General features: G+C 31.0%; 9 protein-coding genes across 21 annotated transcripts in view; 5 read left to right on the top strand and 4 right to left on the bottom strand.

Moving 5' to 3' along the window:
- The window catches only part of LOC100787772 (transcription factor TCP2), a 10,267-nt gene extending 571 nt beyond the window's left edge, over positions 1–9,696 (top strand). For 2 of the 7 annotated variants that reach the window (XM_041008295.1, XM_003541620.5), the window contains exons 4-7: positions 202–316; positions 466–591; positions 942–2,964; positions 9,493–9,696. In XM_041008295.1, coding sequence (XP_040864229.1) covers positions 1,331–2,929 — 1,599 coding nt within the window. In that variant the 5' untranslated portion in view covers positions 202–316; positions 466–591; positions 942–1,330 and the 3' untranslated portion in view covers positions 2,930–2,964; positions 9,493–9,696. Of the gene's footprint in view, positions 1–201; positions 592–941; positions 2,965–9,492 lie in introns of all 7 variants that reach the window. The other 5 variants (XM_014765763.3, XM_006594450.4, XM_006594449.4 and 2 more) reach the window with 5 other exon arrangements.
- Positions 9,697–17,954: 8,258 nt separating this feature from the next.
- LOC100794477 (F-box protein At5g46170) lies at positions 17,955–20,783 on the bottom strand. Of its 2 annotated transcripts, none has more exons than XM_006594446.4 (2): positions 19,322–20,783; positions 17,955–19,133 (listed from the first exon to the last, which is right to left on the bottom strand). In XM_006594446.4, the coding sequence occupies exon 1, from the start codon at positions 20,495–20,497 to the stop codon at positions 19,334–19,336; it is 1,164 nt and encodes a 387-aa protein (XP_006594509.1). In that variant the 5' UTR covers positions 20,498–20,783; the 3' UTR covers positions 17,955–19,133; positions 19,322–19,333. The 2 variants fall into 2 exon arrangements, with proteins under 2 accessions (XP_006594509.1, XP_003542943.1); XM_003542895.5 differs by having other exon boundaries at positions 17,955–18,419.
- Positions 20,784–27,142: 6,359 nt separating this feature from the next.
- Positions 27,143–30,943, top strand: LOC100793957 (phosphatidylinositol N-acetylglucosaminyltransferase subunit P). Of its 3 annotated transcripts, none has more exons than XM_003542894.5 (6): positions 27,143–27,479; positions 28,549–28,621; positions 29,331–29,542; positions 29,741–29,813; positions 30,250–30,368; positions 30,652–30,943. In XM_003542894.5, the coding sequence occupies exons 3-6, from the start codon at positions 29,356–29,358 to the stop codon at positions 30,774–30,776; spliced, it is 504 nt and encodes a 167-aa protein (XP_003542942.1). In that variant the 5' UTR covers positions 27,143–27,479; positions 28,549–28,621; positions 29,331–29,355; the 3' UTR covers positions 30,777–30,943. The 3 variants fall into 3 exon arrangements, with proteins under 3 accessions (XP_003542942.1, XP_006594508.1, XP_006594507.1); XM_006594445.4 differs by having other exon boundaries at positions 27,145–27,479; positions 28,881–29,542; XM_006594444.4 differs by having other exon boundaries at positions 27,153–27,479; positions 29,348–29,542.
- A 1,667-nt stretch (positions 30,944–32,610) lies between these two features.
- LOC100793428 (uncharacterized) lies at positions 32,611–36,990 on the top strand. Of its 4 annotated transcripts, none has more exons than XM_003542893.5 (8): positions 32,611–32,821; positions 32,903–32,943; positions 33,007–33,070; positions 33,496–33,684; positions 34,346–34,417; positions 36,247–36,425; positions 36,515–36,633; positions 36,808–36,990. In XM_003542893.5, the coding sequence occupies exons 1-7, from the start codon at positions 32,675–32,677 to the stop codon at positions 36,630–36,632; spliced, it is 810 nt and encodes a 269-aa protein (XP_003542941.1). In that variant the 5' UTR covers positions 32,611–32,674; the 3' UTR covers position 36,633; positions 36,808–36,990. The 4 variants fall into 4 exon arrangements, with proteins under 4 accessions (XP_003542941.1, XP_040864228.1, XP_006594505.1 ...); XM_041008294.1 differs by having other exon boundaries at positions 32,621–32,821; positions 33,007–33,065; positions 33,617–33,684; XM_006594442.3 differs by having other exon boundaries at positions 32,621–32,821; positions 33,007–33,065; positions 33,572–33,684.
- Positions 36,991–37,864: 874 nt separating this feature from the next.
- On the top strand, positions 37,865–38,488 carry LOC100792908 (uncharacterized). The gene has a single exon (XM_003542892.5). The coding sequence runs from the start codon at positions 37,987–37,989 to the stop codon at positions 38,308–38,310; it is 324 nt and encodes a 107-aa protein (XP_003542940.1). The 5' UTR covers positions 37,865–37,986; the 3' UTR covers positions 38,311–38,488.
- A 607-nt stretch (positions 38,489–39,095) lies between these two features.
- On the bottom strand, positions 39,096–43,387 carry LOC100787248 (protease Do-like 5, chloroplastic). Its single transcript, XM_003541619.4, has 8 exons — positions 43,088–43,387; positions 42,799–42,948; positions 42,075–42,137; positions 41,826–41,915; positions 41,136–41,258; positions 40,929–41,016; positions 40,041–40,115; positions 39,096–39,445 (listed from the first exon to the last, which is right to left on the bottom strand). Exons 1-8 carry the CDS (start codon positions 43,304–43,306, stop codon positions 39,339–39,341), a joined length of 915 nt encoding a protein of 304 aa, XP_003541667.1. The 5' UTR covers positions 43,307–43,387; the 3' UTR covers positions 39,096–39,338.
- Positions 43,388–44,564: 1,177 nt separating this feature from the next.
- On the bottom strand, positions 44,565–45,552 carry LOC100792379 (uncharacterized). The gene has a single exon (NM_001253032.3). The coding sequence runs from the start codon at positions 45,463–45,465 to the stop codon at positions 44,692–44,694; it is 774 nt and encodes a 257-aa protein (NP_001239961.1). The 5' UTR covers positions 45,466–45,552; the 3' UTR covers positions 44,565–44,691.
- Positions 45,553–53,002: 7,450 nt separating this feature from the next.
- Positions 53,003–55,428, top strand: LOC100786690 (receptor like protein 29). Its single transcript, XM_006594441.4, has one exon. It carries the CDS (start codon positions 53,717–53,719, stop codon positions 55,136–55,138), a length of 1,422 nt encoding a protein of 473 aa, XP_006594504.1. The 5' UTR covers positions 53,003–53,716; the 3' UTR covers positions 55,139–55,428.
- A 7,186-nt stretch (positions 55,429–62,614) lies between these two features.
- Positions 62,615–65,713, bottom strand: LOC100500349 (uncharacterized). The gene is made up of 3 exons (NM_001249767.2): positions 65,563–65,713; positions 65,288–65,423; positions 62,615–63,048 (listed from the first exon to the last, which is right to left on the bottom strand). Exons 1-3 carry the CDS (start codon positions 65,634–65,636, stop codon positions 62,842–62,844), a joined length of 417 nt encoding a protein of 138 aa, NP_001236696.1. The 5' UTR covers positions 65,637–65,713; the 3' UTR covers positions 62,615–62,841.
- Positions 65,714–70,798: the final 5,085 nt, after the last annotated feature.

Below are 70,798 nucleotides of genomic sequence, written 5' to 3'. Positions count from 1 at the left end.
TCCTTCCTCTTTATTTTGTTTTAATTAATGATTCTGAGTTTCTTTCAAATCCACATAATGGAAGGTTAATTTTTGTTGTTGACAAAATAGTGGAACTCATCTGAAAATGCAATAATGTGTTTTAATGAGTTGATATTTGCAGGTTCCGAATTTCATCTCATTTACCCTTTTTGGTTTTTTGTTCCATTAATGGAACTCCAGGTGCACAGATCTGTGAGGTGTGGGGAGAACAACTAACAACAAGCTTTGTTTCTTTTCCCTTTCTATGCTCCAGACCTTGACACCTTCCGCAAAACCCGATCCAACAATGTTCAAAGTAACCAAGCCTCTCAACCTTCTTTAATTTATGTTGAAGATAATAATAATTGTAATTTTCCAAACTACTACCATGCCTTAATACTGAAGAACCCTTCTTGTGGCGTGTGTGGCTTCTAATGAGATTTGCATATATCTGCTATTTTCAAGGCCAGGAAAAAACTATAAACAAACAAACACAAGCTGAAGCCAAAAGGGGTTTGGCGCAGATCCGCGACCCATTTGCAAAATTTGCTGCTTTAGCTTAAAAACAAAGCGCGAACTCTTGAATCAAAGGTAGGTACATATACACATATATATCCATTTCCGTATCCATATGAGTTTCCAAGCATAATTTGTATTATACCTTCTCCTAAAGTTCATGGTTTTTATTTTTTTTAATAAAAGATTTAGGCTTATATTACTTTTTAAGATGTTGTGTTAAGTAACATGGTCAGACTCAGATCCTATCTGCTGTGTAATAAGTGAACCTGAGAATGTTCTGATAGCTTTATTTTTTTTATATAAAAAGTACAAAAATAAATAAATTTCTCTTGTTTTTGGGATGGTGATAATAGTAATTTTTATTTTAATTAATTAATTTATTTTTGGTTGTTGAGGGTGTGGTGTTTGCTTTTGGTTTGCAGGAGGGGGTGAGGCTGAGGCTCTGAGACCTACTCAGTCTTTTGCTTTTGAAAGGGCTTTTCTTTTCTTTCTTTCTGCGATTGAGAAAAAAAGCTATAACATGGGGGGCTTCTGACTCGGACCGCGATTTATCGGTGCGTAAATAAAAGGCCTTTTTATCACTACACGGCCAAAGTACTCTCTCTGATTCTGAATCATAGTCATCAATGCAAACCACATAGCAACAACAACAACAACCCCACCTTCTTCTGTGTGCACTACTCTCTCTTCCTTTGACTCTATTTTTCTTCTCTCTCTCTCTCTCTCTCTCTCTAGTACTTCCCCTGAAGATAAGAGAAGAAGAAGACGACCAAGTGGGGCGTGTAGCTTGGAAAAGAGTCGTGTCTGTGATATGGAGGAGGATGAGATTCAAGCATGTAAGTTCCCAAGAGTTGGAAATGGTAGGAGTAGTGACCAATACCAAGAGGAGGAAGAAGAGGGTGGTGACCTAAGACTTAGAAAAGGTGTTGGTGTTGGTGGTGGTGGTGGAGGTGGAGGAAGTGATGCTAGCACAAACCACTTCCACCAAAGTAGTTGGCACCATTCTTCTAGAATCATAAGGGTGTCTCGAGCATCTGGTGGCAAAGACAGGCACAGCAAAGTGATGACCTCAAAAGGGTTAAGAGACAGAAGGGTTAGGCTCTCTGTGACCACAGCTATTCAGTTCTATGACCTTCAAGATCGCTTGGGTTACGACCAACCTAGCAAAGCTGTTGAGTGGTTAATCAAAGCTGCTTCAGAAGCTATCTCTGAGCTTCCTTCTCTCAACAACCCTTTCCCTGATACCCCTAAGCAACTAAGTGATAAGAAAAGGCCTACTAGTGGTGGTGGTCAACAACAACAACAAATACAACAAGGCCACTTTGATGATGCTGATGGAGACACAAGTTACCCCCAAAACCAAAGCCAGAACCTTTCTCTCTCCAAGTCTGCTTGCAGCAGCACTTCCGAGACAAGCAAGGGCTCAGGCTTGTCCCTCTCAAGGTCTGAGATTCGTGTGAACCGTGTTAAGGCAAGGGAGAGGGCTAGGGAGAGAGCTGCTAAAGAAAAAGAGAAGGAGAAGGAGAAGGAGAAGGAGAAGGAGAAAGAGAGTGAATCTAGCATTGCACATCACCACCATCATCACCATGTGAACAACAACAACCACATGTCTCACACAGCTTCCTTCACTGAGCTTCTCACTGGTGGGATTGGGAGCACTGTAACAGTTAACCCCAACACCACCACCACCACCACCACAACAACAACAAGTCCTAATGGGTCATCAGTTCATCAGATCCATGATGGTCATGATCATGAGACTAATCTATTCAACAAGGGAAGGCAACAACAACAACAGCATCATTGGTCTCAAACAGTGACACCTATGGACTACTTCAGCACAGGCCTCTTGGTAGGACCTTCTTCATCATCTGCAAGAACTCAACAACACCAACACCAATCTTCTTCAGCACATTTCCAACTGGGACATGCACATGCCCTTCCAATCTCTCCATTCAGTGGAGAAAACCACTCAGAGCAGCTGCAGCATTTTTCCTTCATGCCAGACCACCTCAACAACATACCAGCTCATCATGTGGTTACATCTTCTTCTGCTTCTCATCAACCCAACGGGGGTGACAACAACTACAACCTCAACTTCAGTATCTCTACATCGACGGGCCTTGCTGGTTACAACAATAGGGGGACCCTTCAGTCCAATTCTCCGTCTTCCTCGTTTTTGCCTCATCACCTCCAGAGGTTTCAACCTTTAGACGGATCGTCCAACCTACCTTTCTTTATAGGAGCTGCTGCTCCTTCTTCTGCTCCTCCAACCATGGACAACAACAACAATAATAACAGCAACAACCATCACCACCTTCAGTTCTCACCTGTCTTTGATGGCCGCTTGCAACTCTGCTATGGCGATGGAACAAGGCATTCTGACCACAAGGGGAAGGGAAAGAACTAATTAAGTTCCCCCGAGGAACACCACTTTTCTTCCTGGTAAGACAAAAATAAAACTCTCTTTATCTTTTTATGTTAGCCTTGTCATTTTCTATTCTGTTGTTGTTTATGTTCGGTATATAGATACTATGCTGTCATTTTCTTTTTCCTTCTGTTATTGTTTGTGCTTGATACATAGTTGTCCATTGTCTGTGAAATTTTTTTGCATTGTGAATTAATAAAAGTTTTTATTAATATGATTTTTAAAACAATTTTTTATATAAATCAATAAATTTATCATAATTTATAATTGAATAATAATGTATTTGCTGTCAATTTTTCCCCTTATCCTTTGATAGGCTTGTGCTTTGCCCTAGGTAAACGTAGGAGGATATTAAATAGAAAAAAGTGTGTGTGTGTGTGCGAGAGAGAGAGAGTGTGTGTGCGAGAGAGAGAGAGTGTGTGTGGTTATTTCTTTATTGAATTTGAAAGAGGATGGTCATGGATTGATGTGTAGAGTGAGTGCATTGTGCAATACCAGGAGCGGCTTGCTTTCCTCGTGGTAAGCATAAACAAGTTGGGCACTGAGCATAGTTTTATGGGATGGCTATCTGTTTATTTTTTGTCTTATAGTTGAGTCATGCTGCATGGATTTGCGTGAATAGGGTTTTCCACTGCTTGTCTCCTTTTTTGTTCTCTCCTTGTCCTTGGTTCCCTTTCTCTCTGGCATCGGCGAGTCCCTGCCAAGTGTAAGCTTTTCTTGTGGCAAACACACACCTTGTGTAGGTTTATCACTTTTGTGTGTGCCAATGCCAAAACCAAAATATATGGCTTTAAGATCCCAATTCAATGTATTTCATCACTCCCCAACCTGCACATGACATGACATGATTCTAATCGGCGCATTGTCAGCTTCTGTGAAGCAGGCCAACTAGTATAATTTACTATAAGCATAGTTGCTAGCTTACTTGGAATTGGATAACAAAAACCATACATTTAGGATCTTTTTGACAACTTTTTCATGTTCTCAAAGGTCCATGCACGTCGCACAACTTGACTCTTCCAGCCTTATAACCAACCGGATTCTCAAACTATATTATACACACTACAATACTTAATTAATTACTAGTTATAAACTAAAGTGAAAAAGGTCAAATATATTATACTGTGCCACATTTAGATTTTGTTTCTGAAGGAAAAATACACTAACTTTTTTCATAATGTAAATACTAATAACATATTCATCCTTTTTTATTGAAAAATTATATCTAACTCTCTTGCACTTGTCTTATTTTCTTCTTGCTAAGAGTTGTGGGCGTATGATTCACATATAAATTTAAAATTGGTAAGGTATATGTAATTTTTTAAAAGCACTAGCATACGTATTAACGTGTATAAATAATACTAGTATTAGATAAGATAGATAACTGTAATTTTTTTTTTGGGTATTTTAAGAAAAATTATGCAAATATCTAGGTGACATATCTATGAATGTTATAAAATGTGTCCTTACCTGAATATATATATATATTTTTTTCTTTTTATATTAAATTCATAAGTTCCTTTTAGCATTCATTTGAACAGAAAGAACACATCATTATTAGTTAGTGAATGATTCAGCTTTAAAAAAGTAAGTACTAAGGTAAAATCAAATGAAGAGTATAACATAAAATTTTATTAGAATTGTACTACTAATAGTAGATTCATTTTTTTTATGATATTTACGCCACTTCTTTTGAAGTTAGTATTAATTACACATGCTTCTTTTTTATTGAAAAATTATACCTACTTAACCTGCACTTTCCTCTTTATATTATTTTTAAAAGTATTATGTGTATTGTCTACACATAAAATAGAAAAAAGTGTATTTGATTTTTTTTAAAATATATATATATATAGCAACGTGTAAAAAAATATAAAATAAGAGAGATAGACGTACGTAATTTTTAATTGCAAGTATAATTAACTCTATCTTTAAGGAAAGTCATGTCAATGGAATTTATGTATATATAGATATATCCAAACTATCTCAAGAAAAATCCTGGGGCGTGGGTGGGATAGAGAAAAGATAATTAAACAGTGGAGAAGGAGAATTATATTGTTGAACATTGTTTACTTTTTTGGTAGTACGAAAGGGCAGTAGGAAATGTGCCTAGGGCTTTGTTAGCATAAATCCCTGTCTCTGAAATATTTTGTTTTAGACAGATTCCTAGTTTCCTATAACATTTTCGTATCAACCTTAGCAGATGAGAACATGTTATTAGAAGATATCTTTCTTTTCTCAATGACAACAACCCTTTATGGATCACACTTGATATCATGCAACACGATTAAAATTCAAAGCTTTAAGAATATTAAATATCATGGGATTTTTCTTTCCTCCAAAGTCCTTTTGATTTCCTTTTCCTCCATTTTTATATGACTAAGAATTATGCAATTTACTCTTTTGACTTACCTTCTTTGTGCGTGTTCAATTGTTTGGGATAAAACACCGGATAGATCTCCATCAATGCGACACAAGCAAATCACACAACTGAATTGAAATCTAATTTAACCCTAAACCTCACACATACTTGCACTCACTATAATAATCTCCCCCTTAATGTGAGTAGAACTAGAGCTAAGTCTATTCCTTAATTCTCTATTAATGAGCCACAAACAAACTATTCAAGTGAACTTGACATTACACTTAACTCAAAACATTAAGGTATTATTAGGTTTATGGGTCCTTATTTCGCTTAACTTGTTCATTTTTATTCAATGTGTGATTCATTGGAGTGATGGTACTCAAGATTGTTGAGATGAGAATGCTAAACTTGCAAAGATGTAGGATGAAGTTGAAATAACTTTACTAATTACTAAAGCTAATCTTCGGTTAGATGTAACAAGCACATGAGTGGGGGATAGAAACTTGTTTTTTTGAAATGGAGGAAAACAATGTACAATTCACCTATACACACTATTTGGTTTAATGGAGCAGGGGTAGGAAGAGAAAAAGGATGGAAAAATAAATTAATTTACTACTATATAGATTTTTTCACCTATACACACTATTTCCAAGTTCATATATATGGAAGAACATCTGTTGAAATTAACCTCTTAAATAGATCTCACCTTAAGAAATTAGTCTTTGACTCTATTAGGATATATTCTGAGTTCGCGAAAAAAAATAAAGTCATTAAACACTATGTTATTAATGCACATTGAGGAACAATACGAGCATAATGCAAGAATTAGTTGGGTTACAACTAGACAACTTGTTCAACGTAATATGTAGTGATTAATGCACAACATAACTAATTTTGGAGGCAAAAGTCCGGGGGGAATTGCTTTACGAAGTGAACTGTAAAAGTTAGAGTTGATTTTGAAAAAATGGAACTTGGAATTGGATCACTTCAAGGTATTGATTCTTAATTATATATAGATCATCTTCTTAATCTAGTATATTGCTCGAAATCATTGTATATAGGCCTAGACCATAAGCATTCATTTTAGTGGTGGTACTTTAGTCATTATAAGATGTATTTAGGTTGAAGCATCCCTTTTGTTCTTTTATTGATTTCTTATATTTTTTCATGATTATAATTTTTTTTTTAAAAGTGAACTATACCTAAATTTTTTGACCCAATTGACATCAGCATCGTGCTTGGAAGTGAGGTTAAACAAATGTATGGTGGAATTTGTAGCCTTAAAAGTTTGCAAGTTGGAAGGTCACATTTCAAAATTTAAGGACAGAGAAGTTGCTATGATGACTTTAACTTTGGATCTTTATCCCTTACCCACCCCACCTCAAGTATGTGAGTTAGGCCTTGATGGTAGTAGGATTGAAGTGTTACACAGATTAGTTTTCGATAAATGAAGCAATAAAAATTTGAAAAGCCTCAAATATTTAAGATGTTTGGGATTTTGTGTTCTGGAGAAGCCAGTGTTGGAAAATTAAGGGCAGAAAATTTATTGATCAGGGCAAGAAAGTGGTTCAGGAGTAGCAACTGAACTAAAAATAATGGTGAAGATTGTCATTTTTTTATAAAAAATTTGGTGAAAGGAAATGAAAAGCTTGGTATTGAGTGGATTCAAAATTCCCACTTTATAAATGTAAGAGAAAAGTGGATTCAGGCTGAAAAATAGGAATTTGCAACCAAAAAGTAAGTTTTCCTAATACTGGAAGAAGTGAATTTCTAACCATTTTATATTATAAAATGAAGAGAAACGAAAGTCAATAAATGCAAAATATAGATAGATGAAGAGAGAAGGATAAGGGGATAGGAGTAATTTTTTACTAAGAGAACCTTTAAATCTTCATATAAATCAAACTAATTCGTTTTATGTGTTTTTTCAATTATTATTTTTTTTGTTTCAAGACACTTGTTATGATAATTGGTATCTTTGGATTAGGTTTTTTTTTTTTTTGCTTTAATTGGAACAGATTTTGGCTCTAATTTTAAAAAAATTATTCAATTCAAACTAAAGTGAACTTACATATCCATGCATAATCTTATTTCTAAATTTACTATACTATTTTCATATTTATATGTTTGTTCTTTTATATTTTTTTATAAAATTGTCATATGACTTATATATATTATTAAAAAGTACATTTGAGTAAAACTATATTTTTTAATGAACATTTAAGTGAAAAGTTCATTTGTATATATGTAACTCTAACTTGTTAGACCATAATTCTTCAAAACTAACATACAAAAAATGGTCAAATCAAATGTGAATTGAAAATGATAAAGGTTGATGCAATTGGATTAGTTATGTCTTCAAAGTATATTGAACATTTCCAAATAAAACTGGTAGAAGAGATTGGTTTCATTTTTTTAAAACCCTATTTAAATCTTTGCTTTTTGTTTATGCTGATTACGTGCATAATTGTAGTCAGGCTCATGTTAACCTAGCATCCTCCTATGTACTAAAATGAATTTCAGGGAGACTTATCCTGTAATACATGAAATTCTTGCTCAAAAAAGATAAAAATATATAGTTACAGTAATAAAGATAGAGAAAAAAAATGATGTACTACAAGCATAGATATGAGTTCTAACCTTAAGGGTAGTTTCTAATAGTTGGTTGAAAATAAATGAAATAATTGTTTGTTGAGAAGATTGTAGTAGTTTAAAAGATTATTATAGTGATGGTAATTTGGTAATTGTTAAGGGAGTGGGAAAAGGTTTAAGTTTTTATGGGAGTTAGTATGTATATAGGTTGTTTCCATTTTAATTTTAGGATACAACTTGGAACAAGTTTTTTTTATGCCTTTACCATGTTCTCAAACTAAGCAATGATACGTGGATTTATCTTTTAACATAATAGCTCCCATTAATTAGTTAATATGTGGCTCAATTGAAAAAATGTAATTGCATGATTGAGAATATGATGACCAGGATATAAAGAATTTCATCTAAGTTTTGCCCTTAGTTTAATGACATCTGGTTCATTTTAAAATAAATAGCAAAATTAAGATGAGAGCTCAACATTAATGATTAATCTATATTTGTATGATCTAGAAAACAAGGAAAATAAATATCTATAGTAGGGCAAGATCTAATTAATATATAAGCTATAACTACTGATGTATTTTTAAAAGGAGAAACAATATATAGGCAAGATTCACCTCTTGCCTTGACTTAAAAAATTGTAGCTCAATGGTTTGCTTGATGCTTTTGGTATCAGTTCGTCCTAGCTACTTCTCTCATAGTTGCACCTCCTCAAGCAATTGGTGGTGCCATGCGTTTTCTCCACTTAAATCTTTGCTAGGGTTGAAATGAACAAAGCCCCTCAGTAGTTAGTAGTTCCTGAAGCATTTGTAGTGTAGTATCCCAATAGGCTACGAGAAAGCCAACCAACCATAGTTCATAGAGAAGTCATTAGTGTAGTAAATGGACAAGAGAATAAGGTCCATTGTTGTATTAGTTAAACTCATAAGAAGTCTGCCAACAATTTCCATGGAGAAATTTAAAAAAAGGAACTCCAGGTGTTTCATCTTAAAAATTATTAATGATATGGTAGATTAAATATTAGGTTGAGAATGCTTTACTGATCATATACATTTCTGAATTCTTATAAACAGATTTACGCATTACTAATCATCCTTTTTAATTTAAATGATAGTATTTGCTTTTGTTGTGTCTTGTTCTCTTCTATGGTGTAATTTGATCATGAGGAAACTTGACGAAAAGCTTATAATATTAAGAAGCGTATTAAGATTCATCTAGGGTTGGGATTTTAACACTTTTTCCTGCCTTTTAATTTTCATCCACCTTTGGGGGCATGCATATCTTCCATTTTGCCAAGATTTGTTTAGCCTGAAGTGTGAACAAATATCTCTCTATGCATGAAGTTGGAGTTGGATATCTATCTGATTGAAATCACTCCTGTAATAGCTCTCTCTTATACACTATTTACTCTTTAGGTACATTATTGCATACCTTATTCAGAGGACTATGCTTTATTTGTTACTCATGTAATGTTAATAGCAAAAGATTTCTTGTGCAATGTGGTGTGGTTGTCTACATTACTTCTCTCCTTTTCATTATCATTTTTCATATATAAGGTTACTCATTTGTTTTTTTTTTCTTTTTACAGGAATTTTGTTCTGTGTTTTTGTAGGAGCAACAAGCTGTGTCCCCTTCCCTTCTGCAAAATGGAGGATAAGTTGTTGTCATCAAGTGTTGGTGTTTCTTCTTGGATCATTTAGTCATTCAATTACATTGAGTATTTGAACATTTATTAACTTATGCGTGCATTGTACTATATATGATGGATAAATGTAAAAGAATGTTGATCGTAGATATTTTGATTTTCTACCATTAATTCTAAAATTACCTGTCCCGTTTAGTTGGAAAAATAACTTCAAATTTCTACGGTGTCCTTTCCGTTGACACTTTTTTTATAAAGGAAAATTTTCTATTCATAACCATCGATTTAGTTTGTTGGACTTTTAATTATATGAACTAATCAATGGTTCTTGTCATTTGGACAGTCATGCCACTTGATTTACCAAATAGCATTAGCTAAATCTTTTATTTCTCATTTGAATAAATCTTATTCTTTCTCCTAAACCTTATTGATATTTATATTTCTTAGATAAAAAAGTATGAAATATTTTGTAAGTTTCCAATACTTCAAATGTATTTTTTAATTTAATATATTACTTTGCAATTTGCATATTATTTTTATGTTATAAATAGAAAGAGGAAGTTAAATCAATAGGTTAAAGATTGCATGTAGCATACTTCGGGAGAAACAACATTTATTGAAGCATAGTAACATAACTAGATCTTATTATTTTTTTAAATTATGTATTTTTTAAAAATAAACTTATTATTTTAAAAATATTTAGTATCATATTAAATATAGTTATATTAAAATTTAATAAAGAGATTAATTTTATTTTTAATTGAGTAAATATTATTTTTAAAAATATTAAGTCTATTTATAATTATTTACATTAAAATTTATTAAATCTTTGCTTTGCTTGAGTTTATTTAAATATAAGCCAATAGTTAATGCATAAGAAATTTAAGAAATAAAATTGTTATTATTTTATAATTTATTATAAACAATTCATTTGAGTTTTTAAGAATTATGTGTATTTAAAAAAAATTAAGCACAATTTTTTTTATGAGATTATCATTAAAAAGTAAAATATATCAAAGATTATATAAGAGAAAAATATGAAATATAAAATAAGTAGTTTAAAATCATTAAAGACATAAATCTAGTTTTATGACAGCTAATAGTAAGAATGGTTCTTGACAAAAAAAAAAATCATAATAATAGTGAGTAATTTCACACTTATATAATTCTCACTCATACAATTAATAAGAAGTAAGCCAGAAAAAAGTATGATAAAAAAATTATTTTTCATTTTCAAATCTATTTTTTATATGAAAAGTATAAATTCCAAAAGAATCTAAAAATAATAATTATGAATATGTAATGCAATATAATTATTAATTTTTTTATTGTTGATATAATATTAATATGTAGTAATTAAAAAATGAATTTATTATAAGAATGATTCAAATCAATAGTTATTGTAGATTTTAGGTTTTGATAAGCGGTCAAATTTTAAGATTAAATTGTTTTGTCAAATGAATGATTATTATAAAGTGTAAGTTTTGATCCAATATTTGTAAAAGTTTTAAGGGAAATTTCCTTTTATTATATATATATATATATATATATATATATATATATATATATATATATTCTTGAACTAAAAAAAAAAACAAATCTTGAAAGGTGTTTCTAGAATGAATGTTGTTTCCCAGAAAAGCTAATCAAGAAGCATGCAAACATAATTCTTGAAATGTTTTTCCGGAAACACCTTTCCAAAATTATATTAGCATAATTCTAGAAATATTTTTATGGACGTAAAAAAAAATTATATATTAAGGAATGACGTTTCCGAAAAGGTGCAGTGCCTCACGTTTGTGCTTAAAGGTCCTTGACAAAGCCAAGGACGGCTGCGACTCCAACGAGATTGGGTCGCCAAGTTTGGTGTCATTCTCACTGTGCGTTTAAGAGGGTGAGGTGTATTTTTGGCAGTTCAAGTCTTTTGGGGGGTGCAGGAAGCAAAAAAGGTGTTGCCGGAAGCTAATGCCTTTAATGTGGGGAGTTGCTGAACAAAAGCCCACAGAGGACAACTGATACAAGACCAAGAGGAAAGTCCAAAATTTAGATTGAATATCAGGTCATGCACTCATGCACCAAGCACCATTTATTAGCCAATGTTCCTGTGAAGTGATCTTGTCTTTTTGTCTCAAACCGTTTCTCAGACTGAATTTCTGTGCTTGTTCAATTCTATTGGAGAGTGTTGACTTGTGGGGTTATAGAAAAGAAAATTCTGAAAAACAAACAGGGGGTTATGCAAGAATTGCACAAAATTAAAACCTGTTTGCATTATCAGTTAGTGTGTCATAGGGAGAAAATGCAAGTAAATCCAAAAAAATAAAATAAAAATCAAAGTATTAATCTTATCTTGATAAATCTGTGTTAAAAATTAATTTGTGATTTTTTAAATTCTATTTTAACCTTCACACTTGATAGCCAGTAGTGAATAATATTACAAGTTTAAACACTCCTTGTAGTGTATATATCCTTGGAGTGGAAGAGAGAGTTGCTAGACAATTCAGAGGTTATTATTGTAGTACTACTTTTTTAGAGTGTAAAGAGATAGATGAGAAAAAATGAAAAAGAGATGGAGAGAGAAATGTAACGAGTAATATTGCGATGATAAAAAGTTAAGAAAGATTGTAAAATGTGTGTGGGAAATAAAGTGTGAAAAAAGCCAGATTTTATAACATTTTCATTACAAATTCGGCTCAAAATACCGCATCTCTAGTTTTCTTTGCCGTGCCAAATTCAGAAGGAATCACTAGCAGTTTTGGGAGGGTGTGTTCGGACATGGTTATAAAAGCAATAAGCTAGCAAAATGTACAATCCAATTTAGGATGAAAACCATATAATAGCTTTGGCTGGAATGAAATCATGGAATTTGCACTTCGACCAATTTGTTGCTATGCAAAAGTATATGATCAATGCAATTTTCACTTTAAAACGACAGACATATAAGAGCATCTTTAGCTTATAAAGAGGGAAAGAAGGAAAAGAGCCTAGAGATACGAGCAATTTTTCTATGCAAAATTCAGAGTCACTTTTCAAAAGAAGTTAAGGGACATATTATAAGAAATCTTAGCAGATGTTAATAAAATCAATTCCAGGATCTTCTAGCACAATATACATGGAATAGATGGCGCCTGCTATGACAAAACAGAAAAATAAAATGGCTAGTAGTCCTTATATAAAGTAACAGTTAGCCCTCGTGGGGACGTTCTAATGAATTCAACAATAATTCAAGCTTCCAAGTTTTAAAAAATGTATTAGAATACAGAAATATACATACACATCTAATTGTTTGGTTCTCAGTCTCACCCTAATAATTTAAGTTTTAACATTAATTAATTGATTCACTCCCTAAAGGTCAAATGAGAAGCTCCTTATAGACAGCAAACCAGGACTAAAGGCCAAAAGCACAAAAGTTGACAAGTTCCATTTGGAAGATGCAAGTGCACCTGAAAATGCTCCAAAAATGCTAGTGTGATGATGCAAAGTACAATTATTAGATAAATCCTAAAGACCCTATACATAATTTTTTTTTTCTTCCTTTTTTTCATTACCCTTATTGGTATATTAATTATATTGTGTCCAGTGATTCACTCCCTCATTGTCACAAACTCTGCCGGCATAAATATTAGCATGTGGGGGCTTGTTCACCATTTGCTGTGTCCTATATTATTCCCCCACTTGGATGCATCTACTCGTTCTAGGAAGCTTATAAAAGATTAGTAGGGTAGAATGAAAGAGAAGGCGACATCTTCAATAATAAAATATGGGATATGGTTCCTGATTGTATATAAAATCACCAATGTATGATGTTTAATAAGAAAACAAAGGAATCAGTGGAACATAATAGAAAAAGAAATTAAGGGTGGGGGAGGGGGGTTATGAGTGAGCAAAGAAGACTTGTTTCTTGCAGAGTGCAAACTTGTGCTCAATTAGTCACAAGGCACAGACCTCATTTCACGTGGACTGTATGTGTACAAAGCTAAGGACCTCATGTGACAAACAGATAAAGTTAGAAGCAGAGACAGCTAATTACCTAGTAAAATAACAACAGCTAATATGAATCATTGTTAGAGAAAGAAAATAAAAGGTCGGTTCTAGGAAGCACCCTTGCCTTGTCATCACAACTGTAATGTGTGCCAGCAATTTTCTGTTAGCTATGAAACTTAAGCACCACTGCTTGCACCTGCAGGCAAATGGCAATCAAGTAAAAATGATGAAACTTCAGAATGTTTATATGTTTTAAAAATAAAAGATTTTTTTTGTTCAAAGTTAATAAGTCAAAGTAATTTTATTAAGTATAATTAACACAAAATTAAGAAGAAGAAAAAATTCTCCAACACTAGATAAAAGCCATAAACTGAAGTTAAAATACTAACTTTACCAATTTACAGTGTGCACACTCAATTTTGACGCTGTCTCTTTTTTTGTGTTAAAAGGTTGGAAAAATGATAAAATGAAAAATATAGGAAAAAAAGGTATTATTCTTTTGCAATTCTTATGGAAGCCAAAAAAGAATGACAGAATGACAGTGTTCTTGCATTCAATTTTGTTTTGAATTAAAAAAAAAAGAATGAAGAAATAAAAATTAAGAAAAATGATAAAGTAAAATAAGGTTTTCTCATTTCTTTTATATATATATATATATATATATATATATATATATATATATATATATGTGAAGTGAGAGGATGATAACTCCACCCACATGCATATACAAACTAGTTTTTCTTTTCATTTAATATACTATATTTTTTCCATTTTAAGACAAGACAAAAAATAGTTATATTCTTTTATGGTATATATATATATATATATATATATATATAAAAGAAATGCATACTTAAAGAATAAAATTATTCATACACTCATAATATTACATAAATATTTTAAAATGGCAACGAGTTTCAACATTCAAATTCATTTATAAGCATTATGTTAGGATTTGGACATCGTACATTTATTAGGTCAGCCAAAATTAATTATAAAATTGAATAATTGATTCAGCAGCGAGAATTCAATTTTAATTAAAGTCTTTAGATTGCAGCAAAAAAAAAAAAAAAAAAGTTTAAGTCTTAGATTTAACTTTTTTGCATGAAAAGAGTTGAAGTCAAAAGAACTTAATTCCTGATGGGATCTATTCAGTTAAGTCTAAATTAATCAGATCTAAAATCATTTTCAAATACTTGGGGATTCAAATAAAATAAATAAATAAAAAAAGAATTTTAGGCAAGTGTAGTTTTTATCCAATATGTGGATGTAGCATCTCTCATCTGCCTGGATAGACCATGTCTGCTTTAGGAAGCACTTATATAGATGGATGAAAGGAAGAAATTCCTTTTGGTAAATATTTGATCAAACATAAGTATGACCACCTCATCCTAATCCATTGTGCCCATAATGTAATAGAATGGAAGCTTGTCTGCGTAGACAATGACTAATTCAATTTTCGATATAAGACTCAACTTCATGAATGATTTTGGCATCAAAATAATGTCTTCCTTCTTGAAGTTCCCATACTTGCTCAATTTATGTTCTTCATTAGTTGCCTATTCTGACATTGAGCGCGACATCTGTTTGTATAGCACACCAAACTTGTCCTCAAATGCCCTCCTTATCATCCTATTTTTATCCAAACACAACTTTAAAATATACATAAAATATTGGCTATGGTTTGGACCCATTTTTATAGATTAAGACATGATATTTTATCCTTTTGTAATTTGCTAAATCCATAAAAAAAATCACGGAAGAAGTAATAATTATTAAACAAATGGATTAGAAAATAATAATTGTATAGACAATACAAAAAATATAATTATTTAGTTTTATAGTTCATTTACACAAATAGGTGCTTGATTAGTTACGATTATCCAATTCGCGTATACACTCTCTCTTCACATTCTGCAGAATCGACAAATCTTAACTTTCACGTAAACAAATCAATTTGACGTGATTTTAGAAAAAGACTTGTATAACATACGCATATCCAAACACCCACTAATTTGAATATATAGAAAAAGTTATAAAACGAATGGTTGCGAGGCTTCAAGTTTTAGAACAACAAAGATTACGATCAAACTATGTTTGGGGTAAAAGAAAGAACATCCCAACCAACGGATCTGTGTGAAATGGGACGCAGCTGTTGAGTTATATGATTAGAAATAAAGTTCTCACCTACAAACCATCAATATGATAAACAAAAAGGATATCTACTTTTAGGCTTTTCACGTAATAAAAGAGTGATTTCCCAAATCATATAAGGGCGTCATTATCAACTATAAATAAATAAAACTAAAATTTAGAAGTATTTTGAATTTGCTAAAAGATGTTATTGGCATTTAGACTGAAACAGCAGAAGATATTTATCTGCAACCACAAAAAAATTAAGATAAAGAAAGGCTCAAATTTTTGGCTTCTATGCCCCTTCTCCTTATCATTAGGGTAATAGGAGGGGTGGATCCTTATGGGTTTTCAATTGACCAGCTGGTGAACGGTGAAATTGAGTTAGTAACAACTAAACAAGGTCTAAAAAGCACAATCTCAAATTACGTCACCAAATAATTCTTTTAATAACGAATAAAAAAGATTTATCTAATATTTGAAAATATAAAAATATTTAACTATTAAGAAATTTATAAAAAAATAAAATGAATTTTCCTGCATAATGATGCCTCACTTCTTTTTTTAAACCCTGATTAAGAGTAAGACTAATTGCTCAGGAGCCAAGAAAGTGAATTTTTTTTAAGAGTTGACCTATTTCAACATATATTTTTCTATGCATGTTAATCAATAATCATGTCATGTATACACTACTCACACACATGATAGTGTTTCTTAAAACTCCTATCTCTTAAAACTTTTCTCCTTTGCAGGATAAACTATTAAATTGTTTAGTACCTTCTTTATTTTTATATTCATGACCCAATTATCTAATTCATTAAGATTAAAAAAATTGGTTAATTTAATTTATAATAATAAATTTATCTTAAATTTATAACTTTTTTCCAAAACTATTATTGTCATTAATACTTCTGTATTTTCTAAAGATTTGTCAATATATTAATTTTCTTTTAATAAAAGATATTTCTAATAAAAATAATTAATTTAAGAAATATTATAAATTAGAAAGGAATCAACACAATTTCAAACGAGTCTTATAAATCAAAATGGAGGGAGTAACAACCTCTTAGATAGATCTACTCATAATTTGGCAATTATAAATGTAATTTTACAACAGCTATGTATGTGAGTGGGCAAGTGTGTTGTATTAAAAGGCCGCTACCTATCTCCGGGGGACCATACTCCACCAAAATTAAAGCCTGAAAGGTTGCAATCTTGACACGATGTAACCAACAATCAAAACCGTGATCAAGACATCATGTGAGCTTTAAATAAACCCATTTTTATCTACCTACGTTTAGTATCAGTTACCAACCAGCAAGTTCAACTAACTGTGCTTGGCTAATTTTCTGCCTTCACTTGACTAAAATTGTCATTCAAGGTGCGTGCGTATTACCCACTGTTTTTAAATTCGATCGCACTATTGCAAATTAATAATTCGATACAACTTGTTAATATTTTTAAATACGTTGGAACAGCTGTGCCCCCCCGACACACACATAATAAAGGAAAAAGAATAAACTGTTATAATAGCTTAGCTAAGCAAACGAGGCCTTAACTAAGGTACGGCTCAAGAAGATCCTTACTCATTACGATGTTTGTGTAAATCTTGTGGTCCTATTGTAAATCTAAATAGTGTATATCTATAAAAAAAATTGTTTACTTCAAAACCTTTACACGTGTTTATGCACAACAAAATTTAAAATTTTCCTCACAAAAGTATATTAATTATATTTTTGTAACTCGAATGATCAAATTTAATTAGAAAAATACTAACTCGAACTTTTATATTAATTAGCAAGACTGATAATAGAAGTTGACACCTTTTCTTCGTTAAATATATAGTCATACTCGTTAATGGGGGTGTACAAGTGTTAATTCAAAATCAAATACGCTTACAAACAGTACCATACAAACTTTTTTTGCAGAAAAATAAATATACTGTTCGTGTGCACTATATTTGAGAAGCTCATACTCCACTCACAGCTTATGCTGGCCGGTGGCCACTTTTAGTTTTAGCTGTTAGTGGGATGCAATAGTCATCTGAAGTCTTGAATTGTTAACAGATTCAATTAATTTGGCTCACTTCAGCCCTAAATCAGGGCATGAGCCGAATATTTGAAAAGTTCAAGTCCTGTTTCATTTAATAGACAAGCCAAGATTTTCGGCTCCACCTTAATTCCTTAGCTTTGAGTCTAGTTTATTGAACAGTTTACAAGTTCACCGACAAGTAACTTGCAAACCAATTTGACTCACTTCAGCCCCACCAAAACCTTCAAACGACAAAAAGTAAGTGCAGGAACAAGTATTGCATTTGGCATGATTGACTCATCCAGAAGTTATTTAAAATTACAGAAGCAAAGTACATTGCTCATTTAACTTGAGAAAAATATATCATAAAGGCAAACCAAACTGATACCTAGAATATTCACAGAGAGATCTGATAGGGACAGATGACTACAAACTTAAAGCTCTTACATGATCATTCCTAGTTGCAGGGGTGCACTCTTACAAGCATTGCCTCAAATTAAAAAAACCAGCAGATGCATTCAGTTCTCAGTTCAAGCATGATTGGTGAATGATTTGCAGCTCCTTTAGTAACTACTCAAATGTGGGCCATAGTTTCAGAAGCTGGAAAGAGCAAGATTCCAGCGACCAAGCTGCTTCCACTTCATGTCCGCCCAAGAAAATTTGAGTTTTGTGATTCCCTTCTATGAAGAACTTAACATTTTCTCCCTTTTCAAATGATTCTGCATTCCCTGAGTTTCCATTTCAAACAAATATGTAAGAGTTCTAAACTTTCAAAAAGTAAACAATAATATAACACTAAATTAAAAGAATCTTATTACATAAACAAAAAAGAAATCAGAACATTAGAACTAAATTAGTGATCTAGTGAAATATTGTCCAGTCAAGGGTTAACCAGGGTAAGCTAACTGGGAAGAAGCACATGGCAAAAAGGCATTCTATATATCCTTCATTCCAATGATCCAAAGCAAGACAGATATATCATAGACAGAGAATCAGACAGTGACTACAAAAACAATCAACATGAAACTCAAGTGGAACAATGAAAAGCCTTTGAATTAAAAACTTGCATAAAAGACCAAAACAAAATTAGGACTAGTTTGATTCCTTTCCCATCCAAAATAAGTTTTGCAAATTGCTTATAAAAAAAAGCCAGATGCTGTTTTGTAAGTGTTTTTGGTGTTATTCTCTGATTTGGATGAGTTTTACCTCGGCAATCTGCATAATAAAGATTTACATTAAATATTAACTTGGATTACCGACATGAGGCTGCAATTCTGATAAGAAAATAACACAAAATGCACATAAGGAAATGCATCTAAATAGTGTATTTTGCTATAGCTTCCACATCTCAAATGTAATTCCTTATCAACAAGTTTCCAATCATGCTAAGTTTCATCCAACCAAAAAATTAAGATCCTTTTCTCCGGTTTTCTTCAATTGCTCTGTTCAAGTAATTCAGGAGACAAGCTTTTAGAAAGCAGCAACATCCTCGGGAAAAAAAAAATACTTTCAAATGGACATTTTTTATTTATAAGAAAACAGCAATCAAACAAAAGCCATAGATCCTAAAACCAAGCAAATTTTACAAAATGGCATACATTCAAACAATGAGGGTTCAATTTGTATATACCTCACAAACGCATCAGAATGAGTTCATCTCAAGGCAATAAGTCCTCCTCTTGACAAGCATTGTAGCAGCCGTCCTATACGGCTCCTCAAACGCCGTCGAAACCCACGACAAATCCGACGCCTCCTTCTTCGCAGTATTGGGGGATAGCTCGCTGGGCCTAATAGCAACAAGAGTGGCACCCTTCAACACAACCCCAGTTGGTAATTCCAAGTGCGGCGCGTACCACAGCCTCATGTTAAGCGCCGGAACGAGAGTCCTCTTCGACGCCGACGAGGCCGAGAGCGGCTTCACCCTCAGCTCCTCGAGTTGCTCCCTGTTCATGTAAAGTACCCCCTGGCCATCGGCGTCGGTGAGCACCAAGTTGTCGAGGGTGGCGTGCTCGGAGATAATGGGTTGGAGCAAGTAATGCCTGGCGGAGGCAGCGATGAGGGAACTGATGGTCCACACAACGCGCAGTTTGAGACCGCCGTTGGTGTAGAAGGAATCAGGGATGCTTCCGTTGTCGTCGTTTGCGTTGCAATTGGTGGTGGGGATGGGGTCGGTTAGGTTGTCTTTGGGGTGGAAGACGGAGGAGGCGCCGAGGATGACGCAATTGTCGAGAGTTGATCCGAAATCGGCGCGCCATTTGAGGAGCACGCCGTCTTCGATGCCTAGCTCGCCGCTGGGGAGCTCGATCCGGAGGAGGCGAATCTCGTTGAAGTTTTTGAGGACTTGCGTCGGGGAGTGGTGGGTGACGCCGGCGTCGGAGTCGTCGTCGGTTCCGACGGCGAGGGGGGAGGAGGAGGTGGTGGAGGAAGGGGACGTGACGGAGGAGGAGGAGGGGCGTTTGGGGCCGAGGAACTGACCGAGGGTTTGGATGGGTTTCACGATTCCGCCGAAGACGAGGCGGAGGAGGTTCCAGAAGGGGCCGCGGGACTTGTCGGAGGCGGCGGCGGAGGAAGAGGAGTCGTCGTCGGAGATGACGCAGTCGACGCGGACGACGACGTTTTCGACCTGCGGGACGAGGGAGTGGAAGCGGCGCGAGACGACGCAGCAGCGGCCTAGGGCTTTGACGTCGCCGATCTTGTTGAAAACCAAAAGGAGGAGCGAGTCCGGTAACCGGTCGAAGTGGTCGATTTCGGAGGCATCGGGCTCCGGGAAGATCCGGCACGCTAGATCTGCGCGTTGGGAAGACATTCTAGAGAGAGAGAGAGAGAGAGAGAAATTAATTGACCTGGATCGGATCGCAAGGGTTTGGAATTGAGGGGTTTTTTTCAGGCAGATCTATGAAAGGGTGAAGCATAAACACGGAAAAGGAGAGAAAGACAGGGAGAGAGAGAGGGAAGAGATTGAAATGGTGGGTTGTAGAGACACATCCACGGTTTTGGTTTTGTCTTTACATATACGAGAGAGAGAGAAAAAAAAAAAAAGATATTCTGCGCGTCGAGGAAAAAGGTGGATCAGTGGAAGAGGTTGTGTTCGTGTGTCATTTAATCTGTGATATCATTTCATCTTTAAATCCTTCGTGTTCAGAGATTAATTTAATAATAAATTATAAAATTTAGAAATTAATTAAATAATATATGAGATTAATTTATTAAATTTTTATATATTTAATAATTAATTTTAAATTTTTTAAGAACTAATTTATTATTGTCTTATATTTTTTTTATTAAAATAATTTTTTTTTGTTTCTTTAATTTCTCTTCTATTTTCTATCTTCTTTTTTCCTTTCTCCTTAAATTTTCCAATGTTTGGGCAACAATTGAAAATTGGTAAAAAAAAAAAAAAGCGCTTATGATTTTTTTTTGTTATCTCCAAATTTTCTGAGTAGTCTTATCCCCTTTTAACTTCTTATACATCATTTTTCCGTAATTTAGCAAACTCAAATTAACAAATATTGTTTCTAATTACAATCTATAATAATAATAATAATAAATTATAAATATATTTAAGGTTAAATTACTCATTTTATCCCTATAGTTTCGTGATTCTTATTTTTTTTGTCTTTATAGTTTAAATGTGATATTTTTAGTTCATATAATTTATATTTTTATTTTTTTAGTCCCTCTAATTTTAAAAATGATATTTTTAGTTCCTATGTTTAATTATAGGGATCAAGTAAATAATTTAACTTATATTTAATTATTGAAATTATTTTTTTTTGGCAATTATTCCAAACACACTTAGATCAACATATCTATCAGGCAACACTTCAATTGCTGCATCGATTACCATTGTATAATTTTTCTAATTTTAAAATTATAGGTTAATTTTGGATCAATTTAAAATTTTTCAATGTGATTTATGTGAAGAAAATAATTTAATCTAATAATGAATTTTAAGATCTAATTATATAAATAAAAATTATTAAATGATGTAATAATTGATTTAAATTGGGGTAATATAATTATATAGATACATATTAAAAAATTATGTAAAAAATATTTATCATGTAGAATATATATAAATTAATATACTAATTAAAAGAAATGTTATTACACTGAAAATTAGCTGGCTTACTTTGTTTTGCAAGCATTCCCAAAGTTGTTGCTCAATCTTAACAAATCTAAATTTTGATGGTTATAAACTTTTGAATGATTACATGATGAGACAGAACTTCAACTTCCAGTAGTGATGCATTCAGTTGATAAAAGGCCACCTACTGGTCTGTTTAAAGCAATTGTGGATGCAGTTGTTAATCTTGAGAAGCATAGAAGGTGAGGATGTTTTGGAGTGATGGTTGGTGAATAATGCAACTGCTCCTCCTTTAAACTTTATTCAACAATATGTAGCTAATGTTTCCTCCATCATTATTATGGAACCACAATAGAAATGCGGGTAAGGATTGGATTGCTAGTTGGTTGCATTTTGGAGATGGGCCTCCTTCAGTTGCTCCTAGTTAATGTCTTCAACTCGTTGCTACTCAACACTCATAATTTTAATATTTTCATTGTGTTGTTTTTTTTTTTCTTTAGGAATCAAAGATTTATAATAATTCATTTATGTTATTTAATAAATTTAATTAAATCTCTTTGATTTCATCATATTAATCTATAAATTATCTTTATTCAAATGTATTTTTTAGTTATTAAATAGTATCTTTTTTTAGTGTCTAAACACCAAATGTTGTTTGGTGTGAGTAATTTGGTCTTCTTATCTCTTCACTAAGAATGTGAGATTGATTTTCTTTAAATATAGAGTCATAATATTTGGGAAGGCTTTAGTGATCTCATCCTGTGTAAAAGCGGATTAGTCAAGCTCATGAATTTAAATACCACTAGCTTATCATAATAATAATAATAATAATAAAAGCTATTAGGATATATTATATACCTATTTGGATCGATCCCTATCCAAACAACTTAAATGTGCATCGCGAAAGCAACCAATAATTGTTTTTGTGTAGATTTTGATGTGATTATTTGCCAGACTTAAATTTGGAATGTCCAATCAGATATGTATTTTGTGTGATTTCTATCTTTATAAACAAAAAATTAAAATGTGGCCAAATTTTTGTAAATGGCAAAAATTACTCCCGACACATTTTTAAGGAATTAAAAAAATGTTTCGGAAAAACTTTTTATATTTTTAAGAATTAAAGATGTATTTAATTATTGTTTTTTTTATTTAGTTACGAGGATAGAAATTTAAGTTTATATACACTGACCATAAATATTTTTCCACTATGAATAAATTTGACAAAGTATAGCTTTTAAAGTAACAAGTGCTTTGTTATTTTCATTTTTTTCTCTTATTAGGGAAAATTAAATATTGATATGCTCATCAACAAAATTACACGACTAATATTATTAGAGTGATATTTGGATGAATTTCTAAATAGACGTCATTTAGGCAGTCATACAATATCAAAGATCTAAAACTTTTTTACACGAAACTTCTGAATTTTATATTTTACTAAATTTACTCTTTGGCAAAGACATGAAGTTGTGGGTACTTGGTAGCTCCCCAGCTAGGTCAATTTAATCCATTCCTTTGCATGAAACGGTGTTCATGCAAGAATCAAGATACGTTTTGCCCATTTGGATTTGTAACGATGAGCAGGTTTTGAATTCAATCAAAATTAGTCTTTGTCTTATGAACGTCGTTCCATGCTTAAGCCATGATTTTTTTAATAATTTTCTTAAATTAATATTTTTTTAAATATTAACTTTTAATTTTTTATATTTTTATCTTTAATATATTTTTTTCTTGTTATTTTTTTAAATAAATTATAATTTTATTATCATTATTATTATATCATTTTACATTTTTAAATTATTTTATTAATTAATTTTATCTAACACTTACGGTTTAAGAAATTAAATTTTGAACTTTTAACTATGAATTAATTTTTTGACTATATATATATATATAACAAAATTAATTAATGCAAGTTATATAAAAAAAGTGGGAAATGACTGAAAGGATGAAAGGAATTGTCCAGCTGTCGTAAAATAAAGTTCTGATATAGAAGGATGTTTAGTTTTGACACAAATGGAATATTATTCTTTTCAAATGGTATCCGTTGAAAGCTTTTAAGGAACGTTGAGAAATCAAATGTTTTCAATTTACTATGAAATACTATACTTTAAAATTTTCTGTAAAAAAACACTACTTTAAAATTGTTACTGCCTAAGCACTCAACGTAAAAAATAATATTAGTCAAGATATGGATAAAAACTATAGAAAATAAAGTTTTTTTTCCCCCTTAAACTGTAATTTGGAACTCTTAATTTTAACGAAATTTCAAACTCACTAGGAGAGATTAGATTAGAGACATGCCTTATAAAAATTTAGTGCGTATATCAATGAAGTTTTCAGTATATGCTACCCATAAAGTAATAAAAATATCCATTAAAGATTAGGTAAACAACAATAAACCAAAAAAAAAAGGTAAACAACAATCATTAAAAACTAAATTGGAACTTTTTTTTTTAAATTGCTCATACGACATTATTTTGAAGAATTCTATGTTAAATGCTGGACAACATTTTTTATTTATAAATATTAGTTAATTCAGGCCTAAAATAAATTTTAAAAAAAATATTTACTTTAAATGAGAAAACAATATTTTGAGTCTTTTTGTCAATATATATTATATTTATTTTCTAATAAATGAGGTATTTTCTCTTTATAAAACTAAAAGAAAAAATATTTTTATCGGTATGTCTAACATTTGTGCTTTAGTTGTTTTATTTTTAAACTGATTTTGATATGAATTCTATTGTTAAAGAATAAGTTAAAGAGTGGATTGGAAATAACGCGGAGTATAAAGTTTAATTTTTTTTTTACGAGTATATAAAGTTAAATACTTAATAATTCCTCTTGAGTACCGATCGATGATTATGAATTAAGGAAAGAAATATGCACTATAAGTATCTCAAAGAAATATTTATGCAATTTATGCCAGATGTAATTGATTAGTCTCTTAGTTTATCTGTATATAGAGTTGTAGTTATGACCTGAAACTTCCTATAAACTTTACGAAATGCATATTTTGTATACCATTTAGGTATCACAAACCATGTGCACTTAACATTGTTCTCATGATTTAGATTTGGATCCGAGAAATCACTAACTAAACCAGAACACGCGCGCACGATGTGGCATGTGTGCATTCATGGCATATGCTTTATGAACACTCTAAGTTTCACGATGATTGAGATTACTATTTCCGTACTCGTTTGAAAGTACAGACACAAAGCATATATGTAAGATGTATAACCTATTTTGCCACTATCAGCTTTGGAACTGAAATTAGGGTCAACCCTTTGAGTGTACTTAGTATACAATCCCACATGATATTAGTTGCATCAATAAATCAAAAGCGTTTGGGCAGGTGTAAGTTTTAATTCTTTTCACATGGTTTTTTGTTTTTTAAACAATATTAACTCTGAAACCCATGCTAGTCACTCAAAGTGTAAATATTAATTCCTTTCATATGATTACTTCACTTTTTCAAAAGATTATGCAAAGTTTTAACTCTTTTATAGTATCTCTATCTATCTATCTATACTTTGGATTTTTGAATTGAAGGGAGCGTTGCTGCGGCAAAAAAAAAAAAAACACTTTGGAATGATAGCTAGCTGGTCAAACAATCCTCGATTGGGTCTTTTAGATTTTCACTAGAGGGTGTGCTAAGCTGGGTTTTTATTTTTTATTTTTTATGGAGGTTGGGTCATTTATTAGTTGAACTGTAATGGTTACTAAAAAAATACAAATATTAAATTTTTTAATTAGTATTGATATGTAGGAGAATGATTAAGCTGATATGTTTGAAGTTTATCATTAAATAGATTTGTCTACCAAGTTAATTTAAGATTGATAGTTGACTCGAGCGAGCTCTAGTGAAAATTGATTGCAATGAGCTTTTAAATAGACAAAAGTTATAAATTCTTTGAATTCGGCGAGTTTTCAACAAGGTCGAGACTTTGTAAAAAAAAGGGAGATATACTTGTAAAATAAGATTGTCTTTTGTTTCTATTTTAATTTTCTGTTTTTTTTTTTAAATTATTTTTATTTTCAAAAGATTAAAATTCTGAAAATATATTTAATTTAATTTATTATTTTCTGTTTTTAAGAAATAAAATACTGAAAATGTATTTTCAAAAAAAAAATATTTTTAAATTTGCTTAAAATTATATTTCTTGTCATCACTTTTCATTTTATTCAAAATAAAATTTTTGATTTTAACTGAAATATTTTCACTGAAAATAAAAATAGAAATCTAATCAAACACATTTATATTATCATTCCAAGGATCATGCAGAGACAAAGGTTGTTTAGTATCCTATTGGGATAAACTTACATTTACATCCTCCCTAAAGGTGTTTGAAGAAAAACTAGGAACAGAATCTTAAAAACAAACATCTGATGATAAGTGTAAATCATTTTGAACAAAACAATCTGCTAAACTGTTTGCATCACGCCTAATATGCAGTAAAACAAAATTCTGGAAATTTTCTTTCACTTTCCAAATCTCCTTCTTCATCTGATAATAAAGATTTCATTAGAATAATAATAATAATTTAATTATAGGATTTACTCTTATACGAAATTAACACCTCTCATTAACGACAAAATTTTATCTTGACATAATGATGGACTAGACTTTAACGAGGAAAAGTTGCTTTGACCGAGTTTGGATTTTCTCCTATTTATGAATTCAAGTTCGGATTTGGGGATGTAACTCTCTGGCCTGCCTCTGTCCTTGTCATTGTTACTTTTTTACACACTGATTTAATAATTAAATCATTTGAATTATAATAATAATTAAATAACATACTTAAAATTATATACTTAACTAAAAATACTATTCATTAAAAAAACTAAAAATATTATTTAATTCATACTTTTTTATTATTTTCATCATTTATTATTTGAATTAAAATATAATTAATAACTTGGAAGATGTTGGATATTAAAATTATAAGCATGCCTATTTTAAATTGGAATCCAAACCCGTCTCATTTTTACAGAGACGAAAAATTAGAGAATTAAACTCATCCATTTTCATTCTTAAATTTTAATGTTCATGAGTGTATGTTAAGATTTTTTTCCTAATGTTTACTTTAGCCAAAATTTTAATTATAATATAATCTATATATTTAAAAATATTTATTTATTATAAAATTTGGTTATATAAAATAAGCATGTATTTAGTGCATTACTCATACTAAAATTCTAATTATCTAAAAAGTAAAAACAAACATTTATCTACCGAAACTAAAATACTACTAGTAATCAAAATAAATTCCAAAACTCAATTAAAAAAATTTTTAAATATCAAGTAAAAACCAAAAAAATATTCATAAAAAAACTAAAATGGGTGAAAAAAGGAATTGCATAAATTAAATGAAAAATTTAAAGCCGTAAGCCCCTGAACTCGGAATTTTACCCACATCAAATTAAATGTACCTAACTCTAATCCCTAATCCTAATTTTCTTCCTAAATTCTAACACCCCGTCGTAAATCCTAGTTTCAATTGTATGATCGCAATAATTCTGAGTCAGGGCTTCAAGCACCGTGTGGCTTCGTCTTCCCGGCATCGCGGTGTTCTTCGCAGTGCTGTCAAATCGCGTTTTTCACAATGTTGTAGCTCCAATCGTGTTTACCACACTTCGCAATTGCAGGTTGTTAATTACAGAAGATAGGAATTGTGCATTCTTTTTTGCTGTAAGTTTTCCTTCTCCTCTATCTGTTACTTAATCAGCAATCCAAGAGTATTTCTTTATTGCTTGGTCTACGACTAATCGATGCTTCTAATTGATAGAAGTGGCATTGCGTGGTGTTCAGCTCAGTCATATTGATTGAGTTAATGGAGTTCTTGTAGTAATTTATTGGCAGAGAGAATATTATAACATACACAGATAAATAATTTTTATAATTGGTTCCAATGGTGTAAGGCTTGCCTAATGGGAACTTCCCCACTTTTATGCTATCACTGTGTTTTACGACTTCTATGGCTTGTAATGAATCCAATGACAAAATTAGTTTAAGAAATCCTTTAATATGCTTGTTCTTTAAAAAAAAAAATATATAGAAATGGTTAACTTTTATTAGTTTTGATTGTTAAATTGTGGTTTGTCTTTTGTCTCATAGACTAATAGGACATTCTCTCCATACTCTGTCTTTATAACTGTCAAGAAAGCTTGATTCAGAACTGAAGGAAAATTCTAAATTTTAACATGATTTTGTTTGGTCATTATTTGTGCTTTGGTGACTGGTTGGAAACAGCCTCTTTGCATATGCAAGGGTAAGGCTGTGTACAATGATCTTCCCCCATACCATCACATAGTGAGGATCCTTTTTAGCACCGGGGTATGTTAGTTTTTGTTTGGTCATTGTTTGTTGTTTCCCTTTATATATATTCTAGAAATTGAAAGGAGATCATTTGAATCATAGTTTTAAAGTTACAGACAGTACAATGGTCGTGAGCGATAAGAAAATAGTGTATAGTTATAGATAGAGGGACATGGCCTTTTGGTATTTAGAGAAAATAAATTGTCATATAGCTCAAAAGCAATGACCTGCACACCAATTTTAAAAGTACCATAATTTTGGACTTACTGTGTTATTACAGACAGCAAATACACGATAATTTCTCGTTAAGTCCCAATTAAGTGATAACATTGGCACTAGCATCAAGTGTGTACAGGAGTGATTTACATATTGCATATGTAGCCTACTTTTGTGTAGGAGAAATCAGAATTCAACTAATAATGATTGTCACATTTCATTGCAGGAATTTTGGGCCAAGGTTGCTAGTCTTAGCAGGACTATCTAAAGCTTAAGCTTTTGACCAAAGCCTTTTCCTGGTAATTCTTGGTTGTTGATTAAATTGTCCTGGCTCCTTATGTATCTCATAAAATATTTCATTATGTTTTCGGATGTTTGTTTTCTGCTTGATATATGGTAATATCATCCGTTCTTGACCTTGTTATTGATTAATTTTTTTACTGGGGTTTGTTCTTTTACATTGTTTGTTTTGCTTGCTTAACAATTTGCATGTGTAATGTGTTGTTGAGTTTTTGGTTTAAGTGTTTAACATGTTAACATAGATAAGTGGGGCAATAGGTGGGCTGTACAGGATCCAAGCTCTGAATCTTATATGTTCCCTCAGCAACTTTAGGTAGTGGATATGAGCATCCGGAATCATATCCAGCGAGGTCCCAGCAAGCTTAGTAATGGGCTATACACCTTATTAGGACCTTCCATCCACTTACTTCAACAATCTGCAACTCTATATTCACTGATTACTTAAGACTAAAGCCATGAAGATAAGTATTGCCAGCAATGTGTGTTTTAAAGATAGCTATAAGTTGATCCTTAATGCTCTCGCTGCTTTTTTTCAATATGCTGGGATTATTTTTCTTATTGTTAATTCTGATTTTCTGTTCAGTGATGTATGCACCCATTTCTATGTCTAAAAGTGTGTTAGGGAATGTAGGTAGTGGTACCTGTTATGGTTGAATTTGATATTTAAAACAAACATAATTTGCATTATTCTTGAGCATTTGTTAATAGGTTAACTGTAATTGAAGGATGTAACATGGAAAGTCCCCACTCTGTGAACAGTCCAAGAAGAACCCTCAGCCTATCGAAAAAGCAGAGGGCAACTGTATCCTTTTTTGACCCCGATGACATAACCTCTGGCTTTGGATTGTCTGGCGATCATGGCCCTAAGCCTTCTGAAGTTTATGGTTTTGTAGGTTCTATTACCACTGTTGTTGCTACAGGTCTTTTTCCCTCCTATCCTGCTCTTCACAATTTTAACTCTTTCTGTCTAACCTACTGATAAATGACTTTCAATGTGCAATATTATATGTGATGATCATATGGGATTTGTGACTTTTAGTTACCCACCAAGTTTGATGTGATATGCTCATATGCAATTTGTGACTCTTACTAAATTTTCATTTCTCCTTTGCGAATAGTTATTTTCTTGGTATGGGCATATGCTCCAGAATCATGGCTACAATCTGTTGGCATCTCTTACTATCCTAGCAGGTTAGACAGCTCCACTCCCGTTATTTGAAGCTTTGGCAAGTATCAAAAGTAATTATTTGGGTGCACTAAACAAGTTGAGGAAACTCTGAAGTCTGAAGTGAGAAATTCTGGAGTGTTAATTTTAAGGTTTACGAATGTAAAATTCAGTTAAGGTGCATGGAACAAGGGTATCAGGCTTGCCAATTTAGCTGTTAAGTGAAGTAGGGCTTTTGGGGAAGGGTTTTAGGGTAGTAACCCCAACTTCCTTCAGAGGTCTTAATAACGAAAAATATATGGAAAAAGGATTTGAAATCAACTGTGTATATAAAAAGTGTAAAAATTTCTCGTTAGCTTTTAGTTTTCCAGATGTTGGACTGGGGAATGCAGCTCTCATATATAGGAAAAGATGATTGATTCAACTTTTTGTGACAAAAATAAACAACTTTTGGGCTTTCAGATATTGGGCTCTAGCAGTACCAACTTATGTGATGGTGACCATTGTATTGGTGCTGGGATTCTACATTGGCCTTAACTTCATTTCAACACCTTCCCCTGCATCTTTAAACACTGTTTTCGGTGAGTTTGATGCCAAACTTTTTATTGACATAGGTGTGATTAATTTTGATTACTACATTACTGCCTAAGTTTTTTGCACATGGGAATATATTGGACCATTTATTTTTCTGCACAAAAAATCTTGTGACTCAAGTCCTTTTCACACGAGTAAAGTCATTTGACAATGGAGAATTTTATTTGGATTTTTCTTTTCTTGAGGCCATGCTATCAGTTGGGATTCAAAATTCAATGCATGCTTTTGTTGAAGTTTTCTGATAACTGATATGGACATCTCTTTGATCAGATGAATTCAGTAGGGATCCTTTAAGTCTCGAGTGTTCTCTAGAAGAAGATGAGAAACCCATCGAGCCCATTTCAGATATTGGTATTGGCAGAATCAATGATATCATGTTCAATAATGCAACCTAACAATTACAAATCTCCAATGATGGGTGGGAATTGCTGCCAAACAAGTGCTGCTTATTTGGGCTCTTGTACTAGAGGTTATCTCTATTAGACGTGAAATTGATTTAGTGAAAGAATGATTTGATTCCATCTTACTTTATAATTTTTTTAATGCCAATTTCTTTGCTCCAGCTATTTAATGCTTTATGTCTCTGCTTATTTCAGTAACTTTGAACCTTGCTACTTCATGAATGGTGGTCAAGAGTTCTATTTAAGGAAACAACCTCTGTTTCTGAGAGTAAGATCATGTATCTTACTCTTAGCCACTGTAGTTGTCTTGTGCACATGATCACCCTTCATGGAGATAAGCTTGGGTTGGGATAACTCTCTCAAGTACTGTTGTGCTCCTCAGCCATTAATATTAACATATGGATAAATTTTCCTTTTATCTACTTCGGATAATGAATTATCAGGCCACGATCATAATCATTTATTGAGCCTTATATATTTGACTTGACAGAGCGTCTTGTTACTTGCATATAGGGGTGTTCAAGAGTTTCACAATGTTTGATTTAATACATATTATTTTCTTTTTATATGAATTTTTTAAAATATGTTTGATTTAAAAGAGATAAAATTTTACATATTTTTATTGTAGAAGATTTAACTTATTAATAAGTTTCATAAATTGTTATTAACAATTTTTTAAATATAATTTTAATGAAATAATATTTTAATAAAAATTTCAAAAATTGAATCGAATCAAATATCAAAGGTTTGGTTTGATTGAAATTTTATTTTAAATGAAACATATATATATTTTAAGTTTGCCTCAGAGTGACTTTTATCAAATGGAACCGTCAACACTCCTACATGCATATATGTCATATGAGATTGAGTAGTCGACATTTTGATTACTCGCTTGTCTTGGAATAATGGAATATTTTTATGAAGCTTTCCAGCTAATATGATATTAATTATTTATCATACTATAAAATCATTATTTTAACAATGATAAACACATTATAAAATAACAACAATAAAGTGCTAAAAAAACAACAATAATACCGAAAATAAACCAGTTTTGTATTAAATTAAATTTAGGTTAAGAACATGCAAGATGCAACTATGCATACAAGATTGTAAACGGGAAAACCAACCTTTATTATTATATTTTTCGGTTCAAAAAGATCTTAACCAAGAAAGAAAACATAAATTGGCAAGAAATTCAAGTTTTTACTTATTTCAATAAGATCAATCAGATAAATAGAAATTCTTTTATAAGTATTTTAAACCTGAAGACTTTTTCCTGTACTAGAAATCTAGAATATAACCCCCTTCTCTTAAAATTTATGTACTAAGAAGAATATAACAAAAGAGTTTAATATATATACACTTGTCAATTAACTATAATTTTTATATTAATTTTAAAAATAATTATTATAAAAATTAACACTTATGATAGATGTTAATTTGTAATCATGTGATAGTAATTTTTTTAAGTGCAGGTATTATTTATTGATAGAAAAATGCTTTCACATTTAATTAAAAGTGGAGACTTAGATTTAAAACATAAAAGTTAACAACAACAATATTATTATAAAATTGTCTATATATGTATTGTTATATTTTTTTTTTATCTTTAGTAATTAAACTCAAATATAAAGGAAGAAAGTTATCTTTAAGTTGTTTAATCAACTGATTCAGATTTTTAATGTTTTCCTTATAGTATTGTTATGATAATTCGAAGAAATGAAATATGTTGAATAATATATATTTTTTCAAAATGGAAAAAAATTAAACTTTATTAGTTTCAGTGTTTAATAAAAACAATTGACAAACATAAAAAAATAAAAATTGTAATTTTGAGTTGGGTTTAATTTAACATGGAGCTGCAATAAGTCGGAGAGAGGCAGATAGAAATGGAAGCGGTGAAGATGGTAGGTTTGAGGCGACTGATACGACAGCGTTCAAGTCTCAGAGACTCCTTAGCCGAGAAGGTCCATAGTCCAGTTCCCTCGCAGCATTTGGCACGCCTCACCCCCAAACGCTTCTTCGATCTTCATCAGGTTTTTCATTCGCTTTTTCTTTTTATTCCTTCCTGTTAGATTAGATTACTAGTTTTAATGAGACTTCATTTTTCTTTGCAGCTTGGAAATAAGGAAGCAATTGAGAAGGAGCGCGCTCGACTGTAAGTTCATTTTTCCGTTGGTGTGGTTTTTTGGGGGGTTTTGTAATGATAGGGTTTGTGCAGTGCAGATGAAATGACTAGGGGATACTTCGCTGATATGGCTGAGTTCAAAAAGCATGCTGGTAAGGTAATAATGTATTGCAACTATACTTGTAATATTGCTTTTACTTTACTTTTCTGTTAATTAATGCCAAACAACTCTTTGATAGCATGTGATCAGCTGGAATGTGTTGAAACTCGTTCCTGAGAAATCAATAATATAGGTTTTCTCCTGCATAATTCAGGTTTCTACATTCCAATTATTCATAAGCTAAAACTAACTTCCGAACTCCGTAACTCTCAGTTTTAGCTGAATTTTTGCTAATTTGGTTTTTTCAAGCTTGCTTAGAACTGTACTTATCTGCTAGGCTAGGCTAGCTGTATATTGTTTGGATCAACATATATTTATTTATCTAATAAGGAAGGGAGTGGTTGACTCTTTAGTAGAAACATGTCTTGGGTGTACCAGCTAAAAAAGTAAAAATATGACAGATTTACCTGTGATTTCTGTAGATTGCTGTAGCTAATAAATTGATAATACCAGCAATGGTAGCCACAAAGTTTCCTGATTTTGAAGTCAGCTTCACAGATGGTAAAACAATGAAGCTTCCTATCCGTGTTTCTGATCGTGCAGTTGATTCTGATAAATCGTCTGTCCCCAAGGCATCTTTGGTTTGTCTTTCATTTCGAGCAAGCTCCCAGGTAACGAATCACAGTAGTCTTTTGGAAAGATGATTTTTGTCTGCAGTCTATTTCATTCTGTGCTCATCTAAATGCAACCAACACCAATCATATATGGCTTATATTGTATTTGGTTTACTCCCTTTCCACTTTCCAAGGCACGTTAAACTCCAATCTGAGTCTCACAGGTCATTGGCGTTCAACGTGTATTCAAACACAACCTTAAATGGTTGACACATTTGATGGTAGTAGCATTTGTTGCAGTCTTACTATTCTATTTGAAAGCTGAACCGTTTCTACTATTTGATATCCATGTGAAGGGAATTTAAATGTCATTGGAGAAAACAAAGTAATGGCAAGAAGAAAAGAATAGAGTAGAAGATATTGAAAAATGCAAAGATACTTTATTTTATTCTTACCAGGCTAAGTTTGCAATTCAGCCTAATCAATCCTGTTTTTTATGGCAAATCTCATATATTGCTGCAATCATGGCATGACATTCTGTAAAGAGTTTGAAACCCTAAGAAGTGCATTTGACACCTTTTAATTGGATTACAATTGATAAAGGAACTTGACATTGTGTTCATTGTATTGTTTGGTATGTTTGTTGGTAATCATCTTTTTGTTTGATTTTGGCTTACTGTAGCTATAGTAAATTCCTTTCTATATATATCCTTCACAGGAAATGATCAATTCTTGGAGTGTGCCTTTTACTGAAGCATTTAGAAAATCAAATGATGTTCATTTATATCAGGTAATTATCTGTTTGTTTCAGATTTTATGCATTTCCTTGTCATTGACCATGACATATTAATCAGCTATTTATGACAGCACATAGCTGTAATATCCCTCCCTAAATGTTTAGCTTCCTGCTTTGGAATTTCTGAAGAAAAAGATGATGAGTGATGCATTTGGCATTTTATGTGTTTATCATATGGTATTGACAGTATTTATAACAATACTTAGAAGGTTATCTTGGAGTTTGAAAACTACCACTTGATGTTGTCAAGTTTTTCCATTTTGTGCTACTATTTATCTAGGCCACAAATCATTGGCTTAGCTTGTTAAAGAGAGGTTCTCTATCAATCACTTCCTCCATTGGCCCTAGATCCTAGAGGAGACCACTTTCTGGGCTTTTCATTGAAAAACCACATATAAATACCAGGGAAAGAAAACTCAAGAAGTTATTGCCAAAGTTATCATTAGTGCTGTATAATGGTGGAGGTTGGAGTGGTGTGGAGCAGCCTCTGGAGTCTGGCCATCATTGTAGACCTGTACCTGAGTTTGTCATGTAGCAAGGATCGTGGCTGCAAATTGCAGCCTCTATCCAGGAAAATCATGACCATCTTTGCCACTATGATTGACAGAGGGAAATTTCCCTCTTTACCCCTGTTTTTGTGTGAGGCTGAAACTACTTTTTGGGATTTTGGTCTTCATTTGAAACATAGGACGTTGGGCACAAGATTCAGTGTTTCTGTCTCTCGGACAAACACAAGAAAGACCAAAGAGCAGCACAAGTGTTTCCACCGAATACGCTTCTGTTCTTCTGCCCTATTCTTTCCCTAACACAACTTTGTTCTCTGAGACTGTTATGGTCTTTCACTCCATACTCCAACAGCTCTATTTGTTCTCTATTCAATACAGGTCTTTAATTTAATCTTTGTTCTCTTTTCTGCACTTCTACCCCTTTTTTTGTGTTTTATGTTTTTTTTTCCTTTTTCTTTTTGAACATATATATGTGTAGTGTAAATTATTTAATTTACATCTGAAAACTTTAACAACCATCCTGTGACTCACTATGGAATTGGATTTGGATTTTGATTTGGATTTGAGCCTTAGAACTGTACTTGGACCCTTCCAATTCCTATTATCTTGTTTGGTGTATGGTGTGTACATTAGAATTGGAATTCCATTTTTTTTAATTCCATGGAACTGAAAAACTGGTGTATAATTCCAATATTTAATTCCTATCTTATTCCCTAAGAATTCCAAGTATCAAAACTAAGTTAAAATCAATATTTCATATTTTAATGTTCATTATCATTGTCTCTAGCTAACACTAGAAACCATTCATTGCAATTGACATACTCTGACAATCATTGCTGTGGACAATAATTGTCACTGCCAATGACCACCAACTAGTACCACTGATTGCTTCCGCCTTGAGGTGCTATCTGGTCACCATCTCCATTGGCATCCTTTAATCAAATTCCAATTTAATTTGGATTGTATTTCTATTTTTCACTTCTCTGTCCCCACAACAACAACAACAACAACCACGCCTTATCCCACTAGGTGGGGTCGGCTACATGGATCAACTTCCGCCATAATGTTCTATCAAGTACCATACTTCTATCCAAATCATTAAGTTTTCACTTCTCTGTCCCCAAACATAAAAATTATGATTCTTGATCAAATCCAATCCCAAGAAAATTAGAATTAAAATTAGAATTTCAAATTGTAATTCAAATATTATTATCTAAACTGACCCTTACTGAATGATCAGCTACAATTTTTATTTTTTTTGATTCGTAGCTACAAATTTTCAATGAAGTTATATTAATATATTGTATTTTCTATCAGGTATCATTTATAGATTCGTGGCTTTTATGTCGGGCTCCTATAAAACGTTTGCTTCTCTGGACAATGAAGAAACCTAGTCATCATGAAAGCAAGGATACACTTCAGCAGCAGATAGTGTATTCATTTGGTGACCACTATTATTTCAGAAAAGAACTCAGGATATTGAATCTCCTTACAGGGTTATAAGCTTTTTCTTATTCAATTCATTTTTAACCAATGAAATTATTGGTTATGAAAAATGCTGTTTTTTAACATTTCAACCTCACAGGTATATCTTTCTACTTGATAATTTTGGTAGAGTAAGATGGCAAGGCTTTGGATCGGCGACACAAGATGAACTATCTTCTCTTCTTTCTTGTACATCACTTCTTCTTGATCAGAAATGAGGTAAGAGCTAGATTTATCTGTTTTGATGACTCATGCATAATGCATTGCTTCAGTTAAGTAAAATTATTCTTGAATCATTTCCCCCCCACTCCCGATCCCTATTTGTTCTATTTTATTTATTTATTTATCCTCTTTCTTTATGCGAGTGCTTACAATGATATTCTCTATTTGCAGATATTTTGGGCTATGATAGACATGGATGAGATTATGCAGTTTTAACTAATAACACATTTCTGGAGTTACTATTTTGTGGGGACTAAAAATTGTAACCCAAGGAAGAACCCGAGTGAGGACTCGTAGAATATTGTTTCCCCCCAAGATTTTTTGGTATATTTATCTTTTCTTTTTAATCATAAATTGAAATTCGTTCAAATAAAAGCACATGGAAAGTTACAAATTTAAGAAAATAGATTTATTCAAGAAGGAAGATGATAAATTATTAAATGTTTCTTAATTGAATATACCGATTATACACCTTGTCAAGAGCAAGACCGAACAATGACCTTCCCAAGAGAAAATATGATCTACAGGGAAGAAATTGTCAGAGCTGAAACGGAAAAATAGCGCTGCCTCATTCCAGCTCCCAAACCCAAAGGGTACATGCTAATCTTCCTTACAAGATCGAAACATTACACCGTATCCTCTTTTATGCACAGTTTTTTTTTGCTAGTCAAAGAGAATTATATTGATAAACCAGACTGCACACAAGAGGTGATGCAGCTAGAGAACAGAAACATAATACAAGGAGTTAATTTATGCACAAAGCTTGACATAACTTGTCCAAGACCTACTCGCAAAAGCTTACACGGGTGAAGACTCAACGTTGGTTTTATGCCTTTAACTTTTTTTTTAATTTGTCAAAAACACTAAACAATTTCTTTTACTTTCTTATGAGATTTGGAAAGAAGATAAAAATATGTTTTATTTTTAGAAGGATCAAATTAATAAAAAAATTTATGATGATAAAAATAATATTTTTTAAATTTTACATAACTCTAAACATATTTTATCCTTGTTATTATTTGGCTTTGTTAATTTTATATATTGAGAGAAAAATATTAAAAAAACATTTCTGTATAAAAAATACTATTCTAAATTTATCATAAGATTAATTACTACATTAAATTGTTTAGAAAAATATATTTATGTCATTTTACACATATTGTTTTCTTTATTTTATTTTATCCTTTACACAATTAAATAAAAAAAGGAAATTGCAATATGTAGATTTATTTTTTTGTTGAACCATCAGGAATGCGAACAGAGACATAGTTAGGTTAGAGCGGTGAATAGGTGCGGTTAGTTTGGGTGTAGAAAAGCGAGTGAATACATACAATACATCGGCGCAGTGAGATGGAAGAAGAAGGTGTTCCGGTGGAAGGTTCTTCAGGTACGGTGAGTCGGGCACGGAAGCTTCTGTTTCGGCGAATGCTGGTGGGGATCAAAGACGGAAGGTTCTTCTTGGGCTCCTTCTACTGCATCGACAAGCAAGGCAACATCATTCTCCAGGACGCCGTCGAATATCGCAGCACGCGCCAATCTTCGCCTTCTCCCATGGAACAGAGGTGCCTCGGCCTTATTCTCATTCCTTCCTCTTGCCGCACCTCTTGTCACGTCGATTGCGCTATCCACGAACAGTTATCTCTCCTTTCGCTGAATCAAACACCACCGCACTAGCCAGGGTTTTACTGTGCCCCTTCAATTGCTTATATATGTTACTGAAAATTACGTACGCTGGTTGGTTCTATATGTTTTTCTTTCTTGCTTTGTTCCTCCTTCTAATTGATGTGTAATTGAGATGCTGAAATGAATTGGATTTATCAGTTCCATGTGAGTAGGAACTGGTGAATTTGAATTTCCTTGTGTGTGCTCTATCTTCTTCGCTAAATTTCCTGATTCTATTTTTTTTGTTTTTTTTTTTGCCGTAATCAAGTTCATAGAGTACCTGTTACATTTCTAATTTCTAGTAGCCAATAAACACAAGGTTATTCGGTCATCTTATGCTGGATAACACTAGAAAGTAACGGGTACAGAATAAGAATAATCATCAGTTTATAAAATCATTTTATATTGAGACTACGTAGCTCTTCAGCAGCCAATTTCTCAAGTGTATCATAATTAGGATTCGATTGGCCACTTCCATAAGGTCAAGTATGTAAAGACTTCATATGGTATGAATTCTAGTGTTTTCTTTGAAGACATCAATGCAGCACTTTTCAATTTGATGAATATCATCAGACTGTTACTTCACATTATTTTCAGATGTTAGTCCTCAAATACTAAATAGAAGGATACTTTCAAAAAGAGGGAAAAAAAACCCACTTAATTTTTTATTTTTTTTTTGCTTAATAACCCGGTTGCTTTAGGGATATACTTATTTTTTTTTATTAGGTGAATCAAATGCTGATTTGCTGAATGATTTGGCTCACTTTATCACAAATTTAAATACACAACACATGCGGTTTAATAATTCCGAAAACTAGGTGCCTTTGTGGTCTCTATTTTTTTTATTCCCGTCAAAGAAAATAAGCATTGTTGTGAAATCAAGTTAAAAGTTTTTGGCTAAAATTACACATTTTTAGAAAGTTTCTCAAGTGTACAACTTAGGATATTCGTTTCAGCTAGAATAGACATGGTATTTCATGTGCAACTTGAATGTAAAAAGGATATTCAAAGTTTGAGTTTATAGAATGTAACAAGAAAAATCAAAACCTATTACTATAAGGTGTTCCGTAGACAATGAGGTATGGTACAGTTCTGACAACTGTGTCGATGGGAATTGCAAAGTTGACACCTGATGACACCCCAGTCCCTGAAATGCATCAAAATGAGCAAAAGACATTATTGAAGTTAATAATCTAGCAGTCCAAATTATTCTAATTTAGCTTTGATAATGCTGGTGAAAGTAAGAGGAACAGTAATTGGATTTTTTTCTTTAGGTTAAAGTATTTGAAATTTAATGTGCATCCATATTCGACAGAACCCCGTTGTTAGTAGGTTCAGTGGATTACATAGCTTCCAAAGAAACATAATGAATCTTTGATACACAACGTAGATTGAGCCGATGTACATAAGAAATAGAATAGAAGGGAAAAAAAATCTCATAATTTATTAGTGATTACCCCTTTAGAAAATAACAGAAAAAGTAAAAGGTGATGATGAATCTGAGTTCGTGACCTTACTCAGCACCCTTTTCTATGGAGGAAGGTCATCTCAATTTTCTAGAATTAAATTGTGTTGATATGATGTACAACAGAGTTTTGCAACATAAATGATGCAGAGGAAGTAATAGTAAGACAGAATTTCCTGACTAATTTGGATTATAAGTATGAGTCTCTTATTCCCTCTAATAGAATATGTTATGGAAGTGTATTCATAAAAATAAAAAGGGAATGACATCTTATTACCTTTCTTAGTGAAGGTAGCTGTGTTTACTCCAACAACATGGCCATACGAGTCAATCAATGGTCCACCTGAATTTCCTGTTCACATTCGTACACATATAAGATCATATACCTACACAGTCTTGTGAGAATGCAAGTTAGGAAAATACTAAATCCAAAATCATTTGGAGATTCCTAAGAAATGTAAACAAACAATGTTATTTCAAAATTGGCACTTCAGTGAACAGCAAAGTCATGATTTATGTATGACATTTTGACAGAAACATGATTAGATCTACTGATTTCTATTAACTAAAATGGTCTAACCAAGATTATTTTCAAGACATGATACCTATTTCCCTCATTTAGGTAAAATGAAATGAAGTGAATCTGACAGGTTTGATCTCACCAGGCAGTGTCTTTGCCAGGAATGATGCAGCCATCTAGACTAGATGTAGAGATAATTGGCTGGCATTGTGGATGTCCATGTCATATTTTTGCCAACATACTATATTTTCTCGTGTAGATTTCTACAAATTAACCTATAACCATTGTGTAATAAAATCAATTTTGTTGCAGCTGCTATGGTGCCTCTAAAATGAATTTAGCTTAACTGGTGAAATCGCATCAACAGCAGATAATACATGGACAAACCATATTTTAACAGGTGAAATGTTAATATTACCTAGTCTAAATCAATTCCCAAAAAGTTGTAGAGTACAGTTGAAAAGGTAGAAGTGATCATTTTTGTTAATGTGCGATTAGTCAGGGTATTTGTTAATGTGCGATTAGTCAGGGTACAGACTATGGTTTCCCCACATTATTATAGTTCTTTAATTTTTCTTAAAGGAGGAACAAATATTTGGGGTTGAAGTCCAAACATAATGAACCTCAATTAAGAGTATAGCTTACCTGCATTAATTGCTGCATCAGTTTGAATAGCTCCTCTAATGGCCCCTCCATTTGGTGAAGGTATCTCGCGGCCTAAACCACTGACCACCTGCATAGTTTTCCCATCAAATTATACAACTATCTTACATGATTGGATAGAGTTCATAGCAGATTCAGTGTTTTCTCATCAAATCCTACCATGTTAAGATACAAATTATTAAAAATTACCCCTGTTGTGAGAGTATTCTCGTATCCATAAGGATTCCCAATGGCAAAGCAACTCTGGCCAACACGTAAATCGTTAGACTGACCAAGAACAACTGGCTTTATTTCATATCCATCAACATCAACCTGCAAATAGAACACGTGTTATGCATTTCTGACAGCGGCCTATAGCAAAAGAAAAATGCAGAAGTTAAATGTAACATAGATTACCTTGTATTAAATGTAACACACTATTTTATTAGTTGAAATTTATTAGAAATCACAAAAAAATTGAGGGTCCTATATCTTATTTAATAAACCTCTCGTTTTTAATAAATTTTAACTAATAGTAGAGAATGTGTTAGAAATATTGTGTTAAAGAGTATGTTGCTATCACTCCTTTTAAGACAGTTAAATTATATGCTTAGGCAACTTGCCAAACTTGACTACACAAGGCACTATGGTGGACAACAGTTTAAAAAAAAATGCTGGTGTTTAAGTACCAAATGGAGGATGTGTCATGATAATGGATTGAAAGAGGAAAAGGGAAGGATGTATTTATGGGGGAGAGCATAGAGAAGATCTTGCAGAAGTGGCAGAGAAATCATATAGTTAAAACATATATGTCCTAACTCCTAAGTCCTAACATAGCTTTTAACACATGTTCTGAAAAGGAATAAAACGGAGAAAAAAGAAGAGGATTGGAATGTGTACCTTCAGAACAGCTAGATCATACGCTGGATCAAACCCAATTATCTTCCCTTCCCTGTCAAAGCTATTCCCTTTGGCATCAACTAGGAACACCTGTAGACAGTAGTATGAACGTGCGATACTATTACTACCCACATAAATGCTAATAAGACTAAATGATGGAAAAATGTGGGAAAACAGAATCATATTTTTCCCATCTAAAATATTATAAAAATTAAGGAGTTTAACGGAATTAACAGCATAAGGGAAAACCTTACAACGTTGTAAACCACTTGTGTCAGTAGCCAGTTTAGCAACAACATGATAATTGGTAACCTGTCCACCAGCAAAAACACATGACTACTATGAACTATTGATAACCTGTGCAATCAAAGACAATATCTATAGCATGCGACTATGCGAGAGTCTACAATTCCTTATTAAGATATCATGTCAAACTATGCATACATGTATTATTCACCGTCAAATTATTTTGATAATGATAAAAGGAATTTCAAACTCAATGAAACAGCATACCATTGTGACATTTTGCAACTTGCAAGTAATAATTTGTCCTATAAGCTACTCCCTCTGTTCTCATTGATAAGAAGAAGAAAAAACTATTTTACCCCATTAAGAAAATTAGTTAATTTAATTAAATTGTGCCAATCCCAATTAAAAAACAAACTTTTTTTCTAAACTACTCTTCATTGGAACTTGATATCAAGCATGGACCCCTTAGAAATGAAGGGTATTTTGAAGGTAGTCTTGTTAAATGAGTCAAAAGTAATTGAGATTTGCTTATTTAGAACAAAAAAACATTGAATTTTTTTGCTTATAAAAGAAAACAAAGGGAGTAACTATCTTCATAAATTTAAAACAAAAAACGCTCCACCATACAAGACTGACAAGAGTAAAATAAGATAAACAAGTAGAATAAAATCTAAGTGGGGCGAACAAAATCCACATTCTGATTTAATCATTTAACTTTTCTTACTATGTGACCAAATTTATCCCAAATGAAGCCCGAGCCAGTGCCTTCCACTTTTGCATCTTCATCATCATTCAACATGGCTCCCTTAGAAGAGGACTTGGGAACTTTGGTCAATTCAAGGTCTTTAATGAAAACAACCGACAGTGAAGCATCCTGCGATAAATCCCAAGTTCAATAAAAAAAGAACAAAAGGAAAGAAAGAAAAAAAAAAGAATCACCATTTGATAATGTTACTGAACAAATATAGGTATAAAACATGAGCATTTAACCAAAGAGTGTGTTAGTATTTAACCTGAAAGAGTTGCACAAGGTGGTCTTCTTGTTGCTGAAGCTCATCATGATCATTTGGCAGCTGCTGTGCAAGTGTGGGTGGTGTTGAGTTGAGAAGAACGAGGCTGGAACCAAAGATTGTGGCTCGACGCGTCGTAACAGAGGGAAAGCTCTTCGTTGAGGAAGGAGTAGTTGGCAATGGAAGTGGAAAGAGGTTGTTTTGGAGAGAAAACAGTGCCATGTATCAGAGACACGAGATACGATAAGAAAATTCCCTGGGATTTCTCGATTCCAATTTCCAGCTACTTTTATTTTCATTTGTCTATACTGCATTTTATCTCTATATATTTGTAACTAATAACAAAAAATAAATATTCACATAAATTATCTATATAAATAGAAATAAATACAATCTTTTGTTATATTTTTTTTAATAAGTGAAAGGTTTAAATAAGTTTTTGGTTTTTATAAGATGGATTTATTTTTTATTTTAGTTCTTTTAAAAAATTGTTTTGATTTTAGTCTTTTAAAGATTATTTTTTTATTCCTTGTTGTAAAAAAACAGGGTTATTTTGCATGTTAGTATTTTCACTCCTGTAATTTTTAAATTAGTGGGAAAATATAAGAATACTAAGTTTAAAACTTAAAGAAGTGTGAATACTAGCTTGCATAAATGAGACTATTGGCATGCACATGATGATAATTTTGTAATTAGGTCTGTGAATCATTTTCATTTATAAATAAGTCTCTGAATTATTATTTTTTTGAATTAGGTTCCTTAATTTGTAACATTTATTCTTAGTTAGGTCCAATAGAGATTAAAAAAAATACAAGTTAAAAAATTCAATTAAAAAAAGAAAACAAGTTCAGGAATATAACTAAAACATTGATAAAAGTTTATAGACCCACAAAATAATTAAACTAAAAAAAGTATATTAAAGAATAAGTTTCTAACATCAACTTATCACCTATTAATTGAGTCAAATGAAAATAGCCTAAAATAATGGGTCAACATTGTTTTAACTTTTTTAGTCTTGCAAGACAGTAATAACCTTTTTTTTAATGGCAATACATATTAACAAGTCCTAATTAAAGCCGTCTCACAGTGTACATGGTACATGCAAATCTTAATTGTTGGTTCAACCGTTGCTTTCACCTTTTACACGAATGCACAATAAAGATGCTCACCAATACAGATTAAGGCCCACAAAACTTCAATCAATAATAATTTCTGAATATGATATTATATGTTAATATATTGCTGATTTGGCACAATTCCAATAACAAATATCGATCTGTGTGGTCACAATTCGATCGCTGTAAATAGAAGGTTTATCAATTATCAGTTTTATTCTCCATTTTTCTGCTAATAACTTTTTTAGGCTATATATTTAATACAAAAAATGATAAAAGGAATGGTGATGGGAAGAAATTAAAGGTGTACACATTCCAAAGTAAATAGACGATACGAATATGTAAATACTACTTATATATCATAAGAGAAAATATAAGACTAGGCTATTCAACATATATATAAAACAAGTACAGAAGATACAAGACAAAATTTTTGGAATATTATAGTCTATAGATTCTAAAACTTGGTAGATCTTCTAATTTTGATAGACATTAATTTCTAGTTGCTTGAGATCTAAATTTCTGAATAAAGTCCTCTATCCTCCTATTAAGATCCTCATTTGACATCATAGAAAACTCATTTTCTTCTTCAACAACATTTGCTTCTACCTTCTTAGTCTCTGACCTTTGCACCTTGTTCACCCTCTCCTCACTCACCACATGCTTGGCTCTATTGGGTCTATCAGATTTACTTCGCCGGTAAATTCTAGTAGGCACTGCTTTGATCTCCTCAAATTTTTCACTGCCATCATCTACTTGCAAGTGAAGTGTTGGCTTTTTCTCATTGGAGCACTCACTAGGTTTATTAGGTTGATTGAGTACTGTCACAATTCCAAGTACACGTTCTGGGATGATATCTTGATCAGAAATAGTTTCTTTCTTTTTCTCTATCAGCTCACTACCTTGCTCTTGTTTGGGATAAATGCATTCTTTATCAAATTGTTCATGATCATATTTGGGCACGTATGATGACGAGACACAGTTTCTTGCTTGACTATGTTGCACATACTCTTCATAGAGATCTTGTTTATGTTTGTTTGAAGAGGATGCTCCATAGTCAGCAGCAATGATGAGAATGAGGGTATTGGACATGAAAAACCAAAAGATGTTGTTGTTGAGGAGAGAATAGGGAGATAGGTTGAAGGTATAGAAGACACATATGTAGATGAAAAGGGAAAAAATAGAGGCAAAGAAGGATAGACTTTTGGCTTTAGGGGTATAATCTTTTGGTTTGTAATCTTCCTCTAGATATAGTGGTTTGGCCATGCAGGAGTGTAGGGAAGTGACAGGAGTGAGTGTGTGAATCTTGTGCTGAGGCTTATTCTAGAGTGTTTATAAATTGAGGTTTGGTGGGAGTTCAAATGAGAAGTGTAGAACTTATATATATAATGTTTTAGAGTCATGATTAAGTATCAAATGATTGATCCCCTACAAATACAAATATACCCTCCTCTCGATCATTTGAATGATGATCCAATAAAATATCGAACAAAAATGTGCCAGCTAATTTGGCGAATAATTTAACCTATGTGTTTGAGTTGAATATTGGCTTCATCTGTATTTGTTGACAACTTGATAAACATGAATTATCTTATTAATGATCTTAGTTCTGTTAACTAGACAAATATACGTACGCACTAAATTCACGGAGAGCTGAATATGATTATTGATAGGGTGTTTATGTCGGTCAAATTTAAAATTTAATCTAATTAAATTTGATTAGTTTGGTTTGATTTGATTTTTATAATTTTTTTAAAATTTAATTTAACTAAATCTATTCATGAACGGTTTGATTCGATTCAGATCAACAAATTATTCATTTAAATTTATTTATTTTTCTTAAAATTACTATTTTATATCATATTTCATTCAAATACTCAATACAATTAACACAATATTATTAAATATCTAAAAGTAATAAAATTGATTGATTTAATATCATTAACATAATATTCTAAAATAGACTAATATAAATTAAAATAAAATATTCTTCAACGAGATTTACTATAATAGTTTTAATCACAACTATTTTCTAAACTAATTTATTGCAATAAACCTTGTTGCAATCAAATTTGTTGAAACAAATAAATAAAATATGATCTATTAATATTATAAACATGACAGAAAAAAATAAATATGAATAAAGATAAAACAAATAACAATGCACCTGAAATTAATACTTTAAGAAAATTCAGTACTAGTAGTCCCAACACTTCGAGTAATAATATTAGTAGTATTTAAAGTCAAACCAAATAACTCTAAAAATTTTGATCAGTTTGATTTGATTTTGATCAGATTTATAAATCTAAATACATGATCTAATCCGTATATGAACGGTTTTGATTAGTTCAATTTGGTTTTGACCCAAATACATCAATGATTCAACTCAAACGATTTGAATCGATTTAAGTCAATTCAGGTTCGTGAGTGAACCATATCCATAAACACTCCTAATTATTCAACTATATTTAAATATAAAACTTAATGTATTCACCTTTTGGTACAATTGGCATGATATCTGTAGAGTAGATACGAATATTTGAGTTTAACTATCAAAATGGCTATGATGTACCTTTTGGTCTCTAGTTTTAGGTATTTCGGCTCAGTTTTCTCTCAATTATTTTACATGATAGCTATGCAAACTAAAATTTATTATGCATGAAAATGAAAAGAAATTTGGATACAAGGGGAAGCCAAAATATCGTAACGTCATGCATGATAAGTTAGCATTGATTGTTCAAACGCATAGCAAAGTGTCCGCAAATCAAGTGTTCGTATTCAGCGATTATCAGGTTTGTTTGATAAATAATTAATTTAATAATTCCTCAAAAACATTCAATAAAGCCGAAAAGTTATTTTTATAAGTTATTAAGTTGAGATTAAGTTGCTTGTTTCATAAGGATTGTAAATGGTCTTTATTTATCCCTTTGACCCTTTCCGACCATTAGAGTAAACAGAAGCCTTTATGATGAGCATGCACTATATATAGCTTGAGGAATTCTCTAGAATAATGTATACATGGAAGATTGATGAGCGTATATATTTGTATTTCATTATATAATTCGTTCATATCATATCTATTTGTCTATTATGGAATTCTCTTTGATATTTATTTTCTATTTACATTAAGATTTATAATATGACGACTTTCGTGTGTAGACTTATATGCAAATCTACAGATTGAGCAAGATGCCTGAAAGGCAATTTTTTAAAAAAGATTTGGCGTTACCATCTTAAAAAAATTATTAGAAAGATCTCAGTTAGCCATCTCTTGGCACACCTCGTGTTAAGTTTTTGGTTACAATTATCAATGATAATCTTTTTTTGTCTATTAAAAACATTTTAAAAAGTTATTTACAACTTTTTCTCCTTAGTATTTCCATATGCTTCCATAGTTGTTTGGATCATTTTTGCAATTAATGAGGATTGAATCTAGCTTACGAACTTTAAATTTAAATTAATTAATATGGTTTAATAAGAAAATAACCATCCAATACAACTCAATTAATGATATGTTAAAAATATAGAAATATATTCCCGGTATAATTGTATTACTAGTAACTAGCCGTGATGAAAGTGAAACTAACATATGATTGAACCAAATGTCTGAACGTGTGTGAATATAATAACCCAAATAGACACTTGTGCGATGAAACGAAATTTTAAGATTCATATGAATGATGAATAGGATGACTAGTTATAGATGCTGTCTAGCTAGGTGTATCTTTATCCGCAGGATTGTTGAATTAAAACAAATAAACAAAAACCAAAAGCCAAGCAATCATTTACCAAAGTCTGCGTAACTCTTGCTGAACTTGGGCAATATAATGGTTTTTGTGGGTCCTTTCCAACAACTACTTTCGTTTGTATAAGATTCGAAGCTTAACACATGTAGCATGAAACCTTAAAATGACCAACATGTGGCAAACCCTCCTTGAGCAGCCGCTAGGGTTTGGGTCCCAATGCAATTGACTTAGTCATTTATCGTGTATGGCAAACAACTTTGCTTGATGAGTTTAAATATAGTTACATCCAACACCAAGATATTAGATTGTGTGGCACGCATATTTTTATTTAAAATTAATTCCAAAAACCATTGGAAAATAAAGGTTCATCAATTTATATATAGCTCGTGTGTTTAATGTTTTTTATACTTCTGCTTTGGTGCTGCTTTTGAAAATCACTACTAGATCTTTTGGACTGATCTGTGATAAACTTGGTTGTCATGTTAATTTATTTACCATAATAGTATAATGTTAGGGAACAAGAATTCGTGGGATACAACTTTGGAAAAAAAAAAAAAAAAGCGCTGTCATTTTAGAATTGGTTAATTATATCTTTCTTCGCGTGATCAAATCATCAAAAAGATTGTGCATTAATTATAAAACTATGCTTAACCGAATTTTGTAGTAACTAGAGGAACACATCTTGGACAGGGAGATAAAGATAGGGTTTCGTCTGTTTCATTAGGTTTAGTCTATTATATCACTGAAAGGGAGGCCATGATTTTGGGTTTGCCTCTCTCTCTATATATGATGGACCTCTGCTCAAGTTCATTAACATGTATTTTTTAAAATTAAAGAATATCAAAATCATATAAAAATGAAATTGATTAGATTTGATTCACAAATAAATTATTGTGTTTAAAATTTAATTAAAAATTATTTTAAAATCATTTTTGTCTTTAAAAGCTAGAAAATTGTGACAAAAAAAGAGAAAGCTAGCTAAATTTGAAGGTTTCATGTTGGCTAGGCTCAAAACTATTTATTATTTCATTATATTAATTCAAATTAACCTATAATATATATTTTTAAAAAGTATAAGTAAATATTGAATACAATATTACACAACAAGTATATGATTTATTTAAAATTTAGTGTGTAGTCATCTAATAATATCAAATATATTTTGTAATTAGATTTTAAAAATATTGAAATATTTGTATAATAATGATGTTATAATATTAATAATTTTTAATTTTTTTTATAGTTATATATAGTATTAAAAAACATTCTTATTTTCTTAATTTATAAAAAATTTAATATAAAAACAAAATGTTTTATTTAACAAAAATATGAGTATAATGGGTTTGGAGTTTAATATTTAAGTACTCATTGACTAAAGATACTAAAGTTTCTATTTCCAAGAGTATAAGGATAAATCTTTTCTGAAACTAAAGTATGAATACGTGTGTTGTATACTTTTTTCATTCCATTATAATAATTTTCTAAGAGAAAAAAATATCTTAAAAGAATTTTTTTTTATTTTTTAATATAATATTAATTATTTTTCATTTATATTTCTTATAATATTAATAATAGACAATAAAATTTATACATATATTAATGATTATATAAGATTAATTTTATAAAATTATTATTATTTATTTATTTATTATTTTTTTATCTTTATAAAATAAGTTAGGATGACAATTACTTTGTAACTAATTTTTTTACTAAGATGAAGAGAGTCAAGAGACCCTAATGGTCACATCATTAAGGCTTTTAACAAATAATTAAAACTCGACCACTAATGAATGTCATAATTTTTTATCATAAGACAGTTAATTGCTTAATTACCTGTTCTCACACGCGCGCATATATATATATATATATATATATATATATATATATATATATATATCACCAGGTTCAATATAATTGCTTACGTGTTTTGTTCATGATAATTCATAAGTACTGTTAAATGAACACATAATAAAATAGATCTCCCTGTATATATGATTTGTAAGTTAAGATTATATTGGATGTGAGAATAGAGTGAAGAAGGGACGGGTTTTGTCCTCCTCCTTACCTCCCCGAACCCACCATTATCTTATCTGCATCTTGTCCCATTCCATTGGGGTTAGGAAAACTTGTCTTGTCCTCCTTCTTAGTTTTTTTATTTATTTATCAGCAAATGAAAAACATCATTAAGACGGATACAAGATGTACCTCATTTCTTACAAATACAAAACAAAATGAAACCAATGTAGACCCCAGAAAGAATCCTACAAATGGTTAGTTAATTAATATATATTTAGAGACCTGCGAAATATAAAATAACCACCCATATCATATCCCCTCCCACCATACCCTACGATCCCATGCCCAGCACTAAGTCATATACCTTCAACTCCCCACGATCTAGCTTCAGAAGATATCCGCACCAACCAGAGGGCACATTAAGTTCATGATCAATTATTACTCCGTAGTAATAAGTATTATTGTTATAATTTAATTATAGTTAAAACGAGTTCTTTTATAACTCACACACATACTTAATCAATTTAGCTGAATTCATTGATGGAACGCGAATTTAATTGGTTTAAGATTTGATATGCATTATTTTAAAATTATCATGTTACTTGTTTATTGTTTAATCTCATCTAATACTAATCTCCTTGGTATTGAAATAAGGTCAAGCTAGGTATCAAAACGGGTAACTCACTATAGCATGGAATGATTAGAAATTTAAACCTGTTTGGTTTTAGAATTTGTTGTTATTATTTATTTCTGTTTTCATAAATAATAAAAAATATTTTTTTACTTTATTTTCATGCATTCATTGTTTCTTATTTATATAAATATTTGAATATAGAAAATGATTAGACATAATTGATAGATAACATTATCTATCTAATCATGACTTTCGATGGAGAAATACTTAGTTCATAAAAAAAGAAAATGAATTGAAAATAAGAAAAAAAATTGTATTTATTTATTAAAAAATAAAGACAAAAAACATTCTAATCTAAAATATCTTTTCTTTCTTAATAAATTTTAGAACCACTCCTACTGAGTTTAACTATCTTGTCACTTAAGACGAGAATTTAATTCCTAAAACAATAGTAATATTATCTTAGGAATTTGCCTAAAATATAAATATGATATCCATATAATATCCTCATCACTCGATTCCATGCATATATAATGGGCTTGAAGGGATCCTCTTGCCTTATCAGTTATCAGCATTAATTACCAGCTGATTCATATGACAGTCAAAAGTGGAAGGATGTAATAGAAAGAGGGAGAGGTTTAATATTCATCATAGTTGTACCTGTTTAGAATAAGATTAGTGTCTATTATGATCTTAAAAAAAAAAAAAAACTAGAGTAAAGAGTTGGATAAAATCTTGTGGATTTAGAATCTGTATTTTATAAGAGTGCTGAAACACTTGTGATAAAAACCTATCTTCAGCATCCCGCTAGTAACCAATTTCCAAAAAATGATCAAATAGCGTGTAAATTGTTCATTGAATATCATATTTCGTTTTTTTTTATATAATTAATGTCATTCAGGTTAAATCCGTGTGTGCCTAGATTGATCCCACCTCTTCGTATTTCTTTTTTGGAATTGCCCGAGCTACATGGTCCTTGAGAGTGTAATGTAATTTCGAGTAGTCAAATGATTCGATCGTCAAATAATATCCCATTTTATTAATTTTCTTTAGAATGGAGGTGCATGAAGGTGAATTTAAGCATGAATTATTTTGAAAGTGACTCTCTCAATGTGCATGGACTATGCAAATATTATTGAGTATAAAAGGTTTACCAAGTTTTCATTATTTGTTTTAAATCCTTTTGTGTATTTTTTTTAATGTTAAATGTCATATACCATCAATTTAGAATATGGTCCTACTAAAATTTGCAACGGTGGCCTTCCACGTGGATGGTGAAAAAGCTCAGTCTCCTTTTTTTATAGAATAAATATTTAATTTAATTTGATCTATGAAAAATAAATACTAAAGACATTCTAATCTTTAAAAAACTTTAATCACTTGTTTACTTAAAATTATAAATAGAAACGGAATGTTAACCAAATTGGGTTGATCCTTTGAAGTCACGTGTTCTCTGTATCTCGTCGTGGGAGTAATGTGACTCACGGTTGGAGGAGGGGACAAAGTGGTTCTTAGTCTTGGGCCAATATCCATCATACATTACAGCCCATCCCGCACTAATCGTTTTGAGTGGGAATGCAATTATGCTAACTTATTTTAGGATGTTTTTTTCGCCACTTCTCATGTTGCTCTCCAAATGTTCATTCTAGAAGCAATGTTAAAAATGCAGGAAATAATTGAGAGTGCATAAAACAACTGTCCTTATTTTAATATAAAGTTTCATATTCCTAAAACTATTATAGGATGCATACATATGTGTTTGGCAATAGATTTAATTTTAAAAAATAATCTTTTTAATTCCAGTAATTTTTTTTTAAAAAAATATAGTTTAGTCTCTCCGCCTTAAAGCCCGCTCTCTAAACGTTGTCAAAATGAATATTTTAAAAAGAAAATACACATATTACAACGTGTTTAGCAACAATAATACAAAATCAAAGAGGATTATCTTTTAAGAGATTGCAATTCTTTAGTTAAGTAACCAAAATCTTTAATTGCGTTTGGATAGAATGACTAAAATAAACTTTATTTAAACTACAGATACTAAAAACTCAATTTTAGGACATATTAGCTAATTGTAGAATATCTCTTTCCACTATTCAAAACTCAAGTGAGTTTAGTTAGGAGAGAATTTAATTTTGTTGCTCATAACCTTACAAGAGCATCAAAATTTCATGTTAGCTCTCATTATATTCCAACATGTGTACAAACTATTATCTTGAATGAAATGACATAAATTTTCTTTTTTTATAAAAAAAATTAATTTTATATTTAAAGGATAAAAATAAATTAACTTATCTTAAAAAACTAAAAATATATTTAAGCCAATAAATTAATACAATGATACTGCTACTAAATGTTATTTGCGAATTTGATTATTTGAATTTTGAATGTTATACTGCTACTAAAAGACAAAATTTTCTCTCAGAATTTTAATAAATAAAATTGGTAAATTATGTACTGCAGAACAAGGAAGACAGTAGTTGATCATAGTACACTGAGGAAAGGGTAAAGGATAGCAGTTAACTCGTCAATGAAGTGTTTTATTGACGTGGGTACTTCAGAAACTGAAAAAGGTTTGGCTTTGCATAAGTTGATGGATTGAACAGAGAAAGAATGTAGGTCCTTGCCTCAGTTTGATCATCCCTCCTTTTACTTTACTTTTGTTGCATTGCAGGCTTACACAGTCATGTCTTATCAATGCTATGCATTTATCTGCATATACTGCATTAACCATTAAACTCTTGTGGAAATGTGCATTGCCTTTTATAGTAACCCCTTTGTCTTTCCTCATCTCACTCTCCTTTTTCCATGCAAACTAACACTGTCATACTCACAATTGCAAATTTGGGAACCCAAATGAGACAGCAAGCCTTGTCTTTTTTTTTTCTTTGCAGCCTTCAGTGCTGACTCACACAAAAAATAAATGAGATGCTTAGACTCACCTTTCCATTCTTCTCCTTTGCCATCAACACTATTCAAGAAACCTTATTATATAGAGAAAGTAGTGGATCTTGGCCTTTTCAATTCCCTCCAAACCACTAAATTTTGCAACTCCATTTCGTGAGTAAAAATTTTCCAAGCTTGACCTTCTTCTAGTACTCACACATTGTCTCAAAAACATATGGCTTCTCTCTCTTTTCATCTTGTTGTGTTCCTTTTGTTTGCTTGTGAAATGGTGGGAATGAGAAGCAATATTGTACTTGGGGAAGAAATGGTAATGCAAGAGGAGGAGTTGTTGGGGTTGTTTGAAGTTATGCATACTCTTGTGGATGACCCTGACTGGGCCCAAGCACACCCTCAACCATGTACTGACACTCCATGGCCTGGAATTGAGTGTGAAGTTAGTAATGAACCACAAATTTTTCATGTCACAAAGATCCACATTGGTCCTGATATACTCTCCCCACCTTGCAAGTCTTCTGCTTACCTATCTCAGTCCTTGCTCAAACTCACTTACTTGAAAACACTTTCAATTTTCAACTGTTTTGTTTCTTCACCAGTCAACCTACCCTCAACTCTCTTTGGTCCTTTCTCTACCTTGGAACACCTGGCTTTGCAGTCTAATCCAACACTCTCTGGAGAAATACCTCCAAGTTTGGGTGCTGTTGCTAGTCTTAGAGTCCTGAGCCTGTCCCAGAACAGCTTCCAGGGAAGCATTCCTAGACAGATTGGTGGTTTGGTTTCTTTGGAGCAACTTGATCTGAGTTATAATAACTTCAGTGGTCAAATCCCCAAGGAAATTGGAGGTTTGAAAAGTATTGCCATTTTGGACCTAAGTTGGAATGAAATTGAAGGGAACCTTCCTAGCTCTCTTGGACAACATCAACTTCTTCAGAAGATGGATTTGAGCTCAAACATGCTTACTGGAAAAATACCTCCTGATTTAGGAAACCTCAAGAGGTTAGTCTTGCTTGATCTGAGTCATAATTGTATTGGTGGGCCTATTCCTGAAGCCCTTTCAAATTTAGAACTTTTAGAATATTTTCTCATTGATGACAACCCCATCAAATCAGAGATACCCCACTTCATAGGGAACCTTAGCAAGCTCAAGTCAGTGAGCTTCTCAGGGTGTGGATTGATTGGCTCCATTCCCAATTCTTTCTCCTCCTTGAAGAATCTCACAGCTCTCTCCCTAGATAACAATAGCCTCAGTGGATCAGTTCCTCCAAAGCTAGCTTTGCTCCCAAACTTAGATCAATTGAACATCAGCCACAACATGCTGAATGGAGTTCTTCAGCTCCCTGATGAGTTCATTGGAAAACTTGGTAAAAGGTTGGATGTAAGAGGAAATACGGAACTTTGCATCAGTAATAAGCCAAAGAAGAAGAATTTGTCTTCATATTTGGAAATCTCCTCTTGTGTGAACATGAAGCCAAGAAATGGCAAATCTTATGCTAAAGGACCACCAGAAGATCCAGCAGGAATCAAGCCATCTTTGTACCGAAGCAACATAAGTAATTCAAGTTCATCATCATCATGGCTAGATCTACAAGTCATATTTTTTCCCTTGGTTTTAAATTGTATCTTTAATTTGTTGTTGTGACACTACTGGGAATGTATTTTATAAAATTACTCATATCTACATTTGACTACTGAAATGAAACTCATGACTCTCATTAAAGTGCATTCATAGCTAGTGTGTTCTTGTTGGTGATGTCCATGGAAATTGAATTATTCACATAAAAAAAAAAAAGTTCCATGCAGTGTAAATTGTGTAATATTGGTCACTGCAGGCAGCTTATTAGCGGCTTCAATTAATAGGACAGGTTGCATCTGCATGCAATGGTGAAAGTAAAAGATTCACATTTGGATTTTTGTGTTTGATTTTTGTATGTTTTGGGAAAAAGCTACCTCTTAACTCCTAAGTCCCATCCCCGAGTGTTGTTGTCTGTAGCAGCCTTTAGAAAGAGAGAGTGGCAGGAACGCAGCACTGTCGGTGTCTGATATAAATGAGCATGCTGCAACCACCCTAGTTGCTGCCAACACAAAAAAGATGTACACCTCAGAGCTTGTTTTGGTAGAGAGAATCTTGTAAGAAATTCCCAATCTTTACCTGCAACTTGCAAAGTTTTAACACAATGAGTACTGGTGTAGAATACAACAGAGGAAAAAATAAAAAATAAAAGTGCATCCCATTGTGTTGGGGAGCTTTCTTTTATATAATTTTGTAAATTAATTTCTAGTTTGTGCTAGACTTTTATCATACCATGCTTACCTTAAGAGCCTTCAATTCAAAATATATTTTGTATTTTCAAACATGTATTTAGTACGTGTTTAGTTTGACAATGGAGAATTAATTATGATTTTAAAATTAATTTTGAATATATTTTAATATATTTGATTTTATGTTAAAAAAGAATTTAAAATTGATTTTTGATCGAACAAATAACTTTTAATAATTTTTGCGTTGAATTTAAAATTTTATACTGAATTTTATTTCTAATTTAATTTTATAATAAAACATTCAAATATAAATTACATTATTTCAAAATTAATTTTATTAAGGTGAATCTTAGTGTGTTAAATTTCATGTTTGAGGTATAATTTTCCACATTTAAAGTATGATTTTAAGAACAAATGCTATAGTTTTCACATCTCAGATATGATACCACCTTATTTTTGAACAAGTTTCTATACACAATCAATCTACTTTTTGGGGTCAACTATCCACTCTCCATGTATAGTATGTAACTTGGATGAGCCCCTAGATGTGTGTTGGCCTAATAATCAAAACCTACCAAGCCATGGTAGAAGTAGATGAATATGTTCCCGAGTACCATGAGAAGAATAGAGTTGTCATTGTCATCGTTGTACGCATGCAAGTTTTGTCTGAACCTAGATAGCTATTAAGGTGGGGACGCCTTTAGATTTGTGAGAAACGGGCACCAATCCTTGTCTCCTGTTGTTTTCTTTGTTTTTAACTGAGTCCATCCATTCATCTTATAGTACGTTAGGATTAATTTTCAAGAAAACAAATAAGTTTACAGTATAATTTTGCTTAAAAGATATTTTTAATTTTGATAAGAAAAACAACAATACAACAATATTGTTTTGGATATATTTAATATATATTTTATAAATTAAAAAGTACTTTTTCTTTATAAAAAAAACACTAACAAGTTGCCCTTTAATTAGTGTATGTTTAGCTTTCATTGTTTTTTAAGGAATTTAGAAAAAAAAATTGATAAGCTTTTTCCTTTGTAATTTCTTTTAATAAAGTTTTAATTGTAAACTATTTTGGAAATGAAAAAAGTTGCAGGTATACACTATAAAATTTTAATGTTTACAAGCAAGCACTGCAAAATTTTCACTTAATTTTAAAGATAAATACTGATTTTGATTCTCTAAAAGTATACTTACTTTTTTTTTTGTTACTTACTAATATCATACTTGATTTTCTCTCTCTTAATATCATACTTTATAATATATATATATATATATATATATATATATATATATATATCATACTTGATAGTACTACTTAGTAGAGCATAATTATGGCATCATTTTACTTAAAGTAGCATAAAAAAAGTTGTAGATAGATGTACTTATATTAAGATCATTTAAATATGTATTTACACTTGATTTGTCATATTTGCTATAAATTAATTTAATAAAACATTAGAGCCATTTTACTTGGGCTGATTGAGTTCGCATTTCGCAATACTTAATGAGGTGCTTGTCAGCGTTTGACTACAATTTTCCACAGAAGCACAGGCACAGTCATGGACGGGATTTTTTTTTATACATACTGGAATGGAAATTCATCAATTGCATATTTCTAAAGGATTTTAAACCCAACACTTTTTGAAATATTCTAAAATTACTCCTGTTAGTTTCTTCTTCCTTCCTTTCTTTATTTTTTTCATACACCATTTATTTCATTTTCGTTTTCTTTTGCCGGAGTTCCTCCTTTCTTATTGTAGCTGGTTTGATGGAGGTGTATTGTTGCGATGGTTTGTTGGTGGTTGTCATCGTGATTGATGTTGCGGTGTAACGGCTGAAGCATAATTTTTTTCTGCAACTTTGGTCTATCTATGCTAATAAACATATGAATTTGTAATTCGTATGAATCATATTGACAATTCATAAGATTGATAAGGATATGCTCACTACAGCACCCTACGAGGTCGAAACAACCAATTTGATTCCCCACTCCCAATTCTGTTATGCTTTCTGTTATGAGTGGATCCTTTCCCTTGCGTTCTGCTTTCTTCTTACAGCTGCTTAGTCTGGCTAAGCTTATCCCACTGCTGTATCAGTATAAATACCACCATCAGATGAATAAAAGAGTAGAGAAGAATTATACAATACCTGTTTAGTGTAGTTTAGCATAGTGTAGCTTAGTCATGTTCCAAACAAATTGTTTTAACTGTTATCGAGAAAAATGAAACAAAAACGCACTATATAACATATGGAGGAGAATATGTACCCGCTAGAGCCGCATCATTGCTGACAAAATTATAGCTTGGCTTTCACTCTAATAATGTATTCTTCCCGAGCATAATATATTTGCTTTCCTCGCATCTCTGTACATAATTGACTCTTACATGAAGACAATAAAGGCTTAGGCCTAGCCACCTGTTTCATTTTTTTCTACTAGTTAGGTCTCAACTGTCTGTGTTACAAATATGTTTAACTATTCTTATCTATTACCTAGGTGTACAAAGACAAGAGTTTAGTTAGACAGATTGTCACAACGAACATGGAAGTGTTAAATAATGCACTGTCATCAATGCTTAGTGGAGATATATTTAATAATGTGCTGTCACTTATTGGTATTAATGTTTAGTAGAATATTTAGCCATTAAGTGTGTGTGACTCTTTTATATTGTAACTGTTTTAGTAATGTAGGAATCACTTATCAGTACATAAATACTACATGTGTATGCACTATTGCAGAAAGAGGTGTGAAGAAAACAGAAAATTGTTCAGCCTTTAAACTACATAATTTGTTTTTCTGCATGATGTTGTAGGCTCTATAGCCCAACATATGCTATATTTTCTTGTGTTAGAGACTTTTATACCACCTCTAAAATACCGCCCGCATATAGTAATAGCAGCTATATGTTTAAGGACACCCTCGCAAAGATTAATAGCAGCTATATGTTTAGAGACTTTAAGCAAAGGATTTCATAAAATAAAAGATAATTAGCTTAAGGACAATTCTCAATACAAATAATGTCAAATTAAGTAGCAGCTATATGTTTAAGGACACCCTCCCAAGACCCACTAAACATTGATGTCCTATAACTATACCACCCAGCTAAGTGCATTTTGATGATGTCCATCAGTCACCATGTCAGACACATGTAGGCTGAAGTAGTAACTTGTTTTGTGGAATTGCGCCCCCAGGATTAGACCTCTCCAGAGGAGCATTCCGAAATAATTATTGATCTAGAAAAGGTACTGTGTAGTAATTATTTTTTTAAAAAAAAATCCTGTCAATTGAAGTAGAAATAAATCATATTTTGACTGTCTGATTTAGGTGACAAAATTGATAGGTTTTCTAACTTTTCTTTTCTTATAAACTCGCTGATAATTTAGTTTGTTTAACTAATACTAATGTATTAGAGATGTAATACTTCCAATCTTCCACGGATAAGCATATCAACCCTGATCTTAGATATTTCCTCGGAATTTGAATAGTTTATAGCTTTATATGCCAAGGAAATGTTATGGCTCCCTACTAACTTCAACCTAAGATATATTATTATCCGAAAGACTATTATTAATTTTTTCTCAAATTAAAAAAACCAACTATATGTTATATAAAGATGAAGATTGATATATAATAACTAAAACTTTATCTCTTATTTATACTCTAAGAATCTTTTAATGTAAACTTCATATCAAACTTTAATCTAAAATTTTATACCACACTTTAATTCATAATCTTAATATTCATGTTTATCAATTTTTGTTTCACTTATTGTTTAACCTTTTTGTTTTTATACCATATGGGACATCACCTTATGCTTATAGTCCAACATCTTGATTTCAAACTTTAGATTGCATGACCTGTGGCGTGGCGTTCTCATTCTGGTGATGGAGAGGTTGACCTCAGAAAAGCACTTGAGATGCTTTGGATGAGTTTGAACATAAGACTATGCCACTCACTAAGTGGTTGCCGTTCACTCAAAGAAATAACGAACTTTTGTCCACATTTTAACTTTGATGGCACTGCACAAAATTTGCCGTTCACTCCTTTCTTTTTTTCAACATAATTGGTTAATTATAATTGAAATAGATTTTAATTTCAAATAAATTATGTTCGTAATAATAGGATTTTAAATTCTAAAATTCCCAGTGTTAAATTTTATATACTTATTACCTTCCACTAAAAAATTGCGTGACAGTTGATTTTATTATAAAATAACAAAAAAGAATATTTTATATATATATAAAAATCATGGGCAACTGTATTTCTATTCCTTATAATAAGAATTGCATAGAAACATATGAAAGAAGTAGGAAGAAAGAGTTATGCAAGGGAATGAATCTTCTCATTTTCGAATTGCACATTATTATTTTTTTTTATCTTGACAGGCATTATATAAATAGTGTTTTATGAAAATTATAGAAAGAGAAAGAGAAATACAAAAATTACACATCATTTCTTTTGTGGAAATTCATCATATTACTTCCTCCTCAATTTTCTTTTTATTTCACGTCTTAGGAACTTTTTTTTCATTTTAATTGCTGTTTTATATTACTAGTGAGCGTTTTCCAAAAAGAAAATATATTACTAGTGAACAATTACTTTTTTTTTTAATTTGACTCACAACAATTAATGATGTGTGTTTTGAACAATTTGAAAGATTTTCATTATCAATAATACCAAGAATAAACTATATATAATTGGAAAATTTGGAAATTGTAATTAATAATTTCCATGAAAAAATATTAATTACATGTTCTGTGTAATAAAATTAAGTGGGAAAAATGGAGGGAAGAATTAATCAGAGAATAAAAAATATTATTATTACTAAAATTAATCAGTTTATATATGATTGCTTTTTTTTTTCTCTCCCTTTTTCTAAAGATAATAAAGATGAAACAAATGAGTTTGACTTATTTTTTGTTCATGATATAATTACGCGTCTTATGTATATATACGTACGGAAATTAATGTTAAGAAAAACATTATAAATTATAAATATTTGCTAAAATTAATAATTTGTCGTAATAAATGAAACAATTTTTTAATCGATTTTTTCTTCATTAAAATAAATGGACATATAGAAAATTAAATTAGTTGGAACATCAAAGCAGCCAGCTAAAAATTGGTGGGGCTTTACTTCACAGTTCACACCTTGCAACTTGCAAGTACGTGAATGATTAATGCTTTTAAAAACAAACTGAAATCAAGTTGTCATCGTTTCAAACACGGCCGAACAAATTACACACGTGATAAATCATGCATTATCTAAAAAGACTAGACGAACATCATAGGATATTTCTTAGAATGTGTTTGGATCGGATAATTTTAAATTTTAAGAAATTTTAAATTTTAAATATTTCAATTCAAATTCTTTTTATTTTTAAATTTTTGTGTTTGAATAAAAAAAAATAAAAAGTGTGAGGGTGAAAGAAAAAGAGAAGAATATTGATGCGGCATGAGGAGTCGCAGGGGAACTGGAACACGACGACGTACACTATCATATCCGACCATAGCATTTCAGTCAACAGCACAAGGTATGGCCCAAGCCCTCTGTGCCTGCGAACATCTCCACCGCGTGATAGGCAGCGACAGCTGCTTCCTTGACTAACAAGGTGCAGTTCTACATGTCCCTCTACGTCCGCACTCGATCGACGCTCTGCGAGCTTAGATGATGTTTCTTGAAGAAAAGGATCATTTGTGTGAGGAAAGTGTCGCGAGTTTGAGAACAGAATTTCAGGAACTTTCAGGTGAAAGAGAGGATGAAGGTTACAAAGGAAATACACAAACTTTTTTTAGGGTTCTTATACCAAAAAGAGAATTTTAATTTCTCACCTTTTAGAAGGAAATTAAAATTCTACATTCTTAATTGTTTAAAATCATGTTTTAAAATTTCAAAAATTTAAATTCTTTATAAAATAACATTCAAACAATGAATTTTAGATTAAAGAAACTTAAATTATCTGTTAAATTATTTTTCTCAATTAAAATTTTTTATCCAAACATATTCTTAAGTAATTTTCTTGTAAAGCATCCTTTATGGTTATTATTACTTGATAGTAAATTTGAGTTTTGTTTTTGAATTGGACCCATTAGTTTTATAGCAAAGCAAAACATGACAAACTGCATAGGTATCCGATTAATTCCCAAAAAAAAAAAAAGGGTTAATAAGAGAGAAGTCTAAAATCATTGGAGAAAATTAATTTAACTTGAAATGCTCATCTTTATTTTTTTAAAACTTAGCTATTTTTCTAAAATGAAATAAATTCCAATAATAGCATAGAAGTATATATACACATATGTATGTGTTGATATTATTTAATTTATTATGGTTATTTATGTTAATTTAAAATTGATCTAATTTAACATTTTAATTTTTTATGTTAAGTTACCAATTAATATGTTATATAATATTAAAAATTATTTATTAATCAATAGTTCAATTACCGTTGAACTATTGAGAATCACTACACTTATGCGAGTAACTAATTTTATATATAGGATAAAATTAATAATAAAACTCAGCCTTTAAAAAAAGTTTTTTTTATAAGAAAATCAACAATCAATATACATGCACATGCATAATTAATCATAGATGTAGTAGAATATTAATCACCCTTAATTTGATTTCTCATAAACTGGTGAGATTATTTATTTTAAATTTCTCATTTTAGTGAAGTTTTTGTTTAGAGGATTTTAGTGAAGTTAAATCTTAAGAAATATTCCTCTTATACTATCTAAACTGTCAAACTGAGCATACTATCTTAATATAAGTTTTTTTTTATATCATCAAACTGTAAAAGAAGAAGAAAAATAAAAGAAATTGAGCAAAGAAATAATTGGTGTGGATCTAGCTTAAAAATAAACAAAGTTAAATTAAGTTTTGCATTGTAAAAGAAGTATTTACAGCCTGTAAAAGAAGTACATGATGGTACAAAAATAATATTTCAAAAAAGGTGTGAACTAGTAAACCTAATAATTAAGGATATATTAAAGAAAGAATTTAAAGAACTAATTAATTCTAAATAGACTCTCCTTTCATACAGCAAAACAATTTTCATTTGGTTCCTCCTTTTCATGATCAACTAGTGATGGTATGGCGATGCTTCTTGGACCCGATTCTTTCTCTTCTGAAGGAACCTTTGCAACGATTTTCTCATGGAAAGGCCAGTGCCAGGACTATACAATTGATTGTTAGATTGCATCACTGCTGGTGAAGATGGCTCTGACCCAGTTGGTGTCCTCACTCTTTCCTCCAATTTTCTATTTGCAAGCAATAAAATCGATTTGGCCTGCACGTGATTCACGTAACCCACTAAGTATTATTCTTTGATTCCATGTATAAGTAAAAGAATATGCACCTTATTCTAAGTAACTACAAAGAATTGACGCCATTCACATGAAATTCATCACACAAAATAAACAGTGGTCTATACATTGGGTACTGACAAAATTGACCCATTAATTTAATTGTTTTTTTATCTTTATTAATAGTATAGCTAGATAATAAAGTATAACACAGCGACTTGAAAAAAATAAAAGCAAGCACCAAGAGTATATATATTGGTACCCATGCCACAAGTTGCGCGTGCAATTTTTGAAGTCAAAGAACAAGTCTACGGTGGATTCGAATCATGAAGTGAAGTTTCTAGGAAACTTGACGAGTATCAAATCAAAGTTGGGAGATATTTGCCAACACCAAACATGCCCAGTTTCACATCAAACTCGATTGAACATGTCACGTACCTACCGTTTTTTATCCTTAATTTTCTTCTACTGGTTTAACACCAACTTGTCGGCAACTACCATATCTTTGTAAAAATGTTTATGTCTCTCTCGGGTAAAAATTCCGTGCCACGCGGTTTCAAGTTTCATGTGTGATTAAGGCCCGTGTATTATATATATTTATGATCATTACCATTCTTAACTTTAATAGTGTCTGATTTGAAAGGAGAAACAGGAGTAAAAAAAATTCTAAAATTAGATTTTTCAAAACTTTTTCTTTAAACAATTTATGAGAGAAAGTTATGTTCCTTGTAAGTTTATTAACTTTATAAATAATTATTTTAAAATAATTTAAATAATAATATATGATTGAAGGACTGAATAACAATATAAAATATATAGACATTAAACTTAAAAATTAATCTTTTAAAATTCATTTTACTTAACATTATGTATGATTCAATATCCCTGTTTCTAAAGTAAAGAAAGAAGTCTAAAATAAAACACCATTAATTTTTGGTTATGTGTCTTTTCTTTGGAACTCCCAAGTAAACACTCCTTTGCATCCTTTAAATATAAGTGTCCTTAATTTAATCTCCAAAAAAAATTATTAATTTAATTATAATTAAGTGTCATCGGATTCTTTTTGTTGGACTTAAAGAAAGGAATGTAATTAAGCGACTAAATTGACAACATTTTTACATTGTTGATAGGCTACATCAATACTAAATCTTTTAAATACTAGTAAAGTAAAAATATTTTAAATGGTTGAGAAACAAAATTGATGACAAAATTTTTAGGATAACCAAAATAAATAATAACGATCATATTTTTTGAGATAAAAAATAATATGATGATATTTTACATGATTAAGTGACTAATAGGTAGGTTAAATTAGTACTAAAAATATTTTAAATTCTAAGTTTATACATTATCGAGGAACAAAATTAGTGATTTTAGAAAAACAAAATTTAAATGATGCTTGCATTTTTTATAGAGAACAAAAAAATACTCAAATTACCGGCTGATCTAAAATTTAAACCAAAAATACTTAAAGCTGACTGTGCACCTACTTTGTCGTTAGAATAAACCATTAAGTTCGACACAAAAATAAATGCAATAAATAAATAAACCACTCAGTTGATCCTGGATTTTTACTCCACACCTAGTTGCAGTAAATATTCCCCGAACCTGATTTATTGGTCCGACTAGCGATAAATTTTGCCATCTGTTTTCATTGTTTTGTACGAGGGTCTAATTACTAATTAATGATCACTACTAGAAAAAAAATAAAATTAATAGCAAAATAATTTGTTTACATTTTTAAAAATTTTGCCATTAAAATTTTTTAACCCTAAAATTAGTAAACATAATATTAACAATTTCCATCACTAAATTTTATCACTAATTCTGAGTTTTTATAACGAATCAATGATGGCTATATTATACGTCTCCTTAGGAGTTAGGAGCCAAATCCAATAACAACGACTTTCAATATTGTTTTGAGTAATTGTAGATGAGTAATGGGTTCAGTAATCCATAGTCTCTTACCGAAACATGACAACACATTCTCTATATCTGATTACATTGGAGGAAGAACCAATACTATATACAGATATATAATTAACTACGGTGGCCTAACCCTAGGACTTTTCAGGTAATTATCCAAATGAGTTAGAGTTACTAAAAATAACACATACCAACGTAATAGCTACTTAGTATAACCACAAACAAAGGCCGGCCCACACGAATGATTAAGGGTCAAAAACTAGAAATTAAAAAAAAAATCTACATATATACACATACCTGAAGCTCTGTGACATCCGCAACACAAATATTTCCATCATAGAAAATGGTGAGCGGCTGTTGCTGTTGCTGTTCCTGGCGGTGGTGGTGATGGAAGAAATTTTGGATTGGGCTTATTTCACTAGCTTCTTCAACCCTTCAATGAAGAAAAAAGCCATACCAAAAACAAAGTTAATTAATTTTCAATACCCAGATGGCAGTTATATATATATAGTTATAAACATAGATAAATAGATGAATAAAATGAAATGAAATTAACAAATTAAGTTGCTTACATTGAGTGGTGGTGGCGGGGGCCAGAATCAGAGGGAAGAAAAAGGGCAAGTTCCAAGTTGCAGTTCCTCCTCATACTTACAATCAAAAGGGCTTGAAGGTTTTTGAAAGATATAAAAGCGAAGATAACGTTAAAGGTGATGGAGATCGATTGAGAAGAGCGAAGTGGAGATATGTTTATATATAATGTGTGCGAAACGAGAGAGTTTGGTTTGTATTGAAGAACGAACACGTAAAGCACAAGGAAAACAAATATCGGCGGTGATGGAGCGAGCGACGAAAGGGACTTGGATGGAGGTTGGAGCGGTGTCTTGTGTTATATAGAATTTGAGCACGTGTTCCACGCTTTTTTAACATTCTCACTCACATGTCATGATAGTACTAGTGTGTATGTATGAGTGCCACCGAACACGAAACCGCCACACAACTTGTGATTCGTGTTGTTGACATGCTGTCACCGATTCCAAAATCAATATAATCGTGAATCAAATCCAAACCGCTATATTTTTTTATCACGATAAATAATTATTTTTATTTTTAAATTTATGATTTGTTGATAAATATGTTCTTTGAAAAATAAAAAATATAAAATTTAGTCTTCAAAAATGTAAAAAAATATGATAAATATATCGCTAATTTGAGTCTGTCCTCATTACTAATAAAATAACCAATAAAATAACCTATGTGTCATCTAAAAATGAATTGAAATGATTATCAATGTGATCATTTTTAATTCTGAACATAGAGACATATTTTATATAATATTTTCTGGACATTTTCATCTTCTCATCCCACTGACAAATATAACATATATAACATTAAAAGATGAAAATATAAAATTTAATCTCCAAAAGTATTATTATATTTGTTTTAAATTATGTTTGTCAATATAATTTGTTAAGTGATTATCATTGTTATTATATTTTACCTTTAAATTAAATGAGATTTTAGGTCTAACAAATTAGTCCAATAAAAATATAATGATATTTAGGTCCAATAAAAAATAATTGACATTTTCGTTCAATAATAATAAGTTATATTTTGATCTAATAGAATATACTAATATTTTGATCCAAAATAAATTACTAACATTTTTCTTAAATAAAACATATTGACATTTTTCATAAAAAACACACAAGTGACATTTACGTTCATGAATGATATCTTATTTAAATTTTCATCCAATCTAATTAACATAGTCACATTGACAATCATTTCAATGACAAAATCTTTCATTTGTGTCATGTAGATTATTTTATTAACAGTTATAGACGAAAGTTAATGTCATGATAAATATATTTGTCATATTTTTTATATTTCAAAAACTAAATTTTATATTTTTTTCTTTGCATTTGTTAGTAAATTACGAAAAAAAAATAATTATTTATTATTTTTATTATTACTCGAGGACCACGTACTTAACATTTTAGTTTCCATAAAGTAATTAACGAGAACCACACACTTTTTCTCTTCTTTTTTTCTGTGAAAACGAGAACCGCGCACTTAAAACATGTTAGGTTGATTTTCGTATAATTATAATATTTTTTAATTTATTTTTTTTATTAAAAATTTATTCATCTTTTATAATCTTCGTAGGAGAAAAAAATAATTCATCATATTTTAGTCAAGAAAATAATTAGTACACAAGAAAAGATAAAATAAAATTTTATAATAAAAGATACAAAAATTATTGACAATGTTTTTAAATAGGAACACTATATTATTATTTATTAAAAAACACTTGTACAATAAGACCGGGGTGGACCAAGGTAAGACTTTGAGGAACAATATAAGAAGTTTTGCATGGCAATTATAATTTATTATATATTATAAATTTATTAATTTTTAAAATAATTATTTTAAAAAATTCAAATGATAATTATAATTAAATAATAATATAAAATTATTTTAATACATATTCATTCAAATATATGTATATATATTTAAGGAGTTTTATCATATAAACAATATCATGCAACATAAATAAGTCATTTAAGTGTTATTTATTTTTCCTACTTTTTAACAAAATATTTTTATTTTTTTAATATTTATTGTAGAGATAATTATATTTTTCTTTTTCCAAATAAAATGTTTCAATATCATATATTTTTATTTCTAATAGTTAATATGTTATTACTATTTTAAAAGTTTTAAATAATTAATTTATAATCAAATGTTATTTATTAATCTTTATCAATAAGTAAAACTTACCAACACTATATAACAGATTGGTAAGTTAAATTTTAAAACATAATCTCAGTGTTCTTATTTGTAAGATTGATCCAAGTTTAAAATCATATTTTTTTATAAGACTTAATTTATAATCTTTTTTATATTAATTATTTTTATATTAGAAATACTCTTAATTAAAAAAAAAGAACATATTGAAAATCAATTAAAAAAGAAAAAAATTAATTATAAAGATACTTTTTGAAAAATTATAAATTTAAGACAAATTTATTATTATAAACTAAATTATTTATTTTTCTTAATTTTAATGAATGAGGTGATTAAGTCTTATAAATAAGAAAAGAGACAATATCTACTATTTTATCTTCCCATTATCATTCTTTCTATATGTTCTTTGCTTTTATTATCTCATCTTCGATCACTCACTAAGCAGGATGTTGAAATTTTAAAGGATTTTTATAAAATATTAATAATCACTAAGAACACATTACGTTAGATTATCATGAAGAGGTTTTAGGAATATTTAGATCCATTATGATTGATCAAACAAATGCAGCGGAATCTGAATTCATAAGTGGTTTCTGATCTATATACTCTTCTTAGGATCTATTACGGAACGAAACAGCGTAACCGGTGACTTCATGGTTCTTCCTCAATCACAACCTCTTTATTTTTTAATAGGACTTGATAACTCTTTATATGGAGAGAAGAGAAATTATATGTGATAGCTCGGTACATTGGAAATCATAACCTTTTTATAATGTGTTAACCTAATAGGATTTTCATTATCCCTTAATGGGTCTACTCATTTAAGTTCATATAATCTAATTTGGTGTCGTACTACAGATTCACTTAATTTAATTACATAAAATAAAACTTACTAATAATAAATAACTAATATAATTATTTTATAATATTAACTCACATTAATTAATCATTGAAATAAAAAATTCTCACACACGAGTCTATATACATGTACTGTGTAAATATATGAAATGTGTATTATATATCAAGTTGCATTAAAGTTCAGCCATGTTTTAGTGAGGAGTTTTAGCATTTGTTATGACACAATATTTTTATTTTATTTTTTAACTATTTGAAAGTAAATTATTCTTCAATATTGTTAGCTACTATTGTCGTGAAAGTTAATTTAGTCAGTAATATAAATTGTTCTAATTTAGTAGTTTTTTTAACATAATAAGATTTTTCATAAAAAAATGTTTAACGAAAATACTAATTTTATTATAAATTCATTAGGATTCTTGATAGAATATGAAATTAGTGATTATCATTTGTAATTACGGGTCTTTTTAAAATGCTTAATTTATACGCTATGTAAATATATTATTTATTATAGTTCTTAGATTATTTTGAAAAGATATAATTATGAATATTTTGTATGAATTTCGATGCTAGTTAATATATTTATTAGATTAATTTTAATTTTCATATTTGGTCCTCCCCAATTATTTAATCCTGGGTCTGCTCCTGCAACAAAATTATATGTTAGAAGTACATTTTTAATTGATGAATACCTACATATTTTTTATCGAAAGTTTTTGTCTTGAGTCATAGAAGATTATTGTAAATGAAAAATTATTTGACGGACCTATATTCACAGATCAAAAGTGATTAACTGTTGTAAAAGAACAATTAAATTCATTAACTAGCTCTTTTTCTCTCTTGATCAGGGCTGGCTAGCTAGTTGACTATGGTTATTGATTAGTTAATTGACACAAAGCTCATGTGGCTAAGAGGCCATGCCGACTTGCAATATTGTCAAAGAGGTGTGGCGTAACCATGACAATATGTTTACCCAAAGAAAGAAAAAGATAGTGACTTCAAAAGTAAAGCACGTGTGCCTCTTTCGATTGGAGAGGCTTTGCCAAATAAAACCCTATTTTTTATTTGCAGGAACAGACTACAAGTGGAATGCAGCAGCAACCCATTAACTCAACAGTCGGCTGTTATACGCCAGGAGTGTCAATAAAAAAAACCCAAGCAGAATTATAAAAATTAAACCAAACTGAGTTAGAAAGATTAAACTGTTTTGGAGAAAAAAATAAATAGAACCACTTTTTTAAAATAATTTGATTAACCGAATTATTTTTAAGAAGTCGTTTGGTTCAACTCAATTCAATTTGTTAGAATAACCGATCTATATGGATACAAAAATAATAGTATTATACTGAATTAAATCAAATCAAACCTAAAAAAATTCAAATTATTTTAGAAAAAAAACTGAAGGAACCGAACCAATTTTATAAAGTGGATTGAAAATGAATCGGTTTGAATTTTTACAAATGATTTTCCTTTTGTTTTCTTTTTCTTTTTTCTAACTATTAAAAGTAGGGTTCTTGTTTTTTGTGAGACTCCAAAATAGAACTCATTATAAGACTAATTTTCCTGTCCCAGATTTAGTTACTTACTCGAGGATAGAAATATGTTTGTTACAAAGGAACACTTAAAAAGTGAAAATAAATATTAATAGTATATTTTTCATATTTACAATAGATTTTCAGTAAATTACACTAATACTTTCTAGCTTCTTGAAATTGCTTAGAAACCTCTTGTTTTTTTTTTTTTTAATGTTTACGGCATCTTTCCATGTAGGAGTACATGGTGGTGTAATATTTTTTCAAACAATTAATTAAGAGATTAGTGTAATGTATTAAGGATGTCTATGTAATATTTTTCAAACAATTAAAAAAAGTTGACATGAAGGTAAAAAAATAAAGAAAAATATTGAGAAAAATTAGACAAAACTTCAGTAGTTTTAGTGTAATTTAATCTTTTTTTTTTAAGATGAAATAGATGTGAGCCCATTCAAAATCCAATTGTTGGAAGTGCCTAAAAAAACATACGCATCTATCTTTTTTTTCTCCATGTTCTATTCCTTTTGAATGTGAACCCTTGTTTGGTCGTAATTCCGTCAAACCGTGAGATTTCATTCAGCGTGGCGTGTCATATGCATATATAAATCTAGAAAAAGGAGATAGACAGAATTAAGTAATTAACTACAAACTTTCCCGGATCCTTCGTGCTGGG

The sequence above is a fragment of the Glycine max genome, chromosome 13, assembly GCF_000004515.6.
Source record: "Glycine max cultivar Williams 82 chromosome 13, Glycine_max_v4.0, whole genome shotgun sequence".
NCBI lineage: Eukaryota > Viridiplantae > Streptophyta > Magnoliopsida > Fabales > Fabaceae > Glycine > Glycine max.
The sequence above is the reverse complement of the archived record's forward strand: the minus strand, read 5'-3'. Positions and strand labels throughout refer to the sequence as shown.

What these genes read in the sequence shown, in the direction of transcription:
- LOC100792908 (XM_003542892.5), top strand. Translation starts at nt 37,987, where the DNA reads ATGGAAGAAGAAGGTGTTCCGGTGGAAGGTTCTTCAGGTACGGTGAGT.
- LOC100500349 (NM_001249767.2), bottom strand. Translation starts at nt 65,636, where the DNA reads ATGAGGAGGAACTGCAACTTGGAACTTGCCCTTTTTCTTCCCTCTGAT. An exon ending in CCCCGCCACCACCACTCAAT is followed by an intron (nt 65,424 to 65,562) that starts GTAAGCAACTTA and finishes TCTTCATTGAAG; the next exon opens with GGTTGAAGAAGCTAGTGAAA. An exon ending in CGGATGTCACAGAGCTTCAG is followed by an intron (nt 63,049 to 65,287) that starts GTATGTGTATAT and finishes AATCACGTGCAG; the next exon opens with GCCAAATCGATTTTATTGCT.
- LOC100786690 (XM_006594441.4), top strand. Translation starts at nt 53,717, where the DNA reads ATGGCTTCTCTCTCTTTTCATCTTGTTGTGTTCCTTTTGTTTGCTTGT.
- LOC100792379 (NM_001253032.3), bottom strand. Translation starts at nt 45,465, where the DNA reads ATGGCCAAACCACTATATCTAGAGGAAGATTACAAACCAAAAGATTAT.
- LOC100794477 (XM_006594446.4), bottom strand. Translation starts at nt 20,497, where the DNA reads ATGTCTTCCCAACGCGCAGATCTAGCGTGCCGGATCTTCCCGGAGCCC.
- LOC100793428 (XM_003542893.5), top strand. Translation starts at nt 32,675, where the DNA reads ATGGAAGCGGTGAAGATGGTAGGTTTGAGGCGACTGATACGACAGCGT. An exon ending in GCTTCTTCGATCTTCATCAG is followed by an intron (nt 32,822 to 32,902) that starts GTTTTTCATTCG and finishes TTTTCTTTGCAG; the next exon opens with CTTGGAAATAAGGAAGCAAT. An exon ending in ATATTGAATCTCCTTACAGG is followed by an intron (nt 36,426 to 36,514) that starts GTTATAAGCTTT and finishes TCAACCTCACAG; the next exon opens with GTATATCTTTCTACTTGATA.
- LOC100793957 (XM_003542894.5), top strand. Translation starts at nt 29,356, where the DNA reads ATGGAAAGTCCCCACTCTGTGAACAGTCCAAGAAGAACCCTCAGCCTA. An exon ending in TACCACTGTTGTTGCTACAG is followed by an intron (nt 29,543 to 29,740) that starts GTCTTTTTCCCT and finishes CTTTGCGAATAG; the next exon opens with TTATTTTCTTGGTATGGGCA. An exon ending in ATCTTTAAACACTGTTTTCG is followed by an intron (nt 30,369 to 30,651) that starts GTGAGTTTGATG and finishes CTCTTTGATCAG; the next exon opens with ATGAATTCAGTAGGGATCCT.
- LOC100787248 (XM_003541619.4), bottom strand. Translation starts at nt 43,306, where the DNA reads ATGGCACTGTTTTCTCTCCAAAACAACCTCTTTCCACTTCCATTGCCA. An exon ending in ACCTTGTGCAACTCTTTCAG is followed by an intron (nt 42,949 to 43,087) that starts GTTAAATACTAA and finishes GATTTATCGCAG; the next exon opens with GATGCTTCACTGTCGGTTGT. An exon ending in AGAATACTCTCACAACAGGG is followed by an intron (nt 41,017 to 41,135) that starts GTAATTTTTAAT and finishes AAAACTATGCAG; the next exon opens with GTGGTCAGTGGTTTAGGCCG.